Source organism: Hibiscus syriacus, unplaced genomic scaffold (genome assembly GCF_006381635.1).
Source record: "Hibiscus syriacus cultivar Baekdansim isolate YM2019G1 unplaced genomic scaffold, ASM638163v2 tig00110402_pilon, whole genome shotgun sequence".
Taxonomy (NCBI): domain Eukaryota; kingdom Viridiplantae; phylum Streptophyta; class Magnoliopsida; order Malvales; family Malvaceae; genus Hibiscus; species Hibiscus syriacus.
The window spans coordinates 934951-1007039 of record NW_024062722.1 but is presented as its reverse complement, the minus strand read 5'-3'; the positions used below and the strand labels follow the sequence as shown (position 1 = coordinate 1007039).

At 35.7% G+C, this 72089-nt stretch overlaps 4 protein-coding genes and 4 pseudogenes across 4 annotated transcripts; 6 read left to right on the top strand and 2 right to left on the bottom strand.

Moving 5' to 3' along the window:
* LOC120123629 overlaps positions 1-1504 on the top strand; it is a 5144-nt pseudogene extending 3640 nt beyond the window's left edge.
* Positions 1505-2399: 895 nt separating this feature from the next.
* Positions 2400-9037, top strand: LOC120123617 (annotated as a pseudogene).
* A 7128-nt stretch (positions 9038-16165) lies between these two features.
* On the top strand, positions 16166-22090 carry LOC120123710 (kinesin-like protein KIN-8B). The gene is made up of 4 exons (XM_039142534.1): positions 16166-16305; positions 20810-20840; positions 21387-21716; positions 21855-22090. The coding sequence occupies exons 1-4, from the start codon at positions 16166-16168 to the stop codon at positions 22065-22067; spliced, it is 714 nt and encodes a 237-aa protein (XP_038998465.1). The 3' UTR covers positions 22068-22090.
* A 991-nt stretch (positions 22091-23081) lies between these two features.
* LOC120123709 (probable polygalacturonase At1g80170) lies at positions 23082-24412 on the bottom strand. The gene is made up of 6 exons (XM_039142533.1): positions 24248-24412; positions 24020-24157; positions 23735-23929; positions 23446-23653; positions 23283-23366; positions 23082-23182 (listed from the first exon to the last, which is right to left on the bottom strand). The coding sequence occupies exons 1-6, from the start codon at positions 24410-24412 to the stop codon at positions 23082-23084; spliced, it is 891 nt and encodes a 296-aa protein (XP_038998464.1).
* Positions 24413-27880: 3468 nt separating this feature from the next.
* Positions 27881-29832, bottom strand: LOC120123708 (probable polygalacturonase At1g80170). The gene is made up of 7 exons (XM_039142532.1): positions 29668-29832; positions 29440-29577; positions 29155-29349; positions 28858-29073; positions 28299-28412; positions 28010-28210; positions 27881-27907 (listed from the first exon to the last, which is right to left on the bottom strand). Exons 1-7 carry the CDS (start codon positions 29830-29832, stop codon positions 27881-27883), a joined length of 1056 nt encoding a protein of 351 aa, XP_038998463.1.
* Positions 29833-37832: 8000 nt separating this feature from the next.
* LOC120123590 (rhamnogalacturonate lyase B-like) lies at positions 37833-40906 on the top strand. The gene is made up of 14 exons (XM_039142439.1): positions 37833-37912; positions 38036-38157; positions 38247-38285; positions 38373-38495; positions 38563-38682; positions 38757-38898; positions 38966-39136; positions 39226-39384; positions 39463-39569; positions 39648-39738; positions 39811-39952; positions 40016-40172; positions 40245-40488; positions 40644-40906. The coding sequence occupies exons 2-14, from the start codon at positions 38093-38095 to the stop codon at positions 40878-40880; spliced, it is 1797 nt and encodes a 598-aa protein (XP_038998370.1). The 5' UTR covers positions 37833-37912; positions 38036-38092; the 3' UTR covers positions 40881-40906.
* A 1742-nt stretch (positions 40907-42648) lies between these two features.
* On the top strand, positions 42649-70123 carry LOC120123591 (annotated as a pseudogene).
* On the top strand, positions 42710-45750 carry LOC120123592 (annotated as a pseudogene).
* Positions 70124-72089: the final 1966 nt, after the last annotated feature.

The following is a 72089-nucleotide window of genomic DNA, read 5'->3' as shown; positions in this document are numbered from 1 at the left end:
AATATGGGGAAAGATGGGGATGTTGCCCTCTTCTTTGGTCTCTCAGGTATAGTATCATCGGATCGGAAGGTCTTCGCCCCGGTGCTGGTCTGCTAATAATTTGTTCTTGAAGCCTTAATGCATATGTATCCTTTTTCTGCAATAATTTTCTTAACAGGTACCGGCAAGACTACACTGTCGACCGACCACAACAGGTTTCTGATCGGAGACGACGAGCATTGTTGGAGTGACGACGGTGTGTCGAACATCGAAGGCGGTTGCTATGCCAAGTGCATTGATCTCTCAAAGGAAAAGGAGGCTGATATCTGGAATGCCATCAAGTTTGGCACTGGTGAATCACTTATTTTACTTGGGTTACAATCATAGTTCTCATATTGACCATTTTCCCCCCCTTTGATCATGTAGTGTTGGAAAACGTTGTGTTCGATGAACATACGAGAGAGGTGGATTATTCGGACAAATCCGTCACAGGTAACATGCAAAAACTATGGCAATGAGTCGTTTTACACATGATGTTTGACACGATTTTCTATCTTCGAAGAGAACACTCGCGCCGCTTACCCGATCGAATTCATTCCGAATGTCAAGATGCCATGCGTCGGCCCGCATCCTAAGAACGTCATTCTTTTGGCATGTGATGCCTTTGGTGTTCTTCCACCTGTGAGCAAGCTGAGCCTGGCACAAACCATGTACCATTTCATTAGTGGCTACACTGCTCTGGTATATTTCTATGTCCTGTTGGCTCTACACAACGCTTGCGAGTCTTTCATCGTTCGACTGAACTCCGTTGATGATCCGTACAGGTGGCCGGCACGGTAGATGGTATTAAGGAGCCTACAGCAACATTCTCGGCTTGCTTTGGAGCCGCATTTCTCATGCTGCATCCAACTAGGTATGCAGCCATGCTTGCTGAGAAAATGCAGAAACATGGAGCAACAGGATGGCTTGTCAACACTGGCTGGTCTGGTGGAAGGTAAATGCTGACCATTGCCAATCATTTCCCCCAAGGAAAAGTTGATTCAATCAATGAGTTTCGGTTTCTTTCACCTGTAGCTCCGGGTCTGGAAACCGTATTAAGTTACCGTACACTCGAAAAATCATCGATTCCATCCACTCCGGTAGCCTGTCCAATGCAACATACGAGAAAACCGAGGTGTTCGGTTTAGAGATCCCCCAACGCGATCGAGGGAGTGCCTTCCGAAATCCTGCGTCCAGAAAACGCTGTAAGTTCCTGTTGGCCAACCTGTTTTCGAGTACGTTTTTCGGATTTAAACGAACTAGGTCCATCATCCATGCATTGCAGTGGGCAGATAAGGAGGCATACAAGAACACTCTGTTGAAATTGGCCGGCCTGTTTAAGAATAACTTTGAGACCTTCACGGAATACAAGATCGGCGACGACAACAAGCTGACCGAGGAGATCCGAGCAGCTGGTCCGACCTTTTAATTTCTCAACCAATGAAGAAGCCAAGAAATTGCTATACCATAATTATTCAACATCAAAAATAAGACTTTTATATGTATTATAAACTTGCAAGTCCTTTGTTGGAAAATACCAACACTATTTCGCATAAATTGGAGTAAAGATACTTATAGTCATCATTTCATATGAATACATGTGGATTCAGAAATATTTTTCAGGGTGGACACACATATATTAACAATATAAAACTTTTAAATATAATGGGTACAAATAAGATTTTATGGTGGGCACCGACGGTAAAATAAATAACTAATCGAAGAAAACTTAAATTTCAGGGTGGACACGATCAGTAAAATAAATAACTAATCAAAACAAATTCGTGCATACCCTCACCAAACTGTGGCTCCGCCACTGACATGAACTTTTTGTTGAGCAACAATATTATATCATCATGGATGAATCAAAAAAAATTCAAATTCATATATATTTTAAACATTTTTTTTTATTAAAAAAATATTTCCGTCCCTAAAATTTTATAAGCTCGTATCCCTTTAAAATTTTATAAACTTATCCCTAACATAAAATTATGAGTTTGTTCTCGTGCATTATGATGGTTTTATGCACCTTTACATGAGAAATGGAAGATCGACTAAAATATTTACAATTCTGACTAATTATAAAATTAAGATTTAAGAAAGAATTACGAGAACTCATCAAATGTCCTAATGATAAAAGAAAATGTCGTCATTAATTCGTGTAATTACGTTTACAGAATATAACGCTCTCAGCATATTGAAAAAAAATTTATGGACAAATACGACCTTATAAAATTAGTAAAAAAGATATGAAATGTTAAAAAGTAGGCCATTGTTGCGTAACTAACTAAACTACCACAATTAGTTATCCGAAAAAACAAAAAATTATTCTTTTTTAATTAATTTTAGAATAAATAAAAGAAATTAAGGTTTAATGGCAAAGCTCTTCCCAACCAAGAAATGGCCTCCGCTACAGATTCTCCTCCTCCTCCTTCCTGGTTCACTCCCAAGCGGTATTTTTTGTTTACCCCCTTTTGTGTGTTTCGATCGATTAAACTATTTTATCGGGAAATTATGCTTTTTTTCTGAATTTTTATTGCTTTTTCTTACTAAAATTAGGGTTGGTGTAAGAAAAGTTAGGTGAAACTAGAACCCTTTTAGTTGACTTTTTTAGGACTAATATGCTAATTCCTGATTTGATTTTTTTTATTGCAGGTTTTTTATTATATTTTGTTTTATTAACATGATAAATTATGTGGATCGAGGAGCCATAGCAAGTAATGGTGTGAATGGGAGTAGTGGGACTTGTGATGACAAGGGAATTTGCAAATCCGGTACTGGAATTCAGTAAGATTTTATCCCAGGCGATTCCTCTCTTCGGCTGTTATAAAGTGCTTTCTAGTGTGATTAGCTTCACTTTTGTTGCACGAAAATATTTTTTTGCAGGGGGGAATTTGAGTTGACTAACTTTCAAGATGGTCTCTTGTCGTCTGCATTCATGGTTGGGCTTCTCCTGGCATCCCCGATATTTGCTTCCTTAGCAAAGAGGTGAATTACTTTGATGGTTCTTTGCATTTTTACTTGCTGAACATCTAGGTTGTGTTTGGGAATTTTGATTTCAAAAACTGTATTTGTTGTGTGATATAACACAAAAAAAAAGCAACATTTATAATTATTTTTCAAATTCATGGATTTTGTTGAAAGCCTATTTGTGGTGAATTGAAATATGCATATATATTTCAATTCTAAAAAAAGAGAAATATGCATATCTTTATACACTTTTGTAATTTTGAAACCCATTTTTTCACTTTTTTTCCATAAGAATGTTTTTATACTTGTTAAATATGTAATCGTATTGAATCTTAATTTTTTTATGCATAATTTAATCACTTAATTATCATCATTTGTATAGCAAATCCAACTTTTCAAATTCATGTTTCCAAACATAGCACTAAAGCTTTTTGAAGCGGAATTTCGGAAGTAGAACTGTCATGTTAAATACTAGATAAAACCAGCATTAATTTTTCGTTGGAGTTATTGTACCATATTTGACCGATAACATTTAGATTTGGTTTTTAATGTCAGTTGATTTCTATAATTGCAGCTACAACCCTTTTAGGCTTATTGGAGTTGGGTTATCTGTTTGGACCTTGGCTGTAGCTGGATGTGCTAGCGCGTTTTCGTTTTGGTTTATTGCAATATGCCGAATGTAAGTGTAGCAATCTCAATACCATCTTCATTAGCTTCTTATGCCACAATGTATGTCATTTTCTAAAAAAAATAAAATAAAAATGTGGCTGGTTCTTGATGTTTTAGGCTTGTTGGTGTTGGAGAAGCTTCTTTCATAAGTCTTGCAGCTCCATTTATTGATGACAATGCTCCTGTTTAGGTTCATTTGTTTTGTTTCTTTTTCAGCTTTTGAATGCTACATATACTATCTTCCTTCCGAAACTACACGATCATGATAACTTTCTGTCATACTCCAGAAAACAGCTTGGCTTGCAATGTTTTATATGTGCATACCTACTGGAATTGCTCTTGGATACGTTTATGGTGGATTTGTAAGTTTGTAAATCCTGTTTATTTCTCATATATCTTAGTTTTGCATTATGTGATTTACACTCCTAATTCGAAGTACTACATGAGACCTATCTGTACTGTTTAGGCATGTCTCCAAGATGCTTAATAATTAATCACAATGTTGGCTAATCATATAGGTAGGGGGCTATTTTCATTGGCGCTATGCATTCTGGGGAGAGGCATTGTTGATGCTTCCATTTGCTGTTTTGGGCTTTGTGGTTAAACCTTTGCAGTTGAAAGGTAATTGTTTTGATTCTTTGCACACAATGTGTGCGTTTAAAATTTTATTTTTATGATCCCACAGTAATTTAAATATTGAAGATCACTTACTTCAAACCATAGGTTTCTCTCCTGTTGAATCCAGAAAAGCATTAACATCTGTGGAGACTGTTTCTTCTGTAATTGATGGTACGTGTTCCTTATAGTTTTTCTTGTTGTATTAATTCATTATTGGTTCTGCTATTTGGTGTGGAGTTGATTTCAATGGTAAGGTGCTAAGCACATGCTATATGTGGATGCACGTCATGTAAAAACACAATTCAAAGGAAAAGGTTTTCCCTTCACACATTAAATAAATGATTTATTCATCTCATGCATATCATTCCTGTTTTCATTATCCAAATGTGTTACGTAAGAAGTGTTTCAGTATTTCTATTGGGATGTAGCTAATAATAGAAGTAATGAAATTTCTTTTATGATGCCAATCCCTGGTCCAGGCAGTAAGACGTCAAATTGCAAGGTCTTCTCTAGATTCTATAATTACTCTCTTTATGTGCTGTACAAGTTCTGTAAACTTTTAGTTCCTCTTTTACTTTTTTTTTTTTTTGCATTCTAAAGGTACTTATACAAGACTTTGAATCTTGTTATTTGTTACCATTAGTAGATAATTAGCTTTTTCATACTCCTTTTCCAGCAGTTTTATTTACTTTTTCCCCTTGTTGACCCTTCACATTTGACCAAATCTTTAAACCAGCATAGAACGAGTGATCATGTTATGAATGTGGTGAATTGGTGATTCCTAGGGATTTTCATGTGATGGGTTGGTTCAACTTCTTGCTAACAGAAATCAAGCAGGATCAAGTTGATTTTAATTATAATTGAGATAAAACTGTTGGTTTAACAATCCAAGCAAAATTCAACTAAAACTTTAAGTTTATTGGTTCTGCAAAACACTAATAAGAAAATAAGTAACATTCTTTTCTTCGTTCCGCTGATTCTGGAACACCTTATGGTGTTCTAGTAATCATGAAGGGGGTTTTTAACAAGGCCTCCACTTCTTATAAAAAAAAAATCAAGTTGATTCATAAGTTTTCTTTCTAATAAAGAAAAAGGAAAAAGGTTTGTATTTTCTTGTAAAGAGCTGGCCTGCAATCATTAAAATGCTTCCTTTTTCATTTTTACAATTCTAGCCTATTTTAGATGTAGATTCAGAGGCATCAAAACTAGATGGTCTGATGTTGTTTGCAGGTGACAATATCAGTGCTGAAGAATTGAGTAAAACTTCCAAGTAAGTGGTTCTTCAACCCATGTCTTGTATTAAATCTTTCATTAGTTCATTTGTGTCAGTGAGTGGTTCTTCAACCCGTCATGGTTAAACTGCTTCAAAGCATTATTTAAGTTGTTGCAATAAGAAATTTTATAAAAGAAATAGGAGAAAGTCATTTAATAAGCACGATTGAAAAGGATTTATAATACATAGAACATTAGGATTCTAATTGTAATAAGAATGTTGGACACATTAGGCTTGCCATCTTGCATATTTTTTTCATTTCAACCTTCTTATCAGTAGGCTCCTAGTCAGAAGGTTAATGAATGCTATGACTTGGGAGCTTATGATGAGTTGGGCTCATGAAAAGTGCGTGAAACACGGAGAAGGTAAAATATAAACTGGTTATAACCAGTCTTGTGATGGAGGAGTACTTAATCTGTGATGTCTTGGCACTTAGCAGCAGGGAATAGACTGATGTCTGATGTTATTGTAAAAGTAGGTCACGTGTCTTTGGAACAATTGTATATCATTCTGTTTTACTGATGTTAAAAGTAAATCTATTCTAGGATTTCACTTTATGGATTCTTAAAATAATTTGCTGTGTACTTTGATAGTCAGTATTCATTCAATAACCTGATTGTTCCTCTTCTCTTTGACAGGTCAGTAAGCATACGCAACATTTTGAATCAACTTTCTTGGTTTGCAAAGGATATGAAAGTGCTTTTGGTGAACAGAGTTTATGTCGTAAATGTTTTGGGTATTTTCTTGACCCTCTCGCATCAACTGGACTAATGCTTTGATTTTTTTTTAAATTAATGCCATCAGTTTTTCATTTTTTGCAACTACTTTTCATATTAAAATTTTCTCCTGGATATCTCTAGGACAATCTTTAGAAAATGTGGCTGTTTATTTTCTTACTATTTTTCTGATGCAAAAGCTTGTATTTATTACATGTGGTATTACTTTGGTTTGTGAAACTTAACCGGCATTTTGTTTTCAGGTTACATAGCATACAACTTTGTCATTGGAGCATACTCATATTGGGGGCCAAAGGCTGGTTATAACATTTATCATATGGTGCAGTTTCCTCCGACTTACAAGCTTCTTTTCTTTCAAAGTCTTCTTTTTGGCATCACAAAGAATCACATTGCCCTTCCTTTTAGTGCTATACTCGTCTAAATCGTGATTTTGCAGAAGAGTGCAGATATGTTGTTTGGAGGGATTACAATTGTTTGTGGGATTTTAGGAACAGTATCTGGTGGCTTCATCCTAGATCGCATGAGTGCTACAATATCTAATGCTTTTATTGTGAGTTAGTTTTGCTCTGATGATGTTTTGTGTGAATGTTTTCCTTTCCTTTTACAAGTATATGTGTGTGTGTGTGAAAAATAAGTTGATATAAAGTGTAGATGGTTTTCATAGAAATTGAACTTTAGGTTGTATTCTTCCATATTTTTCCTAATAAAGCCTCTTATATAATAAAACAAAAGATGAATATAAGATTGCAAACGCATTGCAAGTTATAGTCTGAAATTGGGAAGTTCTATCCTACTTCCTGACGAAATTAACTAGCAGCTATAAATTATAGTCTGAAATTATCTCCTTTTTTATTTTTATTTTTTGCATTATTATGGCTTACTTTGCTTCTATAACAGCTTCTTTCAGGGGCAACATTTCTGGGTGCAATATTTTGCTTCTCTGCTTTCTGTTTCAGGAGCCTGTATGGTTTTATAGTTCTTTTTGCTGTGGGTGAATTACTTGTTTTTGCAACTCAGGTAATATAAAGATGGGGTGAGCTAGATTTTTTTCTTTTTTGCCTTTGCCTGTCCTAGATTTATGGTCTTGTTCCAAATTATTATGCATTTGTACTTCTGCAGGTGTAAGGGGTCTCTCTCTCTTCCTTTTCCAATTAGGTTCAATTGGTAGAAGATTTTAAGGAAGATTTAGTTTGAAACTATTCTAGGAGTCCTACTCACTTGTTTTAGAGCACCTAATAGCTTATTAGTTTATAGAAATGGAATCACTTTGTCATATTTCCCCTTTGATAATAGAAAGAGCTTTTCTGGTTCATATTTCCCACTGTAGTAAATACATCAGCACTGGAGCAATATTTATTATTTTGGACTATCATGAAATATTTGAGCAGTTTTGCTGATCCAGTGGTGTCACTTTCTCACTGAATATCGACTTTGCAGGCTCCTGTCAATTATGTGTGTCTCCATTGTGTAAAACCGAGTTTGAGACCTTTATCTATGGCGATCTCTACTGTCTCAATTCACATATTTGGCGATGTTCCTTCCTCACCACTTGTTGGGGTTCTCCAGGTGAGTTCTTTCACACTTGCATAGGCACAGATTTAGCGTGGTAAATTGATATGATGTTTCATGATTTTGTATTTCTTTCAAATAAGGATTTTATGAATTTGAACATACCATGGACTCGAATTTTTATTGCATCATCGGCGGTTATGTTTTCGACAGGATCATATCAATAATTGGAGGAACACTGCACTTATTTTGACCTCTATTCTCTTTCTCGCTGCTGGAGTATGGTTTATAGGTAAGTAATAACAAGTTTTTGATAACGTCTTTCGAAAGATCCGATGATAGATTCTCTATTCTCTTTCTCTTGTCCGAAGACGACGACTAATTAAACGTTCCCATTTATTACTGGAATAAGAGTTATGTCTGCGTGATACAATGGTCGAGCTGCTGCTTATCTGAGAGAGATTAAGCATATGGAACTATATTTACTTGAGGTCTCAGTGTGAAGTTTTTCTGGGGATTACAATATTTTTATGGCATGTTGTGTTTGATATTTTTGGGTAAACTATGCTTTTAGTATTCAAACTATCAGTTTTGGCCCGTTTTAGTATTTAAACTTTTAATTTTTTTAAAACCATGCCTAACGTTCAGTTTTCTTTTCATTTTAGTACCCTGCTGTTAAAAACTTAATGTTTTTAGTACATAAACTATCAGTTTTAGTCTGTTTTAGTACCTAAACTTTCAGTTTTTTTTCGGAACTTAACGTTAAATTTTGAACGGGCTACTAAAACAAAACAAATACTTAAGTTTATAACGGCGGGGTATTAAAATGAAACAAAAACTAAACTTTAGATACGATTTTGAAAAAATTAAAAATTTAAGTACTAAAATGGACCAAAACTGATAACTAGGTTCTAAACGGGTAATTTACCTCATTTTTTTTTAATTTTTTCGTGAATCAGCTATTTTAGGGAAGGTTTTAAGACTGGTATTTGTTTCTCTTACAGGTGTTTTCCTACATAGCGTGGACAAGTCTAGTGATGGAAGTCAACAAGTCTCTACAACCAGTACGAAGCCATTGCTTGATGGAAACGTGGATGAAAGTTTTTTGTAAAACTTTGCACATCCCATGAATGTGTAAACAAAATTTTAGCTTTATTTGTAATAGTTCCCATATTTAAACAAGTCGATGTGGTGTACAAATTAACTTACCTCAATAATTAAAGTAATCATTATTGTTCTTAGAGGTCACGAGTTTGAATATCAACGTCTATAATAAAATAATTATTTTAAAATATATATTATTTTATAATTACCTTAGCTTAATAAAAAAAAATATTGAATGTTATGTTATTTCGACACGAATTAGGTAACAACATTTTTTTATGGTCATGGAGGACTAATTACTTAAAACATCGACGTCGAAAGCGTTAAACATCTTATTTGAACTAAAATTATTTATAATTGTAAATATTTGGGTTTTTGTATTTAGTGATAGAGATAGGATCTTATCTTTTAAACATAAGATAATGTTTGTTTATTTTAAATAACTCTTAGTTGTAATTAAACTCTTGTAACTTAAGTCTTTAAATAGACTCTGTAATTAATTATATTAGCTGACCCTATTCCCATATGTAATGGGGTAAGGGGAGGTAGGGTAGTAGGTTGCCTCCAACGTCAGGTTAAGAGCAGCTTCCGTGAAAGACCTCCAATTATGAATTGCCCACTACCATAGCATTCGATCCCACGATCACAAGGTTAAGAGCCTTGCGCTCTACCAATATGCTGGACGGACAATTCTCTGTAATTAATCATATGATATATATAAAAATATTCATTATTCTCGTGAATTTTCACATGGTATCAGTCTAGGGATTGATCTTTCCATTAGGATCGATGGTGCTTCCTATTGAAACTTCTGGTGCTCACTCATCGACAGATTCCCTTCAAACTGTCGATGATTTCTCAGAACTCTCTGGTGCCGCAGTCATCTGCCATCGTTTTGTCGGCCACAACTATCATCCGTGGTTTCAATCAGTCAAGATTTTCCATACTGGATGGCGGAAACTTGGCTATATCACTGACGAGATTCCAAAACCTTCTTCAACAGATCCATTTTATAAGAAATGGGTACGTGAAAATGGTAGGGTAATGTCGTGGTTGTTTAACACCATGTCTCATGACATTGGTACCAATTTCCTTCTTTACGATACTGCTGCAGATATATGGGCAGCTGTTCGGGAGATATATTCCAGTACAGACAATACACCTGATTTATTCGATCTTGAGTGTAAGTCATCGAATAGAAAGTAAGATGGCTCGAGTGTTACTGAATTTTTTCATACTCTGTCTGGTCTGTGGCAGCAGCTTGATTTGTATGCGGTTCATGATTGGGAAACTCCTAAAGATGCAGCCTTGTACAAACAAATACAAGCCCAAAGGCAGGTCTTTCAATTTCTTAATGACCTGAACGCTGATTGGGATGCTGTGAAAGCTCGAATCCTTGGCACTAAACCTGCTTTTTCCCTTCGGGAAGTCTTTTCGAAAGTCGGACGAGAAGAGAGTAGGAGATCTTTCATGCTACCTTCGGTTCCCCTCGTTGAGAATTCTGCCTTGGTTACTCAGTCCTCGTCCTCATCTTGGACTAAGAAGGGTCGACCTATTTCTGATTTTTGTAAGAAAGTTGGACATTTGAAGGACCAGTGTTGGAAGCTTTATGGTAAATCTGGCTCCTGGAAGCCTTCTTCCTCGCAGACGCCTCGCGAATCCTGTTCGAAAAAAGTTAGCCCTGTGAGCAATTGTGTTTTTTCAGTAGAACAGATTGCTATCCTTCAAAAGATGTTCAATAGCATGGGAGACTCTAGTAAGGCCAATATGGTTCTGATCGAAGAAGAAGGTACACAACCTGATTTCTTCCCTACAGCCTTTTTAGTCAGTCAAGATGATCCCGCTTGGATTATCGACTCAGGGGTCTCTGAACATATGACTAGTAACAAAGCATTGTTTTCTACGTTTGTTCCCTTCTCCTCTAAGCAATCTATTAGAACTGCAGTTGGGTAGTTATCTCCTATAGTGGGTTCTGGTTCAGTTATTCTTAATAAGGATATTATGCTCGAGGGTGTACTTTTTGTTCCCAATCTTAATTGTAACCTGATGTCAGTGAGTAGACACTCTAAGGATTTGAATTGTTGCCCCCAGTTTAACGATAATGGTTGTATTTTGCAGGCATTGGATTCGAAGAAGACGATTGGCTATGCTAGACTGCACAATGGACTCTACCTTCTTTATGGGACTTCTCTTTTGCCTTCAACTTTATCTAGTTTTGTTTCTTCTTTAGACCAATCTGATCAAATAATGTTATGACATTTTTTATTAGGCCACCTGAATTTTTCTTATCTTTCTAAACGCCTTCCTCATTTGTTTATTAATAAAAAATCGCAGTCGTTTAAAAGTCATGTTTGTCCTCTTGCTAAGTAAAAAAAATCCTCTTTATCTCCCATCTACATATAAACCGTCCCACCCATTTGCTTTAATCTATAGTGACATTTGGGGGGGCCTCTAGAGTGAAGAATATTATTGGGTGCCAGTGGTTTGTATCCTTCATTGATGATCTTAGTCAAACAACATGGACCTAACTAATGAAAGATAAATTTGAAACTATGTCTATTTTCGAAAGGTTCTATTCTATGGTTGAAACTCAATTTCATAGTCAATTAAAATATTTCAGTTTGATAATGGGGGAGAGTTCTTTAATAATGCTTTGGGTGCATTCTTTGCGAAAAAAGGCATCGTTCAGATTAGCTCTTGTGTGGATAAACCACAACAGAATGAAATTGCAGAACGCAAAAATCGACATTTATTGGAGGTGACTAGATCCATGTTATTTTCTGGGAATATGCCAAAATATTTGTGGGGAGAAGCCTTATAACTGCCACTTATCTTATAAACCGCCTACCTAGTAAGGTTCTTGAGTTTTAAACGCCTAAAGATGTTTTCTTAGAGTGTTTTTCTTCTTTTAAACTGTTTTCTTCTATTTTACCTTTTTGGATATTTGGTTGCATTGTTTTTGTTAAGAATATAGATCCTTCTAAGTCTAAATTGGATCCTTGGGCTCTAGAGTGTTTTTGTGGGTTATTCTTCACTTAAAAAGGGCTACAAGTGTTACTAGCCTCCTACTAAATTCATTTTTATTTCCTTGGATGTTACCTTTTTTTTAACAGAATCTTTATTATTCCAAGACTGCAATTCAGGGGGAGATTTGGACGGAATTTCAGCCTCATCAGGTACATCCATTCCATTTTTCTTCTATACCTTCAGATGATTTGCTCACTACATCCCTTAAGCATACTTGTGTTCATTCTCCTACTCCTATTACTACTCCTTTACCCACATTGTCCCTTTTTCACGTCCTACAACTAGGGATGGCAAACGGGCGGGTCAGGTGCGGATACCCCCTCCTACATCCCCATACCCACCTAATATTTTTCAATCCACCACCCATGATGGATAAAAATTTTCAAATCTATACCCGCTCACGCGAGTACATTCTCAAATCCATCCCCACACCCACCACCCACTACCTGCAACAACAATGATTCTTTGAACTCAACTATTCCATCAAAATCATGAGAAAATATCATCGAATTTAACCAAAACAAAAGCTGAGAACATTTAAGTTTTGTCAAAGCAAACTAAGATGATTTAAGACCTCCTAAAATAATAGCTCTTTAATGCATTTACTTATCATAAATAAATTTGAAAGATATGAGTAGAACATTCATTTACTCCTCTATTTATATGTTAACAGTAAGAAAAACAGTAAATTTGGTTGTGAGTCACAACCGTAAACACAATTGAATTATTTCTAAATTATAGAATACAAGATTAAAAATACCCAACTATTATCTCATTCAAGTGTTCCCAGAAGAAGAAGAAAAATTAAGGTTCAAGTGTGATAGGCAAACTAAACTAAGTGGAAAGACTTAATGTTCTTACATCATTCGCTACTTGTTTTCCAGTATGTTGGCTCTCGTCCAGAATAAAACCTCCAGAAGAAGTACCATAATTTAGATAGTAAACGACTTAAAACGTCAGTCTACAATGATGGATTTCTTTGAACTGGAAACAAGTCAGGATGCGACTCCCATGCTTTCTTTCTATAAGCCGCTTTAATCTAAATTCCAAATCAAAATTCATAAAAGAAGTTAATCAATTTACAAATTCATAAAGGAAAAGAGAAAAATTAAGGAAATTTGTTAGATTAGCTGATTGAAAGAAAGCAATCAAGGCCACAACCTCCAAAAGGAAAACATACTTGAGTTGGAGAGTAGAGAGTGGAGATTAGAGGTTTGAAACTTGAAAGATCGGCGCAGTATTGACTAATAAGAGGTTTGAAAGGAAAAATATTTATGCATAAACTTAACTTATCCCTAATATTTGGTTAAATAACAACTTATATCTTATACAATATTCAGATTTATAAATTAGTCTCTAAAATTACACCTAAATTCATAATGGTCCAAAATTTAATGGATATTTAGCTGGGTGGATGTGGGGAGGGCGGATGCGGGACAGGTAAGGTCTCAAACCCATTACCCACCCATTACCCGCGACGGGTACTACTTTCTAAATCCACACTCACCCACTACCCACTAAAATTATACCCATCCCCGCCCCAATTAGAACGGGTGCGGGCGAAATCCACGAATTTGTACCCGTTTGCCATCCCTACCTATAACTATAAAGACTCCTAAACAACTTAGAGTTTATACTAGACGAAATAGACCATTCCTGAGGCCATTTTGTAGTCTACTACTTGTCGAGAGTTGGATTTGAGTCCAACTACCTTAGAAGATGACGGTGGTAAGGAAACTTCTCTTGGTTTGTCGAAGATGGAATCTTTACCTATTGTAAAAAGAAAGGGTGTTAGACAATGCACTAAATGTCCTATTCAGAAGTATGTTGCTTATGTTAACTTAATGCCTTCATTTAGATCTTTTACATCATGTATTGATAAAGAGAAAATTCTGACAACCATTGAAGCTGCCTTGAAAGGCCCTAAGTAGAAGAGACTTGTTGAGGAGGAAATTCAAGCACTTGAGAAGAATGACACTTGGACCGTTACCGGTTTACCCCATGGCAAGAAAGCGGTTGGCAGTAAAGTGGGTTTTCGCAATTAAGTATAATTCTGATTATAGTATACAGAGATATAAAGTCAAACTTGTAGCTAAGGGTTTTACACAAACCTATGGCATTGACAACAAGGAGGCTTTTGCACCAGTAGCAAAATTGAATACTGCTAGAGTGCTCTTGAATTTTACGGTGAACAAAGATTGGAGTCTTCACCAACTTGTCATAAAGAACGTTTTTTTGAATGACAAGTTAGAATAAGAAGTCTACGTGAAGATGCCACCTGGAATGCAGTCTAAACTAGGAGATAATAAGGTTTGTAAACTTGAAAAATCATTGTATGATTTAAAGCAGTCTCTAAGGGTCTGGTTTAATAGGTTCACCAAGATCCTTATAGAGAATGGGTACAAGTAGTGTCAAGCAGACCACGCTTTGTTCATTAAGATTAATTCTAACAAGAAAAAAAGTTATTCTCATTGTCTATGTCGATAACATTGTAGTGACAGGAGATGATGAAAATGAAACTAATCAGTTGTTTTGAAACAAAGGACCTAGGGAAACTAAGGTATTTCAAAGGCATGGAGGTTGCTCGATCAAGTAAAGGTTTGGTTATAAACCAGAGGAAGTATGTGCTTGACTTACTCTCAGAAGCTGGTATGTAAACCTGTTGATACTCCTATGGAAGCTGGCTTAAAGCTTCGAGACGAAGAAATGGGGGTTGAAATCGATAAGAATTAATTTCATAGCTTGGTTGAAAATATCATTTACTGATCCCTAACCAGACTTGACAATCTATTTTCCTGTAAATGTGATCAGTCAATTTATGACTAATCCTAGAGAAAGACATCTAGAAACTGCTAATCAAATTCTAAGATACCTGAAAGGTACATTAGGACACTGGTTGTTCTTTAAGAAAACTAGTGATAGAATTGTAAAATATTTACAGATTCCAGTTGAGTCGGTGAGGTTACAGAAAGGTCGATTAGTGGATACTGCTTATTCACATGGGGCAACTTAGTTACTTAGAGAAGTAAGAAACAAAATGTAGTTTCTAGAAGCAGTGCTGAGGCAGAGTATAAAGCCTTAGCATTGGGAATCTGTGAAGGCATGTGGCTGCTATGACTACTAAAGGAGTTGGACATGAAGTATAAAGGAAACATAGAACTCTTCAGTGACAATCAATCAGCTATTCAAATTGCAAAAAATCCCGTCCATCACGATCGTACTAAGCATGTGGAAATCGATAGACACTTTATTGCAGAAAAGGTGAATGGTGGGATAGTAAACTTGACTTATTTCCCAACAGAGGAACAACTAGCAGATGTACTCACTAAAGCTCTATCCAAACAAATTTTCGAGAAGTTTTTGTCCAAGATGGGTTTATACAATGTTATGCTTCAGCTTGAGGGGGAGTGTAAGTTGTTACAATTGAAAATATTTGGGTTTATTTGTATTTAGTGATAGAGATAAAATCTCATCTTTTAATCAGAAGATAAGGTTTGTTTATTTTAAATAACTCCTAGTTGTAGTTAAACTCTTGTAACCTAAGTCTTAAAATAGACTCAGTAATTAATCATCTGATATATATATAATACTCACTATTCTCGTGAGTTTCCACATAATTTTTCTTTTGGAGGACATTATTCATACTTCACAAGAACTTAAAATTGGGTAGTTTCATGAGGGATATTTATGTTCCTTGATATTTACTTGTATCATTTTCTGATATATAGTTGTTCCATTATGTAAATAGGCTTCTGAAAAGGATAGTACGGTTTATGAAGCTCTGAGAGTTAGGAGGCAAGATATTCTTGATAACATCCGTGATAACGACGAGGCTGGTGTTAATTACCAAAAGGTAAACTTTGCTGCTATAGAGGCTTATATGATTACAATCTCTCTCTCTCTCTTTCTTTATTTTTCCTGTCATTTGATTAATCTTCTTATAGGAAATTGAAGCAAATGAAAAGCATCGTTGCCAACTCCAAGGTATGATTGAGGAAGCAATCAGTAACAATGGCAGTAAAACCTACTTGCGCATTCTCAGTCAATACAGACTGGTGCGTGGACATTGAATTTCTTTTTACTTTTTGTACCTATTTATTACCATGAACATCAAGTAATGATATCTATCTATAACTTCTCATTGCTACTTTATGCAGAATTCAATGCAGCACGACACCTGTAGATGGTGAAACAGCTTATTCCATACTCTCACAATTCTCTTTATGTTGTTATACAGAGGATGGCTAATACTGAGCTTCAGTTTAAAATGGCAATGAGAGATCAGATCATTCACAACCAAAGAGAGGCGCAAAGGAATCTTTGGAACTTGATCATGGGGTTGGGACTTGACGAGAAGCAGATATTGGAGCTTGCTGCCAAGTAGGGAATAACGATTGAAGATGAGACAATGGCACGTTATCCGGGGCTTTCAAACAGGGGGCAACCACCCAATTTGGCTTTGGGAGGATATGTTCCTTTCAGTTATGGTCTTTCCATCAACCAATGACATTCAAGATCATATTGCATTTGTTGAAAGCGTAGAAGGGCTCTCGGTAATTTATAACACTCAAACTTTTATTGATACGAAAGAAAATATTTTACAACGACACTCTCAATATTACAATACTAGCTTCTGCTAGTTCACAAACACTTATAGCTTTGCTAAGCTTTCTTACAAATTCTCTCTATTTTTTCTCACTCGTTACTCTCTTTTCCTCACTTTTTTTCTCTAATGTTATATGCTTGCTTTGCTCACATATATATATATATATGAAATAAACCGACATATTGAGAACTAGATTCTTCTCAATTTCTCTATTATTGCCACCTTATTGTTTGTCTTGTTTTGCTTCAAATTAAAAAATCTTGCCGACATATACTAGTGTGTTGAAACTTCTACATAATTCCAAAATGAGTTTGTCTTCTAATACTCCCCCTCAAACTCGATTTTCTATTCCAAGCTTTTCTTTGAGTCGGGTGAATATATCTGCTCTCAATGGTTTTGTGAAAATGCCTGCTATTTGATCTTCAGTGCTGCAGTAAATTAACTCCATATTTTTGTTCTTCACCTACTCTCGTATAAAGTGATATTTTGTATCAATATGCTTGCTTCGACTATGAGAGACTAGATTCTTGGCAAGAGAGATTGTAGACTTGTTGTCGACATAGATTGTAATTGGTTCTTCTTGTGCCACATTTAGCTCGTTCAAAATATTCTTTAACCACATTGCTTGGCAAGTGCACGCTGCTGTGACTATGTATTCTGCTTCATATGTTGAAAGAGCTACCGTTTGTTGCTTCTTTGATGACCATGAAAATGCTGTAGAGCCGATATGAAAGAGATATCCAGTTGTGCTTTTTCGATCATCTAAGTCTCCCCCATAATCACTATCAGAATAACCAACCAGCTTTGAATTTTTTGAATGCGTGTAGAATAAACCATGACCTGTTGTACCTTTGACATATCTGAGGATTCTTTTTGTTGCAATCCAATGATCTTGTTTCGGATTCTCCATGAATCTGCTTACCAATCCCACAGCGTATGTTATGTCTGGTCGTGTGATAATCAGATACCTTAGACTTCCAATGATGCTTTTAAACAACGTCGGATTCACTTTCTCTCTTGTTGAATTCACACTTAATTTGACTCCTGGTTCTGCTGGAGTGGTTACCGACTTGCAATCTTCCGTTCTAAATTTTCTTAAAATTTCTTCTGCATACTTCTTTTGTGATATAAATATTCCTTTTTGCATTTGTTTCACTTCAACTCCAAGAAAGTATGACATTTCTCCAATATCTGTCATTTCAAATTCTTTAGTCATAGCTTTCTTAAAATCATTGAACATACCTGGATTATTTCCTGTGAAAATCATGTCGTCCACATATAAGCACACGATCATGATATCACCGTCTTCATTTTTCTTTGTGCATAAGGCATGCTCGTATGGACTCTTCATGAACTCGTTTCTCTGGAAATATTCATCAATCCTCGTGTTCCATGCTCTCGAGGCTTGCTTCAGACCATATAGAGCTTTCTTTAATCGATAAACTTTATATTCATGTCCCTTTTTAATGTATCCAGGTGGTTGCTCAATATAAACTTCTTCTTCTAGGTAGCCATTTAGAAATGCTGACTTCACATCCATTTGATAAATTTTCCATCCTTTTTGTGCTGCAACTACTGTGAGAAGTCTGATGGTCTCGATCCTTACTATTGGAGCAAATACTTCATCATAATCTATTCCTTGTCTTTGCTTATAGCCTTTGACAACTAGCCTCGCTTTGTGCTTCTCGACCTTTCCTTCTTTATTGGTCTTTGTCTTGTAAACCCATTTTACTCCAATTTGGTTTTAGCCTTCTGGTTGTCTTGTTAGCTCCAATGTATCATTTCTTTCTATTGAAGCAATTTCTTCATCCATTGCATTTCTCCATTTGTCATCTTCAACCGCTTCTTCGTATGTTATTGGATCACTGTTCACAAGTAAGCAGAAAAGTGAAACATTATTTAGTTCATAATCGTTGTACCTTTATGGCATTCTTCTCTCTCTTGTGGATCTTCGAAGTTCTGTGGGAGGTGCTTCAGGATCTTCTATTATGTTGTTGGCATCGCTGCTGCTGCTTGAGGACGATGATACATTTTTTTGAGGACATTGATCATCAGCTTGTTCATCTTGATTGATAAGATCATCATCTTTAAAAAATAGTCCTTCAACTTTCTTTTCCTCTTTGCTCTATCTCCAATAGTCTGCTTCATCGAACTCGACATCTCTTGAAATTATTATCTTCTTTGTAAGAGGATTATATAATCTGTAAGCTTTTCTCCTTTCATCATAGCCAATGAAAATACATTTTTCTCTTCTGTCATCAAGCTTCTTTCTGGTCTGTTCAGGAACGTGGGAATATGCGATGCATCCAAAAATCTTGAGGTGTACAACTCCTGGTTTCTGTTCATTCCATGCTTCGTTTGGCGTCATATACTTCATGTTTTTTGTTGGACATCTGTTCAATAGGTAAACTGCACATCGAACTGCTTCAGCCCAGAAATTTCTCGGTAGTTGCTTACCTTTTATCATGCTTCTTGCCATGTCCAGATTATGCGGTTCTTTCTTTCTGCAACCCTATTTTTTTGTGGCGTGTATCTGGCTGTCAACTGATGGATGATGCCATGCTCTTTGCAGAATTCTTCAAATAACTTTGATATATATTCTCCTCCTCTATCTGATCTGAGTATCTTCAAATATTGACCACTTTATTTTTCCGCTATTGCTTTGAATTCTTTCAATTTTTCCAGCGCTTCTGACTTTTCTTTCAAAATGTAAATCCAACATTTCCTACTAAAATCATCAATAAAAGTTAGGTAGTACTTGTTACCGCCAAGCGATGGTATGTCAAAAGGACCGGCTATATCTGTGTGTACTATCTCCAACGGTCTTCGGGCACACTAGGATCTACCAACTTCAAAGCTTTGTTTATGTTGCTTTCCTTTGATGCAAGCCTCACATAATTGATTTGGAGGGTTGATCTCTGGTAGTCCTTTCACCATGCTCATTTTTTATAACAGCTTCAAACCAGAAAATCCAAGATGTCCATATCTTAGATGCCACAGCCATGAATCATCTTTGATTGCGATCTTCAGGCACTTGACTTCTCTCGACTCGATATCAATTGTAAAGAGACGATTTCGAGTCATATCAGCTTGGGCTTTCAATTCTCCTTCTTTATTTTTGATGGCAAGCGAGCGGTTTTTCATCTGCACTTCATATCCTTTTTCTAGGAGTTGACCAAGACTGATGATATTGCTTTTCAAAGCAGGTACATAATAAACATCTGAAATGTATTTCTTTTCTCCATTTCTCTGAGTAATCATGACTTCGCCTTTTCCTTTTATTTCTGCGTGCGAGTCATCTCTGAACGTTACTCGCCCATGAACTATTTCATCTAATTTCACAAACAGTTCCCTTTGACCACACATATGGTTGCTGGCACAATTATCAAGATACTAAATATTTTTCTTGAATTCCTCATTTCCTTTATAAGTGAGGAATACATGAGATTTTTCAATTTTTCCTTCTTCAGCTGCTGCTACGTTATTTCTTTCTTCTTGTTTAAGAGCAGATCTACACTCATAACTATAATGACCATACTTATTGCAATTATAACATTATACCTAGGATTTATTTTCTTGTTGATATCTGCCCCTACCTCTGCCTCGGAATCCTCGTCCACGATCTGATGTTGGATTGTTTCCACTTATTTGATTGGTGCCATATCGACCACCACATCCACGAGTTCCTCGTCCTCCTCTGTATCTTCCATGATAACCACCACGATTTCCCCGACCTCGTGTGTAGCTGCTGCTAGCTTCTCCTTCGTTGACATTCATCTTGCTTTGTAGAGCTTGCTCCAAATTTTCTAAATCTTCACTTTATTTTATTTTCTGCTCATGGGCTTGAAGTGAACCCACAATCTCATCAATCGAAATTTGGGATAAATCTTTCGATTCTTCGATTGCCACCACCACGTAATCGAATTTTCTTGTCAATGACCGCAAAATTTTTTCCATCACTCTAACATCGTCGAGTGATTCACCATTTCATTTCATTTCATTTACGACTTCTTTCACACGGCTAATATAATCATCGATGTTTTCTGTATTTTTCATTTTTAACATCTCAAACTCAACTCGGATAGTTTGTAAGCGTGCCTTTTTTGCTTTTTCGGCACCTTGTAGAGATTTTTGCGAAATCTCTCATGCTTGTTTTGCGGTCTTCGCATCAGAAATTTTTTCAAAGGCAGATTCGTCTACTCCTTGAAAAATAAAGAACAATGCTCTTTTATCTTTTCTCCGGGATTCCTTCAATACTTTTTTTTCTTCATTGGCCAGGGCTGCTTCTGTTGCTGCATTTTCAGGCTCGGTTTAACCATCCTCGATGATATCCCAACAATCTTGGGAGCCTAGTAACGCCTTCATTTGAATGCTCTAATTGCCGTAATTCATCTTTGTCAATCTCGGGATTTGTGGTTGAATCATGTTGGCCATCTTCTCTACAACGTTGAACTCGAACCAAACTCTGAGACCACTTGTTGGAAGCGTAGATGGGCTCTCGGTAATTTATAACACTCAAACTTTTATTGATACAAAAGAAAATATTTTACAACGACACTCTCAATATTACAATACTAACTTCTGTTAGTTCACAAACACTTATAGCTTTGCTAAGCTTTCTTACAAATTCCCTCTATTTTTTCTCATCACTTTTTTTCTCTTATGTTATATGCTTGCTTTGCTAATATATATATATCAAATAAACCGACATATTGAGAACTAGATTCTTCTCAATTTCTCTATTATTGCCACCTTATTGTTTGTCTTGTTTTGCTTCAAATTAAAAAATCTTACCGACATATACTAGTGTGTTGAAACTTCTACATAATTCCAAAATGAGTTTGCCTTCTAACAGCATTTACCAGAACTCCAGAAGTATCAACATGTTGCTTCAAAGTCAATTTCCCGAGACCGCTGGGATCTGTCTTCTACGTTTTGCAGGGAGGAGCACTGTAGCTCCTACTACTTGCTAGCTCATGATAACTCTCCGCCATGCATCAGATCTAGGAATAGTAGTAATTACTGGGTTGGCGGTGGTCATCCTGTTCCTTGGTTTGGCACTCCTGATAAGCTTCCTCGAGATTTGCAGAAATCGTACCCAGAGATGATAACTCCTGCATCATCACGCTATGAAAGCCATCTATCAGCTCCAGCACACGGTGCAGATTTTGGACAGGGACAAAATGTAGGCTTCAGTCATTGCTGCTCTTCTATTTTGCAAGCATTACGCTCTCTTCAATTATATTTTGTTGTACTTCTCGGTATAAAATTTTATACTAATAGATCGATCTTTTATCCGTATAGCTTATTGTCTTTAACACAGGATACCAAGAGGCGAAACCTATACAGCAAGGGTCCTCATGGTGCAACCAGTAGCAGCAGCCCAGATATGTTCGAAGCAGAGATAGTCAATCTTGGTAGGACAGCCAATGGTTTTCCGGGATATATCCGATCCGAACAAGGCTTGAGTACACGCAGCTCAACACATACGGTCCAAAACTCGAACCATCCAAGTGTTCCTTGCATTCCTTCATAAACTTAAGCCCATCCCTCCATTCCTGTAAAGCTTTCTTTGTCTTTCTTTCCATTTTTTGTTTTCTTTTTCCCCATTGTTGATGTATATGTAAATGAATTAGGATGAATTGATAGCTGAATTCTTTGTGGAGAGAAGACCAAGCTGCGGAATGTAGTTAGTTCTGTATCATAGTAAAACACACATACTTTCAAATTGTTTAGTCAAATCCATGTTTATGTTAATATTCTATGGAATTTGGGTTGTTTTACCTACTTGTTTAAGTCCCCTACTTTTCCTTTTAGACTTCTACTTTTTCGATTTTAATATTTTAACCCCAATTTTTAACGACTTTAAATTTTGACTTAATGAAAGTGTTTACACTACATATTATTTGTTCACTTCACGCGTGTAAAATATTCTTATTTGACACGTGTTGCGTTTATAAACTTAAAAAAAATTCATAATAAAAAATAAGAGTTGCAATATAAACAAAGAAAAAAAGTCTAGAAACTATCATCATATCGTAAACAAGAAACATTTGGATAAACCCTTCCATTTCTAAGGCCATGAGCATTGTGGCAATACGACAGCGTGTTGTCGTTTTGGTCTTCATTCTTGAGATTAATGTTCTTCATGGTGATGTTTTTGCATGGAGTGGACTCACTGCATGAAAGTTGCACTGCTATTTCTTTGTGTGATGTTCCATGGATTTCTTCATAGCTTACATTGCTGATCTCCACACCCGATGTCTGCAAAAACATGTATACAAATTAAAATTAACATTGTTTCAACATATATGGATGAATATAATAATTTCTTTCAAATCAAATCACTTACTTGGTTCTTGCACTGTTTATGAGGACAATAAAATTGATCGATAACAATAGGTCGAGCAGAAGCATAAGAAGTTATGCGTTCAAACTTAACGTTTCGTGCATATCCGTGGCCTCCCTAGACACACAATAATGTCGATTGTTAGCCAAAAAATCGTTAGTTTCAAAACACATATGCTTTTAAAGTAATTATACGTACCTATCACGTCTTTATTCGGACTCCATTAGTTGTTCCATAAAAAGAAACATTTATTACGTGAACAAATTCAACATTCATGTCCGATAATTCCAAGGCTGCCAATGCTTCATATAACGGAAAAAATAAAATTAGTATGGATGTTTAATCTCATAAAATAAGAGGAAATATCATTTTAAAAGAATAAATAACAAGTAAAACGTGTACCTGACTCCATGACCTGGACCACATTCGATGTTTCTAATATTAATGTGTTTTTAGTATCAGGTCCAATCGATATACAATCATCACCTGATTAAATTAAGAATCGGTCAATATCGAAGCAAATACATGTACAAATGAAACAAAACAAACAAGAAAACTAACAAACCGGTTTGAATAATTGTCTTGTCTATGGTAACGTTGGTGGAACGTTGGATATGAATGCCATCAGTGTTGGGACTGTTTCCTGGAGCTTTGATTGTAAGATCAGTGGCGTGAATGGAAATCGAGTTCTCAAATGCAATGTGCATTTTTGGACTGTCTTCAAAGGTTAAGCCTTTAATCTCTACGTTCTTGGAGTTTGCTATCATAAAACCCTAAAATCAAAACCCACAGAGTCGGTTAGAGCTAGGGTTAGTGTTAAAGATTTTTGTGTCACATGATATTCAAACACTTACGGTTGGTTTCCGAAAGTGACAGCCCTTGTTCTTGTCTTTGCAAGAAAGCTTCCACCATTTAGATCCATGTCCATTGATTGTACCAGACCCTTGAATGAAGAGACCATCAAAATTTTTGAATCCAATCCAATGGTGACAGTTTCTTTTGCGTTCCCATGCAGAGGGTTCGCTTGGGGCTATAATGTTCCCATCAATCTGCACCACAATTCAAAAGGAAAGTCCTTGCGTTAACAAAACAAAAGTAATCAAAATATCCATAGCTAGGAGAAAGATAGTATTAATTGCCTGGAATGTAAAGTTGTTTGAGTTGCATTCGCCATCCAAAGTTAAGGGTTGAAGCAGAAAGGTCTTCCCTTGAGGCACAACAACCATTGGTGACGAAGCTGAGGAACCGCAAGCAGCATTCCAAGCATCCTTAAAGCCCTGAAAACTGTACATCAAATTAGAATGGTACTAACAATACGACACCAAATCCTTGACGTCAAAACCAAATTATCAGGCAGAGAAGAAAACCTTGGAATCATCTTCGACTCCATCTCCAACAGCTCCGAAGCTAATCACATTAAATGTATTGCCATCCGTTTTCTTCTTCTTCTTCTCCAACATACGAGAAGATTCGCTCAGTGTAGCGCATTGAATCAAAACAACTATCGCCAGGATTTTCTTCACACTTGCCATAGCCTTGAATTTTCTTTTTAGTTTCAGACGTGAATATACAATATACTTGCGCAGAGAGATAGAATCAGACCTTTTCCTACTATAACTATATCTTCTTTTTTAAAAAAAAAATTAATAATTAAAAGTGAAGTCAGTAGGTGTGGCCGATGAAGCCCGTAGTGCTTCATGAATTGTGTGTTTGCGTATCGATTATTTCAAATAAAAATCAGCATTTCACTTCGTGATTTTGGAAGAGTTTGCATGAAATTGTAGTTTACTACAACCTATCATGTACTGCTGATAATTTGCCTATTGAATTTTCTCCAAATCCTTCATGTTGCCGCAGCACTCAATTACGACCAACTTCAACTATCCTCTTCAATTTTCCCCCTCTGGGGAATCATCAAGCCTCATTTCGATGAAGATTTGAGAAAGGGGAGAACACAATCTTTCTAACGCAGAGCAGAAGCATGAGGGCATTCAACGCAGTTATGTATGACTATATTCGATTAGAAGGGCCGACAGCTTAATTAATTTTATCAGTAATGTATACATACAACATAGGAATTTAGATCATTTCTTTTTGTTTATGATCATAGCTAGATAACATATTTGAAGAAAATATTGTTTTTTTTTTCCGTTTAGATTCATTTATATATAGTAACGAGCGTTTCTCCAAAATTTTAAAAGCCTAATCTCATCTCATACGACTGAGTAAAGAGCAACCCTCCCCTGATGTAGGCCAAATTGCATTTCCATTTTCCCTCTGAACGATCTGCTGTGGATCAGGGATTTAAATAGTAATTTGTTATCGGAATAATGTTTGTTATATAGCGGTAAAGATGTCTGAAATCATTATTGTGCAATTGTGATACATAGAATGACCACAATAGCACTCACTAGTGTCGTTATCACATCTGTTATTGCTACAATCACAATAAACATAATGCGACCGGAAATACGATCGCAACTGCAAAAGATCGGGAATAGGGATGGACATAAGCGGGGTGCGTGGGGTTTGTCGTCCCCCCAAATTTAAATGTAATTTTTGTCTCTTGAAATCTTATAAGTTCAAGTTCGTCCCCCTTAAAATTTTATAAGTTAAACTTCGTCTCCTAACTTAAAGTCCTTAGTACGTCCCTGGTCGGTAACCTACAAATATTTTTGGTAGGGAACCCTAGTTAGTGCTTCACTTTGCTTACTTTCCTTTCCGTATGGCTGTCCCTTGTTCCCATATATAATGGGGTAAGGGGGAGGTAAGATAGTAGGCTGCCCCCAATACTATGTTGAGAGCAACTTCCGTAGGAGACCTCCAAATTATGAAATGCCCTCCATGGGACTCGATCCCACAACCTCAAGATTAAGAACCTTGTGCTCTACCAACACTAGTTAGTGCTTACTTTCCTTTCCGTATGTGGAGTGCAAAAGTTGTATGTGTTGTATGGGGTGCCATACATGCATATATACTTGGTTTAGTGGATAAACATTGAATTACTTTTAAAGATAAGTAAAACTCGACTTAATCGAAAAATCAATTTTTTTTAATTTCGAGTTATTTGAGCTATTCATGTTATTCGAGTCAACTCGAATTATCAATTCATGTTTCGAGTTCGAATCGAGTTGAAATTTAGAAATTTCGAGTTATTTGAAAAACCAAAATTTTGAGTAAGTGTTTTGATAGTTTTGTGATTTAGTCCCTGAATTTATTATTCTTTCAATTTCTCCTTCATTTTAAGTCTATTTTTTTTACCAAATTTAAATCACATGCTCTTAAACAATCGTAGAATACATATGTACTTTCAATTTATCTTTTTGATAATAATTTTTTATTTTTCAATTTAGTCCCTCAATTTTTTATAATTTCCTTTTTTCTTCAATACATCATTTATTTTAAGTCTATTTTTTTTACCAAATTTGAACCACATGTTTATATACCGCAGTAGAATACCTATGTAACTTAAATTCTTATTTTATTTTTTTTGCTAAAAATGTGCTCTCTTTTTTTAGTCCCTTAACTTTGTATTTTACTCAATTTAGTCTTTTGACTAAAATTGTTTGCAAATTCTTTATTCTCATCAATTCATTGATTCCTTTATACTCTCATCAATATTTTACCCTCAAAATAATTTCTTTAAAATATAATATTATGAATATATTTCATAATTTTAGATTGTATTTGATATATTAAATAACATTATAATTTGAAAATAATATTAAATATATTTATATATCTTATATGGTTAGAGAAAGTCAAAAAATTGGAACAAATCTTTGTCATAATATTATAAATAATTATAATAAAATTAGCATAGAAACTCGAATAACTCGACTCGACTAGAAAAAAATTTCAAGTTAAATTCGAGTTGTAAAATACGACTCGTCAACTTCAATAACTCGAAATTTTTAACTTGACTAGACTCGACTCGATCGAATGCTCACCCCTAATTACTTTCATAAAGATCTCAAGTTTATTCATCCATAGTCATATTTTTGACATAATTTTAAAGTGGTGATATAGTTCAACGCTCGTACACTCATAAATATACGGTGCTCGAACTCAGGGCCTCAATGAATGACAATAATTCTTTAATTAGTTAGGTGATATAATTTAACTTAAATATTAATTTTGCAGAAATCGTACCCAGAGATGATAACTCCTGTATCATCACGCTATGAAAGCCATCTATCAGCTCCAGCACACGGTGCAGATTTTGGACAGGGACAAAATGTAGGCTTCAGTCATTGCTGCTCTTCTATTTTGCAAGCATTACGCTCTCTTCAATTATATTTTGTTGTACTTCTCGGTATAAAATTTTATACTTACAGACCGATCTTTTATCCGTATAGCTTATTGTCTTTAACACAGGATACCAAGAGGCGAAACCTATACAGCAAGGGTCCTCATGGTGCAACCAGTAGCAGCAGCCCAGATATGTTCGAAGCAGTGATAGTCAATCTTGGTAGGACAGCCAATGGTTTTCCGGGATTTATCCGATCCGAACAAGGCTTGAGTACACGCAGCTCAACACATACGGTCCAAAACTCGAACCATCCAAGTGTTCCTTGCATTCCTTCATAAACTTAAGCCCATCCCTCCACTCCTGTAAAGCTTTCTTTGTCTTTCTTTCCATTTTTTTGTTTTCTTTTCTCCCCATTGTTGATGTATGTAAATGAATTAGGATGAATTGATAGCTGAATTCTTTGTGGAGAGAAGAGGGTTTATAAACCCAAGCTGCGGAATGTAGTTAGTTCTGTATCATAGTAAAACACACATACTTTCAAATTGTTTAGTCAAATCCATGTTTATGTTAATATTCTATGGAATTTGGGTTGTTTTACCTACTTGTTTAAGTCCCCTACTTTTCCTTTTAGACTTCTACTTTTTCGATTTTAATATTTTAACCCCAATTTTTAACGACTTTAATTTTTGACTTAATGAAAGTGTTTACACTACATATTATTTGTTCACTTCACGCGTGTAAAATATTCTTATTTGACACGTGTTGCGTTTATAAACTTAAAAAAAAATCATAATAAAAAATAAGAGTTACAATATAAACAAAGAAAAAAAGTCCAGAAACTATCATCATATCGTAAACAAGAAACATTTGGATAAACCCTTCCATTTCTAAGGCCATGAGCATTGTGGCAATACGACAGCGTGTTGTCGTTTTGGTCTTCATTCTTGAGATTAATGTTCTTCGTGGTGATGTTTTTGCATGGAGTGGACTCACTGCATGAAAGTTGCACTGCTATTTCTTTGTGTGATGTTCCATGGATTTCTTCATAGCTTACATTGCTGATCTCCACACCCGATGTCTGCAAAAACATGTATACAAATTAAAATTAACATTGTTTCAACATATATGGATGAATATAATAATTTCTTTCAAATCAAATCACTTACTTGGTTCTTGCACTGTTTATGAGGAAAATAAAATTGATCGATAACAATAGGTCGAGCAGAAGCATAAGAAGTTATGCGTTCAAACTTAACGTTTCGTGCATATCCGTGGCCTCCCTAGACACACAATAATGTCGATTGTTAGCCAAAAAATTGTTAGTTTCAAAACACATATGCTTTTAAAGTAATTATACGTATATGTCACGTCTTTATTCGGACTCCATTAGTTGTTCCATAAAAAGAAACATTTATTATGTGAACAAATTCAACATTCTCGGTATGTCCGATAATTCCAAGGCTGCCAATGCTTCATATAACGGAAAAAATAAAATTAGTATGGAGGTTTAATCTCATAAAAGAAGAGGAAATATCATTTTAAAAGAATAAATAACAAGTAAAACGTGTACTTGACTCCATGACCTGGACCACATTCGATGTTTCTAATATTAATGTGTTTTTAGTACCAGGTCGAATCGATATACAATCATCACCTGATTAAATTAAGAATCGGTCAATATCGATGCAAACACATGTACAAATGAAACAAAACAAACAAGAAAACTAGCAAACCGGTTTGAATAATTGTCTTGTCCATGGTAACGTTGGTGGAACGTTGGATATGAATGCCATCAGTGTTGGGACTGTTTCCTGGAGCTTTGATTGTAAGATCAGTGGCGTGAATGCAAATCGAGTTCTCAAATGCAATGTGCATTTTTGGACTGTCTTCAAAGGTTAAGCCTTTAATCTCTACGTTCTTGGAGTTTGCTATCATAAAACCCTAAAATCAAAACCCACAGAGTCGGTTAGAGCTAGGGTTAGTGTTAAAGATTTTTGTGTCACATGATATTCAAACACGTACGGTTGGTTTCCGAAAGTGACAGCCCTTGTTCTTGTCTTTGCAAGAAAGCTTCCACCATTTAGATCCATGTCCATTGATTGTACCAGACCCTTGAATGAAGAGACCATCAAAATTTTTGAATCCAATCCAATGGTGACAGTTTCTTTTGCGTTCCCATGCAGAGGGTTCGCTTGGGGCTATAATGTTCCCATCAATCTGCACCACAATTCAAAAGGAAAGTCCTTGCGTTAACAAAACAAAAGTAATCAAAATATCCATAGCTAGGAGAAAGATAGTATTAATTGCCTGGAATGTAGAGTTGTTTGAGTTGCATTCGCCATCCAAAGTTAAGGGTTGAAGCAGAAAGGTCTTCCCTTGAGGCACAACAACCATTGGTGACGAAGCTGAGGAACCGCAAGCAGCATTCCAAGCATCCTTAAAGCCCTGAAAACTGTACATCAAATTAGAATGGTACTAACAATACGACACCAAATCCTTGACGTCAAAACCAAATTATCAGGCAGAGAAGAAAACCTTGGAATCATCTTCGACTCCATCTCCAACAGCTCCGAAGCTAATCACATTAAATGTATTGCCATCCGTTTTCTTCTTCTTCTTCTCCAACATACGAGAAGATTCGCTCAGTGTAGCGCATTGAATCAAAACAACTATCGCCAGGATTTTCTTCAAACTTGCCATAGCCTTGAATTTTCTTTTTAGTTTCAGACATGAATATACAATATACTTGCGCAGAGAGATAGAATCAGACCTTTTCCTACTATAACTATATCTTTTTTTTTTAAAAAATTAATAATTAAAAGTGAAGTCAGTAGGTGTGGCCGATGAAGCCCGTAGTGCTTCATGAATTGTGTGTTTGCGTATCGATTATTTCAAATAAAAATCAGCATTTCACTTGGTGATTTTGGAAGAGTTTGCATGAAATTTTAGTTTACTACAACCTATCATGTACTGCTGATAATTTGCCTAATGAATTTCCTCCAAATCCTTCATGTTGCCGCAGCACTCAATTACGACCAACTTCAACTATCCTCTTCAATTTTCCCCCTCTGGGGAATCATCAAGCCTCATTTCGATGAAGATTATTATTCGATGAAGATTTGAGAAAGGGGAGAACACAATCTTTCTAACGCAGAGCAGAAGCATGAGGGCATTCAACGCAGTTATGTATGACTATATTCGATTAGAAGGGCCGACAGCTTAATTAATTTTATCAGTAATGTATACATACAACATAGGAATTTAGATCATTTCTTTTTGTTTATGATCATTGCTAGATAACATATTTTGAAGAAAATATTGTTTTTTTTTTCTCCGTTTAGATTCATTTATATATAGTAACGAGCGTTTCTCCAAAATTTTAAAAGCCTAATCTCATCTCATACGACTGAGTAAAGAGCAACCCTCCCCTGATGTAGGCCAAATTGCATTTCCATTTTCCCTCTGAACGATCTGCTGTGGATCAGGGATTTAAATAGTAATTTGTTATCGGAATAATGTTTGTTATATAGCGGTAAAGATGTCTGAAATCATTATTGTGCAATTGTGATACATAGAATGACCACAATAGCACTCACTATTGTCGTTATCACATCCGTTATTGCTACAATCACAATAAACGTAATGCGACCGGAAATACGATCGCAACTGCAATTCTTGATGCAAATCTTTTAGGTCAGGAACAAGGATGGACATAAGCGGGGTGCGTGGGGTTTGTCGCCCCCCTTGAAATTTTATAAGTTAAACTTCGTCCCCTAACTTAAAATCCTTAGTACGTCCCTGGTCGGTAACCTGCAAATATTTTTGGTAGGGAACCCTAGTTAGTGCTTCACTTTGCTTACTTTCCTTTCCGTATGTGGAGTGCAAAAGTTGTATGTGTTGTATGGGGTGCCATACATGCATATATACTTGGTTTAGTGGATAAACATTGAATTACTTTTAAAGATAAGTAAAACTCGACTTAATCGAAAAATCATTTTTTTTTAATTTCGAGTTATTTGAGCTATTCATGTTATTCGAGTCAACTCGAATTATCAATTCATGTTTCGAGTTCGAATCGAGTTGAAATTTAGAAATTTCGAGTTATTTGAAAAACCAAAATTTTGAGTAAGTGTTTTGATAGTTTTGCGATTTAGTCCCTGAATTTATTATTCTTTCAATTTCTCCTTCATTTTAAGTCCATTTTTTTTACCAAATTTAAATCACATGCTCTTAAACAATTGTAGAATACATATGTACTTTCAATTTATCTTTTTGATAATAATTTTTTTATTTTTCAATTTAATCCCTCAATTTTTCATAATTTCCTTATTTCTTCAATACATTATTTATTTTAAGTCATTTTTTTTACCAAATTTGAACCACATGTTTATATACCGCAGTAGAATACCTATGTAACTTAAATTCTTATTTTCGTTTTTTGCTAAAAATGTGCTCTCTTTTTTAGTCCCTTAACTTTGTACTTTACTCAATTTGGTCTTTTGACTAAAATTGTTTGCAAATTCTTTATTCTCATCAATTCATTGATTCCTTTATACTCTCATCAATATTTTACCCTCAAAATAATTTCTTTAAAATATAATATTATGAATATATTTCATAATTTTAGATTGTATTTGATATATTAAATAACATTATAATTTGAAAATAATATTAAATATATTTATATATCTTATATGGTTAGAGAAAGTCAAAAAATTGGAACAAATCTTTGTCATAATATTATAAATAATTATAATAAAATTAGCATAGAAACTCGAATAACTCGACTCGACTAGAAAAAAATTTCAAGTTAAATTCGAGTTGTAAAATACGACTCGTCAACTTCAATAACTCGAAATTTTTAACTTGACTAGACTCGACTCGATCGAATGCTCACCCCTAATTACTTTCATAAAGATCTCAAGTTTAATCATCCATAGTCATTTTTTTGACATAATTTTAAAGTGGTGATATAGTTCAACGCTCGTACACTCATAAATATACGGTGCTCGAACTCAGTGCCTCAATGAATGACAATAATTCTTTAATTAGTTAGGTGATATAATTTAACTTAAATATTAATTTTGATGAAAAAGAAACACGACATGAATCCGAGTTGGAGTGTAGGCTTCTAGATGGGCAGGAAAGTAAGGGCAAGCCTTCAATTGATCCAAATGAGCCTGCAACATAAGTAAATGGTGAGCTCAAATCCAAGGGTTTTTTCGGCCCACTAAGTTATGTGGGTAAAAAAAATTAATTTATTGGATCATCTCCAAAATTATTTTGGGATCTACGGTAAATGCTTTAGATTATGTCAGTTTCTTAGATCTTTTAATTTCATGTTAAATGATTAAATTGAAGCTTTAATTGTAATTTATGAGACAAATAAGATATTAACCTTTTTTTATTAATGCATCTCGTAATTAACGTGAGTTAACGATAGAATAATCATTTTATGCTTTTCATTTTAATAACTTTAGTGACTAAAATAAAAAAAATTATTCAATTTTAGTGATAAGAGAATAGTTAACCTAACATATTTTTAAAAGTTATAATATCAAAAACAAATCTCTAACATTTAAATAAATAGTCATTTTCGCTTTTATTGTTTTTAGAGCATTTTAGCCCTCAATATATCATTTTGGAGCAAAAAGATCCGTTTGTGAATTGAAATAATTAGTCAAAAACGATTAACAGTTCAAAATAAGAACTTTTTATCCTAAAATAAAACATTTGGGGTCAAAATGCTCTTAAAAAAAGAATAAATATGTGCCAAAATGATAATTTTTTTAATAATCTCTGATTATTACAAGATATATATGTTTAGAACTTTATTAATCAATTAATAACTAAGAACAAAGCTAAGTTGGGGCCATTGCCCTATTTTTTTATAATTTAAAAATATATAGGTAAATATCAAATTAGACCTAATTTTAGTTTATTTTTATTTTGTCTCCTTCATGGTTAATTATACTTTACACCCCTCATTGTTAACTGTTAATTATATTTTTGCCTTCTTGAGCTGGTATCCTGACTCCGTCTTTATTAATAACACACATTATACAGACACAACTACTCATACCCATGACATTTAGGTAGCATCATTTAATCAAATATTAAAGATATTTTTACCCTAAAATAAAATATTATAGATCAAAATACTTTTTTTGGATAAATCAATTCAGTTTTATATCCAAAAGAGCAGTAAACTGCTTTAAAACACAGAAAGTTCTTACATACAATATCAATACTTACAACACTATACAACAGAACAGAAAACATCAATGTTCAATACCCCATTGATTACAAAGAGTATTATTGACATAGTCATTTCTATTTATTTCTCTACCCTTAAGTTGAATAGCAACAGAGTCTTTAATAGCAAGGAGTAAGGCATTAACATTTCTTGAGCGTCATTGATAAATTCTCTTGTTTCTCTCCTCCCAAATAATGTAAGTAAAAGTAGTCCAAGCTAGCTTCATAATAGTAGTGAGCAGCGATTTTCCTTTCCATGAAGCACAAGCCCATGAAATGTGAGCATTCCATGAACAAGTTCCTCTGCAAATGCCATTAAGATGCAGAACAGAGTTCCAAACAGAATTTGCCACAGAACAATGTAGAAACAAGTGGTCCCTAGTTTCCATCTCTTCATTACAAAGCACACAAATACCGTCAATGTTTAACCCCATTCGAATCAGCCTATTTTTGGTTGGTAATCTGTCAAGGAAAGCCATCCAAGTAATAATACTATACTTAGGGACATGAAGAGGAAACTAGAATAGTTTATGCCAAGTAACCTTGTCGTCTTTGTTACGGATGTGATGCCATATGTCTTTGATTGATTGAGTTCCAGAAGCAAAAATGGGGGCAGCCTGATTCCTCATACTTAGCAGTTTACGAAAGCTCCAGCTTGTATTGATCCTAGCCTCCATAGTCCAAAAATCAGAGTTCTTGATAACATAAGTTTTGATCCAAGCGATCCATAGCGAACCACCACCCACAAGAATTTTCTTGATCAAGTGCAGTATACAAGTTTTATTCCAAGATTTTATGTCTTTTAGACCAAGACCCCCTTCAAATTTTGGGAGGCAAAGCTTATCCCATTTAACTCTTGCACCTTTAGCAGCAATATCATAACCTTTCCAGAAAAACCTTGAACATAAATGCTCAATCCGATTAAGCACATATTGTGGAAGGATTAGCTGCCTACACCAGAAATTAGTGATACTATGAAGAACAATTTTAATGAGCTCGAGTCTTCCAGCGTAACTCAAATGTCTTCTGGACCATTTATGGAGACGGTCTCTAATATTGTCAATTAGAGCTATACAGTCTTTCTCCTAAAGTTTTCTAGATACAAGTGGAACACCCAAGTATCTAACAGGTAAGCAACCATGATTAAAACCCGTAATCTGTTTGATTTCTCTTATTTTCATAGGTGAAATTCCAGCAGTGAAGAATTATCATTTATGAGCATTAAGTTTAAGGCCTGAAATTTCATAGAAGTGGTCAAGAACACTAATTACCCCCACAACAGATTCTATATTCCCTCGACAGAAAATAAGCAAGTCATCTGCAAAGGTGAGATGAGTTAACATAATCTTTTTACATTTAGGGTGGAAGCCAAAAATACCTCTAGTAGCAGCTTTGTTGAGAATACTAGAAAGGATATTTATTGATAGTATGAAAAGTAAAGGTGAGATGGGGTCCCCTTGTCTTAATCCTCTAGCACCTTTAAAGAAACCAATTAGACTACCATTAAAAGATATATAGTACCGAGCAGTAGTGAAACAAGCCTCAACCCATTTAATATAATTGGCAGGTAGTCCAATAGCAATGAGAACAGTAGAAATAAAATACCAATGTAAAGAGTCGAATGCTTTGTGGAGATCAATTTTCATTGAACATCTGGGGGATAAAGTCTTCCTTCCATAACCTTTGACAAGCTCCTGAGCTAGAAGAGTGTTATCTACTATGTTTCTCCCTTTAACAAAAGTCGTTTGGTTAAACGAAATAATTCCAGGGAGCAGAGGTGTCAATCGATTGACCAAGATTTTAGAAACAACTTTATAGACCATCGAACAACAAGAAATAGGCCGAAAATCTTTCACCTGGCTAGGATTTGGAATTTTAGGTACCAAAGTAATACAAGTGGCATTAAAAGCATAAGGTTGAGTGTAGGATTTCTAAAGAAGTGAGTAACAGCTGCCACCACGTCATCACCAATAATAGGCCAAGCTTTCTTGAAAAAATATGGAGTGTAACCATCCGGACCTGGAGCTTTATCGTTGCCTTGAGAAAAAAAATGCATCTTTAATCTCATTCGAGTAACTTCCTTAACAAGATCATTAGAGCTTTCCAAAGGCAAAGAGCTAGGAAGCAGCTCCTTTAAAGTGTTCGGGTCACAAGATTTAACCTCAAAATTAGTCCCAATCAGGTTGGTAAAGAAACGTAAGACTTCTGCAGCCATATCCTCATAAGTTTCTAATCTTCTTCCTTGGTCATCAATAAGCACACGTATAGTATCCCTCTTGGTTTTAGTAGCAACTACAGAGTGGAAGAATTTAGTACATTTATCACCATGATTAATCCACTGTACCTTCGCTTTCTGTCTTAAAAACATGTTATCGGCTTCTTGAAGAAAGTGGAGCTCGTTTTGCAATTGGGATTCTTTTTGGAAAGAATCTGCAAGATTTAAAGATTTGATCTGTTGTTCCTCGAGCTCCAGTTTCTTTTGGTTGACTCGATCAGAAATTTGCTATAATGATGCTAGTTTAGGGCTTTCAAACTGATTTTTAGGCGTTTAAGCTTGGAGAACAGCTGTTGCATAGGGTTGCCCCGGGAAAAAGAGTGCCAAGAATGGCTAACTATGCTTAGGAATTCAGAGTGATGGGCCCAAAAGTTAAAAAATTTGAAAGGCTTAGGATGGTCAGCATGAACCTCTTTAGAAAGCCAAGCAATTGCCAAACAGTGGTCAGAAATTCCAGGAGCAAGGAATTCCACATGTGACTTGGGAAAAGCAATAAACCAAATAGGATTAACTAAGATTCTATCAAGTTTTTTTGTTAGATATGATTCGTGTTGTTTGTTGCTCCAGGTGAAAGTAGGGCCAAAATAAGGGTGGTCAAGCAATTCCAAGTCAAACAAAGTATCCTGGAATTCCTTCATGTCTGGAGTAAGAAAAGGGCCCAACGGAGCAGAATTTGAACTTTCTTTCGAATTAAGAATAACATTAAAATCACCTCCCAGTATCCAAGGAAAATTGCCATACTGGTTGTTCACTTCATGTAGTTGCTGCCAAAGTTGTCTTCTCAAAACACCTTCATTTCTGCCATAAATAGCTGTGGTAATCAGAGGATTACTAAGATAATAACCTTTAATGGTTATACACTGATCATACATATGTATAATCGAGAAATCAATGCCCTTCTTCCAGAGGATCAAAATTCTGCCATTCTCAGCAAAGTTGTGATTAATACAAAAATTCCATTGCTCAAACTTAGAATTCTTTCTCAATGAATGTGGGATTTTGGAATAATACAAAAATTCCATTGCTCAAACTTAGAATTCTTTCTCAATGAATGTGGGATTTTGGAATATAAGAGGACTCAACAGTCCTCTTAAACAAAATGGTGTTCTAAAGAGATCTCGTCTTATGAATGTTGATGTTCTTTGCCTCTTAGAAACCAGAGTTAAAACTAATAACAATTCATTTATCATCGAAGTTATCAAATACTCTTCCAAAAAGTGTACCAGTCATTGTCATAAATTCAATTAACTAAACTCGCACAAGTTTTAATATACGGCGTGAAACAGCAGATATCAGAGGAAACTATACAAAATTAGAACAGTAACAGCGGCGACTACTAAAACAATAAAGAGTTGGTGCTGAGAATACTTTGTTTATATAAAGACAGCTTATAAAACTATGGCTCGTGCTCGTTTCTGAAAGGCCATTAAAGCTCCAAAACATTTCTCAAGCTCTCTTCCCCATTTCTGGGACTCTTCCCTTGAATGCTCTCAAACCATTAAACTGTTTTGCAGCTCCAGAATATTTGATGGAGAAGGTGGCGAACCGGGTCCGTTTGGGACTGATTGTATCTTTGCTCTTTGTGTGTGCATTTCGTTCTGAAATTTCGACCAGGTTCTTGCTTTCTTCTTGCTGCATGTTTTCCTACACAGATAGACATGGGAATAGAAAGAGAGTGTGTTGCATTTTGTCCTCTAGCAACCTAATTCCTTGTCTTTGGTCCGGGAAGGACCAGTTGCGGTCGCACTACTAAAAATTTATGTCGTATTTTTTAGAATATATAACATTCTATGTTCGTATTTTTAAAATAAAATTATGTATCCGTTCTTAGCTTTAATAATGGTTTTATCTCTCCATATCACGAGTTTGTTTAGGCCAATGGGTGTGGGACACACCGTGACTTCTTTTCACAGGGGAAGGTTGAATTGTGGCCCGTGACCACGAACTCTAACAAGAGTTGGTATATTATTAGCCAACCAGTCCCATTCCCCCCCATTTTCTCTGTGGCGGTGCTTTTAATTTGTACCTCCTCTTTTGTTTACACGAGCATGTGACTGCATGGCTTATTTTCTTGTCCTCTTCTGGTATCAAGATTTTCAAATAAAGCCCTTCAAAGTTGAAGAATATTTGGGGTCTTTTCCTTTTCCATGGACAAATTCAACAGTTATTGTTGTATGTTTGATCTGCAGAAAAATTCTGCAGGAAGGAGACTGTAACACTCATGTCAGGTTGAGAAGAAGTGAACAAAAAGTAAGATCACATCACATTCAATTGTTTTTGGTACCAAAAAAGAAGATCGTTTATAAATACTTTCAGTTATCGTTTACGTCGTATATTCTTTTGTTATACGTATTCAAATGGATTTTTTTTCAGGTTATTATTGATAACGGACTTGTTGAAGTCACCATCGAGGACCCATCTGGTCATGTGATGGGAATAAAATACATGGGGATGGATAATGTGATTGAATGTAGAAACCCGAGCTCTAGTAGAGGGTAATGCACCTTTTAACTAAAACTAGGGCTACGAATTTATAAATCCGTCCTCTTTTAACATAAAATTCTACGTACGTCTCCGATTATAGGTACTGGGATTTTGTTTGGGATGGTTATGCCTTTGACAAGTGAGTTCTCCTCCATCTATACATACATGATTGCTTGAATATCTATCATTCCTTCAATTAATTTGTTGTTCTCATGTTACTTCACAGAATGGAAACAAAATATGTCGAGGTTGTAGCACATACTGATGACATTGTAGAGCTTTCCTTTACCAAAAAATGGAATTTTACAACAGATTACGGCAAGACAATTCCCTTGAACATTGACAAAAGGTATGGAATCTTCCCCGTGTTTGAAGGTGCAGCTTGAGTTTAACCCTTGAGTCAAACATTCTTGCAGGTTCATAGTCCGACGAGGCGTTCCGGGGCTGTACATGTACGGTGTTTTAGAGCGCAAGGAGGATTTTCCGGATGCTCAGATGTATCAATTAAGGATTGTCTTCAAGCTCAATGCAGACAGGTAAAACAAAGATGAATGCTTGACAACTACGTAACATCCGATACTAACGTCTTTGGTGTGACATTTCGAATCAGGTTCGGGTTCATGGCGATATCGGACACCAGACGAGGGATCGTGCCTAGGGGAGATGATCGAGATAGTACTCGTAGTCAGACTCTTGCCTTCAAGGAAGCTGTTCTGTTAACCAATCCATCCAATCCGCAACTTAAGGGAGTGGTATTTGCTTCTAAATTTTACTCCTTTGTCCGAGTCATGCCAATCCATGATAAGTTGTGGGGTGCAGGTTGATGACAAGTACCAATATTCATGTGAAAACAAAGATAACAAGCTTCATGGATGGATATCCGATAACGATGCGGTGGGGTTCTGGATAATCACCCCTAGCAATGAATTCCGAACCGGTGGTCCACACAAGCAGGACCTCACTTCTCATGTTGGTCCCATAGCTCTCTCTGTAAGACCGTTCACAAAGCTGAATCAAACATATCAGCTTCCATTCAGCTTGAAATGCTTGTCTCAAGGTTGAATGTTTACATGAACTAGATGTTTGTTAGTACTCACTATACCGGGATCGACATAGATGTGACATATAAGAAAGGGGAAGCTTGGAGAAAAGTTTTTGGTCCCGTGCTGATCTATCTTAATTCCGCTTCTTCTGACGATGATTACCGCAGCACTCTCTGGAACGACGCTAAAAGACAGGTTTGTTAGCCGGTAGATGGTTCGGGTTTAACTTGTAATGTGGAAAAAACTCATTAAACACCTTTTGTGTACCATTAGTTGAGTGAAGAAATCGAAAGCTGGCCTTACAATTTCACTAGATCACATGATTTTCCTCGAGCTGAAGAACGAGGAGACGTTTGCGGTCAGTTACTAGTGCGAGACCGGTATTTGTTTATTCATCCCACGTCCATTGCATCTGTAATTCTCTTCTCTTCTCTTACTATTCTTCTCTTTATTTTCAGATGCTTGGATGATGAACCGATGCAGGCACGATCCGCCTTTGTGGGGTTGGCAGCTCCTGGAAATGTAGGATCATGGCAAACGGAAGGAAAGGTTAATATAACTTGTGTCTCACGCATAATTCAACTTTAACCAGGTTTGTTATATCATCTTTTCGGTTTCCAGGGATATCAATTTTGGACTCAAACAGACGACACCGGTCGTTTCGATATTAAGAACGTCCGAGCAGGGGAATATAACTTGTACGCATGGGTCCATGGTTTCATCGGAGACTACAAATTGGACCTCAGTATTACTATCCAACCAGGTAGGTTCAATAAATCAGATGTCCCCATTTAAACTAGCTATTGTTTACTGAATGCATATGCAGAAAATCAGATCAACTTGGGTACCCTTATCTATGATCCTCCAAGAAATGGCCCTACATTGTGGGAAATCGGGATTCCTGACCGGACAGCTGCCGAGTTCTTCATACCGGAACCCGACCCTGCATTCGTTAACCCTTTGTGCCTAGATGCAGCCGATAAGTAAGCTCTGGTTAACTAACGCATTTCAAACCATTCATCAGCTCATAGTTGGTAACTTCTTCCAATGAACAGATTCAGACAATACGGATTGTGGGATCGGTACTCAGAGCTTTATCGTCACGGTGATCTTGTCTACACTGTCGGCGTCAGCAATTATTCTCGGGATTGGTTCTTCGCTCATGTTACGAGGAACACAGGGAACAGTACGAACTGGTCAACCACATGGCAGATCAAATTCAATCTCCAACATGTTAACGAGAGAGGAAACTACACACTACAATTAGCCTTGGCAGCAGCTTCTAATGCTGAATTACAGGTATATAAGTACATACATACATACATATACATACATACATACATACATACATACATGTATATATGTATATATACATCTCACATTACATCCTCTACCATCATGTATCCCTTCTTTTTCCTGATGAATTCATTCATTTACCAATGCATTATTCATAGATTCGATTCAACAATCCAGACGCTGTTCGACCGGATTTTACGACGAACAGAATAGGTTACGATAATGCGGTAGCGAGGCATGGAATCCATGGATTGTACAGAATGTATGGTATTATTGTACCTGGTAACAGATTCAAAGAAGGGGACAACACCATCTTTCTAACTCAGGCCAGAAGCCTTAGCTCATTCAACGTTGTTATGTATGACTATATCCGATTAGAAGCACCTGCAGATTAATGGATTAGCTAGTGCATGTAAAAATATAGGACACTGGGTCTTTTATTTTATTTTTTTCTCTTGTAGTATGATCTTCAAAAGACTCTTAATTTTTGACGAAATATTGACATCGTCACGACTGATCAAAATGTTGTTTATTTCTTATCATAATGATCTTCTCTGCTTTGGACCATCGGATTGATTTGGATATGCGTTTTGTGTTCATTGATAGTTTTTTCACGTCGCTTAACTTTAATTTACGATTTGTCGGTGGCCTTCAGTAGTTTCATCCCATTTTGTGGTTCGTTTGTCGGTGCAGTCAGCTATGTTCATATCTTTATTTTGTTCGAGCTTTTGGTTAGGGTTTTTAACATTTTCCTTATTTGGTCCTTGTGTGATCTAGGTGGTTAATTTTTGTGTCAATGGTTATAAGAAAATATTCTAATTATAATTTTGTTTATTTTACGTTATACTTGTAAATATTTATTGTAATTCTAGATATTTTCTATTTTTAATAAAACTAACGATTTTCTATAAAAAAAATAAATTAATTGGTTTTTACCTTAATAAATAAGAACTATATAATTGAGTAGCAAAAAAGAGAAAGTAATCTCAAAAATTAATATTTAAAATATTTAAGATTTATTTTACCTTAAAAGATACTAATATTTATTGAAATTTAACTTAAAAGTTAAAGTTTAGTAAATTTGAGATTTTATTTACCTTAAAACTTAATATTTACTAAATTCAAGATTTAATGTAATTTAAAAGTTATTTTAATTAATTTGGGTAATTACAAGTCAATATCTATTCAAAAATAACTCTTAATTATTTGACATTGAATGTTCACACTTCTGGTTCTTGAACCCAGAACATAAAAAAATAACAATAATTCTTTTACCATCAAAGTCGTTGGGTTTGTGCTACCTAGGGATGGCAAAAAAAACCCGAATTCGACGGGGAAAACCGAAAACCGAATTAAACGGGGACGGAGAAAAATCGTTTATGCTAAACGGGGACGGGGACGGTTTAGTAATCCCCGCCCCCCGATTACCCGGCCCAATACCCGGCCGATACCTGGCCCGATAAATATTAAAAATAATTATATATATATAATATTAATAAATTTAATTTAAATTAAACTATATATATAATATTTATATATTTAATTTAAATATATATACCTGGCTCGATACACGTTTAAATAATCGTTTATGCTAAACGGGATACCCGTTTCCCCTAGGTTTTCCCCGATTACCCGATGAGGATCCCCGTTTAAATCCCCGCGATTTTTTAAGCGGAAACGATTATGTTTTTTAAACGGGAACGGGAAGGGGGGACCAATACTCGGCCCGAACCCGGACCGTTGCCATCCCTAGTGCTACCTTAAAAGTTAATCTTTAAAATACTTGAAAACTAAATTGCCTTAAAAAGTTAATATTTACTAAATTTGATATTCTACTTACCTTAAAAGTTAATGTCATAAATTTAAGAATTTGAATAATAATATTTATATAAAAATTAAGAATTAAGGAGAAATAAATTAGTTGAGATGAATTTATATTTTTCGGTAATATCAGTGACAGATCCAAAAATATTTTTGCGAGATGACTCACATATGTCAATAACACAAATTTTTTTAATATTAGACGTACGAATAAAATTTCAAGACGAATAATATCAATAAAATAAATAATTAACTAAAATAAATAAATTTTAAGATAAATACGTGTGCCTTCAAATATACATGGATCTTCTTCTTTGCAACACTGAGGTCACATGTGATGTCATGACCACCATGTAAGATCATCCAGAAATGCACTAGATGGTACTATAATGCCCTATAAAAACATGTAAAGAGCACTAGATCTTTCGTCTACCATCCTCTCCTCTCTTCGCTGATCATAATCGATTGGGTCCGAAAATGGCGAAGTCGCCTGAAGAAGAACACCCCATCAAGGCCTTTGGCTGGGCAGCTAGGGACACCTCCGGTCATCTCTCTCCTTTCAACTTCTCTAGAAGGTGATTCTCTTTTCACCAGCTTCCTTCTTCTTCTTCATAGTTTTTAGATCGAATTCTTTTAAATAGTCTTGAGAGGTTATAAGGTAATATCTCTTTATAATCTTTCTTAACGATCGATAAAATACATAGTTACTCGAACTTAAAATCTTAAAATAAATGAGATTTTTTTTACTACGGAGATCACTCGATGAATTTTTTGTTTAACATGTTTGGGGTTAATTGGAGAGTGCAGAGCCACCGGAGAGCAAGATGTTCGGTTCAAGGTGTTGTATTGTGGGATTTGTCATTCAGACCTTCACAGTATCAAGAATGAGTGGGGCTTATCCAAATACCCTTTGGTTCCAGGGTTCGTCTTTCTTCTTACTGTTTTCTATTTTTTTATTTAATTATCGAATTTAATTTATTATTTAATTAATCCGAATAAAAATTTCAACATATCATTAATAGATATAATCAATTAATAGATATAATGTCCGAGTCAAATCATAATTCAGAATCTGTTAAAATCATACATGATATTTGTTTATTTTAACATAAATGAATTTTACATAATAATTTTCTATGATTAATATTTTAACACAGAATTTATTAAAATAATGTCGGTGTGACTTCTCTCGTATGTGAACAAAACTTCTCACGTATCTCAATTATTAATTTTAATTCGTTTTAATACTTAATTTTTTTTTTCAAAATCATAGATAACATATCGTTTTTGTTTCATTTAATATTATTCTTTAAAAATCTAATTCGTTTAATATATAAATTATCATTTTTTGTTTATTTGTTTTAATATTTAAATTTTTAATTTTTTTTAACTTAACGATAAAATTTTAACGGAAGTATTAAAATGAAACAAAAATTAAACGTTATGTATGATTTTGAAAAAAAAACAAAAATTTAAATACTAAAATATATTAAAACAGATAATTTGGTTACTAAATAAGTAGTTTACCCTTTATTTATTTATTTATTAGATAAAAGATAAACATTAAAAAAACAGAAACTTAAATACTAAAATATATTAAAATAGATAATTTTGTTGCTGGTGGGGCCTGGAATCAGTCTATTTAATTTAAAAGGAAAGAGCAACTCCCCCACTCACCCAACTTTTTCACTATCCAACAAATTTCATTCTCCTTAAATTAATAGAATAATGTATGTTTATGTGTAAATATATTATTATTTAATTAAAAAAAAGTAAACACTAACATATTGTAATGATATACGTTTGGGGTAAATTACCCCTTCAGTACATAAACTATTAATTTTAATCTGTTTTGATACTTAAAGTTTTATTTTTTTTAAATCATACTTAAAAATTAGTTTTTATTTTATTTTAGTATTAAAATAAATTAAAATTAATAATTTAGATATTATGCATTTTTCATCATGATAAATGGCAATTATGTGTGTGCCTCGTGTTATGGGAGCGGCATGAAATGAAGCCATTTGTCTCTCATAAGACCATTCAAAACTGATAATGCATAAGTAGCTTTATGGAGATTATCTTTTGTTCTTGTAATGGATATATATTTTTATTTTTTATTGTTAAATTAATCGTCTATTTTAATAATTAATAATTTTTTTAAATATTTCATATTGTGATAGGATCCAATGTAATTATTTTTTTTAATTTTATAATAAGTAAAATTAAGTTATAAAAATGATAAGATATTAAAAATTCAGTGATTTAATCTGAATAGTCTATTTTTTTTATTTGCAGGCATGAAATAGTAGGTGAAGCGACCGAAGTAGGCAGCAAAGTGGAAAAGGTTAAGGTGGGAGATAAAGTTGGAGTGGGGTGCCTGGTTGGAGCGTGCCACAGATGCGACAATTGTGTCAACGACCTCGAAAATTACTGCCCTAAAATCATATTGACCTACAACGGTGTTTACTACGACGGGACCATGACATACGGAGGCTATTCGGATTCGATGGTCGCCGATCAACGCTACATCGTTCGGATCCCTGACGGCATGCCCCTCGACTCTGCGGCTCCGTTGCTCTGTGCCGGGATCACTGTTTACAGCCGTTGAAATATTTTCGATTAGGTGAACCCGGGAAGCATATCGGTGTTGTTGGCCTCGGTGGTCTCGGTCATGTTGCTGTTAAATTCGCCAAGGCTATGGGATGTAACGTGACGGTAATTAGCACTACCCCTAATAAGAAGGCTGAAGCACTTGAACGTCTTGGTGCCGACTCCTTTTTGGTTAGCCGTGACCAGGGCGAACTAAGGTAATATTTGTACGACGACTCCTATTTTTTGCTAAAATAAAAATCGAAAATTGATCTGTTTTCTCTTTCGGGTTCGAGCAGGCTGCGATGGGCACATTAGACGGGATCATAGACACGGTCTCCGCCAGTCATCCGGTTATGCCACTCCTTGGACTTCTGAAATCGCACGGGAAACTTATTATGTTAGGCGCACCGTCCAAGCCACTAGAGATACCCGTCTTTTCATTGCTCGCGGGAAGGAAGACGGTGGCCGGGAGCGGTATCGGAGGGATGAAGGAGACACAAGAGATGATCGATTTCGCGGCGAAACACGACATAAAAGCAGACATTGAAGTGATTCCGATGGATTATGTGAATAAAGCAATGGAGAGACTCGAGAAGGCCGATGTGAGATACAGATTTGTAATCGACATTGGCAACACCTTGGCTGCTACTAAGCCTTGAAGCTGAAGATCAATAATCCCTTGCTTTAAAAATAATTTGGATGTTGTGGTGCTTTTCTGATCCAGTATCGTTTGCTTAAGACTTAGCTTTAAACTGTCTATCAATAAAGAGTGTATGAACAGAAGATTGTATGATTCATGTTTGGAATCCCCCCTTGTGTGATCGAATGAGGGATGGAACTTATCATGTATTTTTTTTTAAAAAATGGGGTGCAAAGTTTATTTTTACTTAAAAAATAAACTTATCATGGACCTCTAGACTTAGAAAATTTGACTCGTACCCGATTACCTGAATCGCTTTACTCGAATCAAAATTCGATACAGACCCGAATATGATAACCTAAAATTGACCTAAAACCCGAAATAAATTGAATCGAAATCGACCCGAATTATAGTTTAACTGAAAGCAACCCGAACCGAAATCAACTCGAACAAAAAATAATTCAAAACTGAAAGCAACCCAAATTTAATTTACCCGTACTCAATCTGAATCAAACTTTGACCCGATTTTAACCTGATAATTGATTCTTAATAAACAAATAATTTATTATTATTATTATCATCTATTTTTAGTAATTAGATAAATAGTAGAATGATAAATATTGTATTTTCATTTTATATTATACAACTAGGTAAACACCATATTTAGTAATTTTTTAATTTGGGTTGAGAATTGGGTACACTTAATGTGTTTTTACTTTTTAATAAAATAATATAAACAATTAAATTAACTTAATAAATATATATTATATATTTTTTTAATATTGTAAATGATAATTAGTTAGAATAAAAGTAAAAAATTGTTGAGGGTTAATACTACAATCAATCTTAAAATGTATTATGATTTATAAAGTTAATTTTATACTTCCAAATATTCTAATTTGATATTTAATTTTAGATTTTAAAGATTTATTAACCCCATTCATTTAAACTAGAACTTTTAGTTTTGAATTTGGGATGTGATGATATATAGTCACATAAATTTTCTGAATTACAAGTTATAAAGAGCAGCACAGATGATTAAGACGAAAAAAAGTGACGACGGTTAAACCAAACAGAAACAATTCGAATTAACTTGAAAATCTAAAGGTTGATCCGAACCTAAACCAACCCGAATTGACCCGAAAATTTAAAGGTTGATCCGAACCGAAACCAACCCTTTGCGATGTTTGTATCAAAAATTTAAAGTTTAGATAATCTGCGTCGTTTGTATCAAAAAACGCCGCTATATACCAGACCTTTTGTAACGTTTGTATCCAAAAAACGTCGCTATATATCTCAACCTTTTGCGGTGTTTTTAAAAACGCCGCTATAGATATAGACATTTTGCGGCGTTTATTCCAAAAACGCCGCTACATCTCCTCACCTATTGTGGTGTTTTTTGTTATCAAACGTCGTGAACTTTAGCGGCGCTAGTTTGCCCGGCGCTTCTTGCAGCGTTTTTCATATTGCCGCAAGTGTTTTTAGCGGTGCTTAAAAATGCCACTAAACCTCTTTTTTGCTATAGTGTAATATCAAACTTCACAGTGATGAAAACTATGGAATCATGCATGAGTGACTAATAATACAACTAAAATGAGCCTAAATCCAGCAATAGTTACGAGAAAAAGGGTAGTGTAGATGCTCATTTTGTCTGGAGTGTTGTTCGGATTTAATTTGGGTTTATTGTTATTATCATGAGTTTGGTTACATGCGTAATTAGTAATATATATTTATATGCAAATAATTAAAAATAATAATAAATAAATAATACACTAAATGTTTCATTTGATTTTTTTTACAGGCCCGAATTTAAGGAAAACGAATGTTACAACAGCCCAAAATCGAACCAGGCAAGCCCAAATTCGGTAGCCCAGTGCTGTAGCCCGCTTGGAGAAACCCTAGGCCCATTAGGGTTTCCAGTGTCAGTCACCGCTCACCCTGGACCGTTGGATCTGCTTCTAATCAAACGGTCTAGATAAAAAATCTTTAGGGTTTCATAACCCTTCAGGCACCGCTAGAAGCCTCCACCATTAGATCGGAGGTGATCCAATGGCTCCCAATGCACTCAGAACTCCAAGACAGTGCGCGAACCAACCGAGTACTACTCACGTGAGGTCTCTCGGGGCTGTTCCCCATCACCCGTGCCCAGGCAGCTGAAGCCCCGTGACCAGCTCGCACCCGTGACCTGCAAGCACACCAAGCAAGGAGCAGAATAAAAGGCACAGAAAACGGAAAGAAAAAATCAACTAGATATAGCAGTGAAAATGAAACCGAGGGGGATCATCGGTTATCAGAGAAGAGAACCCTAAAGTCTACCAGTCATCATCAACAACAACAAAAAATCGAAAGGAAGACAATAATAATCCCTCAACAATAAAACAACCCAGTCCAGTACCAATCATCAATAATCAGTACAACCAAAAACAGAAGAGAAAAACCCTTTACCTTCCCTACCGGTGGGAGTACAACCTTGTCGCCCGGAGTCAAAATCATCCGAGTCGTCTAAAGTAACCTCTTTTGGGTTTTGATCTGCGTTGGTTCTAGGGACTTAGGGAGTCTCGGTAGAGTTGGGTTTTGGTTCGGTGGTGAGGGTAGGGTCCTGAGAAGGGAGGCATCGAGGGTTTGTTTGGGGTCTCGGTTCCTCGTCGTAGCCTTGGGGAAGAGAGTATTATGGTGGTCACATAGTTTAGGTAATAAGGGTTGGGGAATAGTTTAAACTTTGGGTTTTTGGTCGTTATTGTGTGGTAGGTTCGAAGATTTTAGGTTCAGGGTAGAGGGAGAAAAGGGTTCTGGTCGTTTTAGACTCCTCATCGGAGCGTTGTACGGCGGAGGCCGAGGAGGCCTTGTCTTCTGTTAGACGAGGAAGAGAGAGGATTTGAGAGAGCGGCTGGGAGGGGTTTTGTTTAGGCTGAGATTGAAATGAATTTAGGGTAAAAAGCTTACCCTAATATCTCATATATCAAAACGCCAAAACGACGTCGTTTAGATCCCCCCAAAACGGCAATGTTTTGAACACTAGGGAACCGTGTTTTGAGTTGGTTAGGGGGTAACTGCGTGTGTAGCCATCCCTATTTTGTTTCTATTCTATTTGGTCCTTAAACTGAATTTTATTGGTCCTTAAATGAAATATTTATGAAAATAGCCTTTTGTTTATTGTTTTTATATTTTAGTCCCTTTAATATTTCATGTATGTTTGTTAGGTTAATTTAGAATTATTTTAAGTGTATGCAAGTGGGTATTATTTTGAGCATGTAATTTGTATGAACGTACTTAGGCGTACTTCTTTTTAAAGCATGTTGGTCACATTTACTTTAATCGCATGTTTAATTAATTTTGGCATTAACATCACTTTGTATGATTGCATGATAGCCTCACGTGTATAACTCAACTTGATTACATAATCGGATTAAGGGTAATACCCTTTTAATTTAAAACTGTCAGAATAGTTTTTCTTAACTTACAGGAAAGTTGTTCTTGATGATTTTAAATTACAAGTGTATCCCAACAGTGTCACCAAAAGAATTTATTAATCACTTTAAAATTTGGGAATGAAAGAAAAAGAAATATCCTGCTATTTAAATTATTTGAGAAAAGATCGTTAGAACTCACCTAAAGATCTGGTCTCGATATTTTAGATAATCGAATATCCTTTATCTTTCTAATGACTTGGTAATTTTAAATTAACATATTTTGTTGCTTTTCAATGTTACGAATTTTCACTTTTATTGTTTAAAGGGATCATTAATTAAATTAAACTCAACTTGTGAAATTCGTTGCAAAGACATTAATTAATCGACTAGGTACTGATTTAGGGCGTTGTGGGGGTGCTAATCCTTCCCCACACGTAACCGACTCTCGAACTTGGATTTTGGTAACGTAGACCGTAAATTTGTCGTTTTAATTAAAATTAATTTTTATTTAAAATGACAACGTTTTTGGGTGCCCAATCACACCCTAATCAAAGATTAGTGGCGACTCCTCGAACCCTATGTTTTTATCGTAAAAGGATTTCCAAATTTTCAAAACAAGAGGTTTTTCTAAAAATCACATTGTTTTTAATTAAAATTCAATTGAAAATAGAATAATTAAAAATGACGTGGTTTTTAAAATCTCGCCCCCACACCGGTTAAAAATCGTTTCGACAGCTTGGCTACTCCACTGGGGACTTTTTTAGAGAGTCAGGCCGATCGTCGATTAATTAATTATCTTTGCAAACGAAATTTATGAGTTCGCTTTAATTTGGTTTTTGATCCCTTGTTTGTTTGAATTGTTTTATTTACATCTTAATTTGTAATTTGGTTAACGAATAAATAGTTGTACTAATGTGTGTTCTACATGTTTCAGTTTCTGACCTTCGTTTTAGTCTATTGATTTTCTTGGATCAAGGCAAAGGATTATGAGTTTCCCCACTGTTGTTGTAAACCTTTAATATTTAGAGCCTTCTAACTGTGCTCTGTCCCGTTAGGTAGGGGTGAAAGCTACACTTACGTGAGAAAAATTATTTTTCTCCTCATAGGCTTTAGCTAGTAACCTCTGGGGTACATGTCTTATGTCTACGAGAAAACATTGAGTTTCCTCGCATGGATATAGGGAAATGTATCCTCTCGAATTGAACTTGATTCGTTTTAAGCCTATAATGGGTGAGAATCGAGGGTCTGGCAAGCCCAAGGGGCACCAGCAAAGGACAATTTGAGGACCTTTTTAGTGATACCAAAACTCTGCCCGTTTTATGTTGAATCTCTGTCCACAGACATGGGGGGAAATTCATTCTAACCTTTTCCTCGAATTTATTTATTTTTGCAAAAAGTATGCAAAATAGATATCATGCGGTTAGGATTTTTTGTGAATAACAAAGCATGTGAGTAAATATCATGTTGGGTATGATCTACTAAAGCATGACTGGGTAGATATCATGTGAATAAGGTTTAGAATGTATATATTTTCTATCTCTGTGTTGTTTATTTATTCTTCGACTATTCATTGTATATACTAACACAGTTTTATTTTTGTTTGTGTTTTGTGTTTTATTTATTATTGCTGCATTGCATCATCATTCATGAAGGAAGGTGTTGGTTCACGAGGTGGTCATAAAAGTAGAAGGCGTCATAAAATGGACAAGAGCTTTCATAACAGGGAATGGATAACGCGGAAGTGAGGTCGTGGTCCGAAGAAACTCAGAGGAAGAAAGGCGACAGTTTGACTGAAGATTACATATCGGTACTACCAGAGGTTGCTCGGTCAGTCTAAAGAAAAACGATTTGCAGGAGCTACGCGAAATTTGGGAAAGTTGGAATTCTGATGTGAAGTACTCTTTCTAGCAAAAGTATGGTAACATCGTCCTTCTATTGTATGTGAAAGTAAACGAACCCCTAATCAAAGCTCTCACCCAGTTTTGGAATCCAGCATATAGTTGCTTCACTTTCAACAAAGAAGACATGACTCCCACCTTAGAAGAATACACCTCCTTATTTCATTTCGAGACGGTATACTTGGACCGAATCTACTCAAAGGCCTCAAGGACACAATCCTTCAAGAGCAAACTCGCAAGGATTACTGGAATAGGAGAGAAGTGGGTTGCTGATCGAATCCAAAAGAAATGAGAGTACGATTGCTTCCCTTGGTCATGCCTCAAAGAGCTTATCGTCAAGCATAGCGATATCGAGAAGAGCATGGAGATGTTCGCCTTGGGAATTTATGGTTTGATGCTTTTCCCGAAAGTTCTTTATCATGTGGAAGCCGCAGTGGTTGATTTATTCGAGCGTTTGGAAAGGAAGGTGAATCATGTTCCTGCAGTTTTGACCGAGACATTCAGAGCACTCAGCAGTTGCAGAAGAGCTGAGAGTAGCCGCTTCACCGGGTGTGTCCAGTTGCTTACTGTTTGGATACGCAGTCACTTCTGGAAGATTGACCAAGAGTATAGTCGACTGTTTTCTACGGCCTATTCACCCTTACAAGATTTCCTTACTAAAAAGTGGCCAGAGCATCTCACCAGGAAGGATTGGGTTTCACTCTTCAGAAATCTAAGGAGCATGATATAGTGTGGCGTGTCCCCTGGTTAGCTTTTGTGGATGTGTTGTACAAATGTGGGGATTCTGATTGGGTAACCCTATTAGGGTTATGAGGTAGTAGCTATGCACCGCTGATGGTACTAAGGCAATTTGGGGCACATCAATTCGTCCCAGCTATATCCGGTCTGAAGACATCTGAATTTGTGTACTGTGGACACTACAAGAAAATTGCTCGTACAATGTCAGATACGTGGAAATCAACCTTTAGAACTGATTTGGTAGCAGCCGAGGTCATGCTGACACCAGATTATGTGGCATGGAGAGTATGAAGAAAAAATGATATCCTTCTTTTAGCCGATCGTGATCAAGCAATTCATTTGGAAGCACAGTTTAGATATGTATCATCTAAGTTGGAGATACTAAAGAGCGAATTCGAAGTGGAAATCGCCAGAAAGAAAGCAGAGTGTGAGGCCCTTAGACAAAAGAATTTCATGTTGGACATTGATAAGGGGTTCTATAATACACAATTTAAGCTTATGCGCAAGAGAAAAGATGAAGTCGAGGCCAATCTTACTAGTTTACAGAGCGATTACCAAAAGATGAGTCGAGCTCGAGGAATTGCTGGCCTCGGAAGAACTTCGGAGCAGTGGCGGGTAGAACTCAGGGCTGAGAGGGATTGTCGTGTTAGGGACATCCGAGCCGAAAGAGAGTTTCGAGTCAGAGAAATAAAGACAGAGAAGAAGAAAAGAAATCAAGAACTTGAGTCCGAGAGAAGGTCCTGGGTTAGGGCACTGAAGAGCGAAAGGACAGAGGCTAAAGAGTTAAGACAAAGGTACACATTGAGCAAGAAACGAGAAGAAGAGTTACGAGCTGATATTGAAGAACTCGAGATAAAGGCAAGTAGCATGCAACATGAACTTGAGATTAGAAAGCAAAGAATCGACGAGCTCGAAACTGAGAAGAGGCAAAGCCAAGAGAGTTAAAATTAGAAAGACAACATCGGGAGAGTGTGCTCCAAGGCAAACAAGATGAAGTATTCCTCTGGATACAAAGGTGCGAGCAAAGAACAAGCGGATAGAGGTACTCAATCAAGAGATGCATGAAATGGAATCAAGGCACGAGGAAGAGTTAGCTCGAGCCAAGGCAAAGAATGAAGAGTACATTGCCTACGTTATGCAGCTTCAAAGTTTCGTATTTGCAGAAAGCAGTCAGCGTTGCCCAATGATCAAAGTGTTGGCCTCGAGGAGAGCGCTGCTCGGCAAAAGAAGATTCATGATTTAGGGGCTTCCTTACGAAGCTGCCAGAAACAAATTGCTGGTCTCGAGCGCACCATCCAAGGCATCAGGCTACAATGGCAAAACTTAAACGATCACTTTAGAGACTGGAAGACAAACGTGAATCATGTGATCCAAGAAACCATGAATCAGTTAAGCGCATTACGAGGCAGTTGGGAGAGATGAACCTCCAAGCAAAAGTCATCCAGAGCTACACAAATCCAGCATCAGATATGGGAAAGAGGGTCGATTGGCTTGTTAATAAGATAGTGGAGCTGAACATTAGAGCTAGGCCTTTTCTGTAATGGATTTTTCTTGTAACGATGATGCTTTTGTCCTAAATGAAAGTTGTTCTAAGACTGATCACGTCTTATGAATCAATGCCTTTCTGCATGCATTTGTATTTTATTTTAAGTTTTGTGTTCTACATTTTATTTATATTTCATCATTTTTCTCGCATAATTTACATTCACCCTCGAAACATTAAAATTGACAATGAGGGATACATTACAGAATACTGGGACCTTCTAAGCATCTATACAACACAAGGAAGAGAGCCATGGATGATAAGATTGCTCAAATTGAAAGAACTCAACTGCAGTTGCAAGATGATCTAAGGAAAATGCAAGAAGATATGCTTAAGGCTCAAGAGGATATGTTGTCTAAGTTGGCAAGTATACTGGGAGGGAGAAATCCAGAGCACAGAAAGGCCCACGAGAAAACAAGTGAAGAACCACTTTACCCTCCGGGGTTTACCCCGGTGCAATCTCTGAATATCCAAAGAACGTCTGTCCCTATTAAAGTACACATAGATCCCGTCGGCATTGCTGTTAATCTGCAACTTGGATCTTGTTCGTATCCCGAAGAAAGCCCATATCACCAGGTCCCGGACCTTGATGAAGAATCAAAGAAGAACGAAAGCAAGTTGTTGCAGAGCAATATAAGCAGCTAGCAAACGAAGTACAAGCTATGAAAGAAGACACTAGCTTGTATGGTCTCGACGCTAAGGAACTGAGTTTAGTTCCTGATCTGGTCCTACCTCCCAAGTTCAAAACTCCTGACTTCGAGAAATACGATGGTACCCAATGCCCTTCTGCCCATATCACAATATTCTGCAGGAAAATGACTGGTTACATAGGGGACAACCAGCTATTGATCCACTGTTTCCAAGAAAGCTTGACAGGCTCAACATTGCGATGGTATAATCAACTAAGAAGGGCTGATGTTAAGTCATGGAAAGATTTAGCCAAATTATTTCTTGACCAATATAAACATGTGAATGACGTCATGCCTAACAGAATGGTGCTGCAAGCAATGGAGAAGAAGCATAATGAAAGTTTTAGACAATATGCTCAAGGTGGAGGGAGGTAGTAGTACAAGTCCACCCACCGTTGGTAGAGGAGGAAACGAACCTACTTTTTGTTAATACCTTGAAGGCTCCTTTTTTCTCGCACTTTATTGGCAATCCTTCTCGAAGTTTTGCCGATATAGTTACGGCAGGAGAAATGATTGAAATGGCTATTAAAAGTGGAAAACTCGAAGGAGGAAGCCCAGTAAGAGACCGTCGATGAATAAAAAGGAAAACGAAGTCAGCAACGTAAGGTAGTATGACTCCAATAACATCACAATATCCCGACCTCAGGGAACGGTAACATTACCCCAAATCGATAATAGACAAGGGACAAGGGATCCGAGGAGAGAGATGCCTCAATTTGATCCAATTCCTATGACCTATAAGGAGTTATTCCACGAGCTATACGATCGACATGTAGTCTCACCTTATCATGTGGACCTTATACAACCCCCTTATCCCAAATGGTATAATGCTAGTGCTAAATGTGAATACCATACGGGGGTTTCCGGACATTCCATTGAGAATTGTTCCACGTTCAAAAAAGTCATCCAAGCTCTGAGAAGAAGAAAAATCATCAATTTTGGTGACAGCGAACAACCAAACGTAGCCCAGAATCCATTGCCAAACCATACAGGAGCGGGATTAACGCAGTCGCTGAAGAGAAAGGAATGATGACTATAAAGAATGTTAGTGAGGTGATATCGCCCATGTTTTGGGTATGGGGCCAAATGGTCAAAGTAAGACTCTTAAAGACCAATCTACCATGTGAACAGTTCACCAATGAAGAGATGTGCCACTACCATAACTGCAAAGGACATAGTATACAACAGTGTCCTGATTTCTTAGGGCTAGTACAAGAGATGATGGATAGTAAAGAAATTGAATTCTTCAAAGAAGTGGCTGAGGAAGAAGAAGTAGAAGTTTACGCTTCTGAGGGGTCATCCAAAGGGGTCTACAGTGCTAGTTGTCCCCTCGTCATTACTCCCAAGAATCGAGTGGCTGAGAAGGTAGCTCCAAATGTGATTATTACACCTCCATCTCCATTCCCATACAAAGATAATAAACAGGTGCCCTGGAGATATACTTGTCAAATAGGAGAGGTGGCAAAGCAACAAGAAGAAGTAGACGAAGTAGGGCACATGACCAGGAGTGGTAGATGTTATCACAAAGAGCCTGAGAAAAAGATTGTTGTCGAGAAAGGAAAAAGTATTGACGTGCAGATAAAAGAAGATGAGCTCGTCGTCAATGAGCCGGTAACGGAGAATGAAGCGGTGGAATTTCTAATTTTTTTGAAACATAGTGAATACAGTATTGTTGAACAGCTGCACAAGCTGCCTGCCCATATTTCTGTCCTATCACTTCTTCTGAGTTCAGAGGCTCATCGCAACGCTTTGTTAAAAGTTTTAAACCAAACCTTTGTCCCGAAGGAGATACCCACAGAAAAGTTAGACCGACTAGTTGCCAACATACAAGCCGATAACTTTTTATCTTTTTCTGATGACGAGATCCCTTCAGGAATGATTGGCAATCATAAGGCTCTGCACATTATAGTTAGATGCAAAGGGCATGTTTTATCTAGAGTATTTATAGATAATGGTTCGGTGTTAAATGTGATGCCCTTGGTGACCCTGAAAAAACTACCAGTTGACAGTACCATGATGAGAAACTGTCAAAGTATGGTTCGAGCTTTTGATAGAATGAAAAAAAAGTTCTAGGTAAGATTGATATTCCTCTGACTATTGGTCCAGTGATATATGAAGTGCAGTTTCTTGTGATGGACATCATGCTTACATAGAACTGTTTATTGGGAAGACCCTAGATTTATCAGACTGGTGCGGTTCCATCAACTTTGCACCAAAGGATAAAATTGGCAATTGATGGGAGGCTTATATGCATTCATGCTGAAGAAGACATTATCGCTTTGGTTTCTATTATGGCTTCATACGTTGAAGTGGAAGAACAAGCTGTTGAATGTTCTTTCAGATCGTTAGAGTATGTCAATGCCACGTTTGTGGCAGAAGGAAAGAAGATCTCGAAGCCTAGATTGTCAAACTGCACCAGAATGGGGCTTAAACTAACTCTTGGAAGAGGAGCGAAAACTGGCAAAGGGCTTGGACGTCGATTGCAATGACTGGGCCCCCCAATCTACCCTATAACTAAAAGAGACAGGTTTGGTTTAGGGTATCAGCCAATTTAAAGGAAAAATTGAGAAGCATCAAGATGAGTCAAGAGTTAAGAAAAGCAAGATCGACTGGTGAGGACTTAAGCTGGGAGCCCATGACATTCCCGCCATTAAGCAGCACTTTCGTGTCAGGGGGTAATGTTTCAAGGGACTCTGGGAAGTAGTCAAGTGATAGTTGAGAACGCCTTGGGGGACTTGGACGTTAATATCATACCAATGAGGAGCTAAAAGAAGTGAGAGCTAAGGGCATTTACTCTGCGCCACCGGGATTTGTGTTGACCAACTGGACTGCGGAAGAACTGCCTGTAGTTTACAAGTCTTTTGCAGAGTAATATGCTAGAACTTTTCCCTATTGTTCATACCCTGGGGCAATAGGTGAACTGATGTAAGGGCTAAGTTGTGTGTTTTTACTTGCTTTCAATAAAACATGTGTTCTGTTAGTTCCCAAATGGCAAACATTTTCTCATGCATTTTTGGTTGAATATATGCATATATTATTTCTTTCTATTCATTTATGTGGGAAAAGATTCTTCCATATGTATATATGTATATATATCTTCTCTTCCGTTGTCCTTTCAAGAATTCAGATATCAATGATACGAATGCTATTGACTCTGACCCGGAGATTGATTTTGAGATGCCCATATGTCAAGGGGAAGTCGAATGTTGTAATGATGATGAGGGATGTGAACTACCTTCAAATTGCTAAAGATAGTGGAACAAGAAGATAAGCAGATTTTGCCTCATGAAGAGCTTACAGAGATCTTGAATTTGGGTACGGATGAAGATAGAAAAGAAGTGAAGATTGGTACTACCCTGACAGTTGAGGGAAGAAAGTTTGATAGAACTACTTCAAGAATTTGAGGATATATTCGCTTGGTCGTACGAAGATATGCCAGGTCTGGATATAGAATTGGTAGTCCATAAACTGCCAATAAAGCCTGATTGCAAGCCTGTACAAAAAAAGCTGAGAAGAATGAGACCTGAGATGCTGCTCAAAATTAAAGAAGAAGTGAAGAAACAACTTGGTGTCGGGTTTCTCACAGTGGCTAAATATCCCGAGTGGGTAGCGAATATTGTCCCAGTACCAAAGAAGGATGGGAAAGTACGAATGTGTATCGACTATAGAGATTTGAATAGAGCTAGTCCAAAGGATAATTTCCCTTTACCCCATATAGATACGTTGGTGGACAATACTACCGAAAATTTATTAAATTAACTAATGAAAAAATAAAAAATTTATTAAATTAATATAAATTATTTATTTTTATGAAAATTTCAAATAAAAATTGTAAAAATATGTTTAAGCTGTTAAAAATTGTACTGATGATTAATGGTTGGTACTGGACTGGGTTGTTTTGTTGTTGAGGGATTATTATTGTCTTCCTTTCGATTTTTTTATTGTTGATGATGACTGGTAGACTTTAGGGTTCTTTTTCTCTGATAATCGATGATCCTGCTCGGTTTCATTTTCACTGCTATATCTAGTCGATTTTTTCTTTCCGTTTTCTGTGCCTTTCGTTTTGCTCCTTGCTTGGTGTGCTTGCAGGTCACGGGTGCGAGCTGGTCACAGGGCTTTAGCTGCCTGGGCACGGGTGATGGGGAACAACCCCGAGAGACTTCACGTGGGTAGCACTCGGTTGGTTCGCATAATGTCTTGGAGTTCTGAGTGCATTGGGAGCCGTTGGATCACATCTAATCTAATGGTGCATTGGGCCCTTTAGTATTCGAAAGAATTAAACGCAATATATGTGTTGCGCTTTAGTGTGGGCTACCAGAAGACTTAGACAATATATATTGTATCATACTACCTGGCTCATATCCAAGCTGAATCCTTTAAAGTATCTAATGGGTGTACCTGCATTGTCTGGAAGATTGGCTCGTTGGCAAATCTTGTTGTCGAATTTGATATCCAGTATGTAAGCCAGAAGGCAGTTAAAGGGAGCGCCATAGCAGAATTTATTGCGAGTAGGGCTTCAGAAGAATATGAATCGTTGAACTTCGATTTTCCAAATGAGGATTTATTGGCTATCTCGGAGGAAGAAACAGTTGCGCTCACCGGTAAATACTGGAAGATGAACTTTGATGGTGCTTCAAACGCCTTGGGGCATGGGATTGGGGCAATCTTGGTCTCACCAAGTGAAGAGCATTATCCTTTTACCAGTCGGCTCAATTTTGATTGTACAAACAATATGGTTGAATATGAGGCTTGTGTTATGGGTCTTAGAGCAGCTATTGAACTCAAAGCAAAAGTGCTAAGGGTATATGGGGATTCAACTTTGGTAATTTACCAGCTCAGAGGAGAGTGGGAAACGAAAGATCCCAAACTTATGGAATATCGTAAATTAGTTCTGGGACTTATTGAAGAATTTGAAGAAGTGACTTTCAACTACCTCCCCAGAGAAGAAAATCAAATGGCGGATGCCTTGGCTACTTTGGCAGCGGCCTTTAAGATGAACGAGCATTCAAATATGATGCCTATTGAGATGAAGGCTTATGAATATCCAGCCCACTGCTTTAACATTGAAGAAGATGATGATGGAAGACCTTTGCACTACGATATCTTCCAATATATAAGATATCAAAGTTACCCCGAACAGGCAACTGAGAATGACAAAAGGACCATTAGAAGAATGGCAGCGGGGTATGTGCTTAATGGTGAGACCTTATATAAGAAAAGCATGGATCAGGTCTTATTAAGGTGTGTGGACACTAAAGAAACGAAAATGATTCTTGAAGAAGTACATGAAAGAATATGTGGCACCCATGCTAATGGGCATGTAATGGCCAGACAGATTATGAGATTTGAGTATTATTGGTCAACTATGGAAACTGATTGCGTCAATTATGCCTGAAAGTGTCACAAGTGTCAGATTTATGGGGATAGAATGCACACCCCTCCTCATCCGTTGCATGTGATGACAGCTCCGTGGTCGTTTTCTATGTGGGGCATGGATGTTATTGGGCAAATTTTGCCGAAAGCATCAAATGGCCATCGCTTCATTCTGGTAGCAATAGATTACTTCACCAAGTGGGTAAAAGCAGCTTCCTATGCGAGCGTTACCCAGTCAACGATATAAGTTTTTGAAGAAGGAAATCATCTGTAGATATGGCTTACCGGAGAGGATTATCTATGACAATGCATTGAACTTAAATAACAAGATGATGAAATCTGTATGTGAGCAATTCAAAATAAAGCATCATAATTCCACGGTTTATCGCCCAAAGATGAATGGGGCAGTGGAGGATGCTAATAAGAACATTAAGAGGCTTATAGAGAAGATGACTAAAACTTATAAAGATTGGCATGAGAAGTTGTCATTTGCTATGTTTGTTATCGGACTTCTATACGAACGTCAACTGGGGCAACTCCGTTTTCTCTAGTTTATGGGATGGAAGCTGTCCTCCCTATTGAAGTGGAAATTCCCTCGCTCCGGGTTTTATCAGAGGTGAAGCTAAATGAGGCAGAATGGGTACAGGCCAGATATGACCAATTGAATCTGATTGAAGAAAAGAGATTGAAAGCTATTTGTCACGGTCAGATATACCAGAAGCGGATGATACGAGCACATGATAAGAAAGTTCGCCCTCAAGAAATCCACGAAGGAGATCTGGTGCTCAGGAGGATATTGCCCATTCAAAAAGATTTCCGAGGAAATGGATGCCCAAGTGGGAAGGACCCTATGTTGTCAAGAAAGCCTTCTCTGGGGGAGCTATAGTCTTAACTAAGATGATGGATCTGAATTACCTTATCCAGTGAATTCTGACGCAGTTAAGAGGTATTTTGCTTGAAAAAAAGAAGAAAAAATAAAAAAAATGAAAAATGAAAAAAATAATAAAAAATAATGAAAAATGAAAAGGAGAAAAAGAAACAAAAAGGACGGTTCAAGATGAAAACTCGAAAAAGGGCGTCTTAAAACCGAATGAGGTCTCGAGTAGAAAACCCGCAAAGGGCGGCTTGAGTTTTAAATTCAGAGTTCATACATGGGGGAGGATCTGAATTGTTTTTGGAAGTAGGAAGTGCTCCTGACATGGGTAACGACAATGGTAGTTGGTGATCGGGGTTGAGACCAAAGATTAATGAGTCTCGATGAAAACAACCAGAGGAGAAATTGAATGCACATGAGAGTCAATACTAGTTTATGTCATCCAGTAATGGGAGATTTGGGGGTTCAGAAAGAGCTTCACGCTCTTAGGTGTCATTATAATTTTGGAGATCCTTTTGACAGAAGCTACACTCGAGTCATTCTAACGGCGTGCCAGCTTAAAAGCATTTGTGTTATTGATATTTGAAGATGCCTATCCTTTTGTTCTTTTTCCAATTAAAAGTTTTCTATGTAGTTTCTAAAAATTCTCTGCTTTTATATGAATAAAGAGATATTTTTCCTTTTCAGTTCCCCTTTTACAAGCATCTGGTTTTGAAAAGGTTAAAACATATAGCTTAACTTGGGGTAAATGAGATCATTTTGTATTATTATGCAAAAGGTTTTGGAAAATGCAGGTATTCTGAAGCTAACATTGAGTTTAGCATGTATGTTTGTATGGTTGTGGGAAGCTAAAACTTTGGAATTCATAGACAATCCCAACCATTAATAGATGACCCAAAGAAATTGTCATTTATCAAGAAGTTGGTCATGTGTACTGGCGGGTTTCAAGAAAGGAAGAAGTCAAAGTCCTGTCAAGCCGAAAGTTATGATGTTGAGATTATCAACTGGGGTGAACTGATCAAATGTTCTGTGCCCAAGACAAAACTGAGATCCATCGAGAGATGGTGTTCCTTGAAAAAGAAAGTGTATTAAATTGCATAATTGCATACATCGTAGGCATGAATAGGATCATAGCATCGCATGATGATTTAAAATGTCTACAGGTCCCCCAATGATTATTAAAGATTGGTCGAGTCTTATACTGTCTGAACGAATAGGGAGCAGACACGATCGTCGAAGATTATTCGAGTTCTATACTTCTGAAAAAAGAGGAAGCGAACCCATTCGCAGAATATTATTTGAGTTCCATACTCCCTAAAGAAAGAGGGAGCGAACCTGTAGGAAGAAGATTGTTCGAGTCTTATACTCTCTGAACGAATAGGAGCAGACACGATCGTCGAAGATTATTCGAGTTCTATACTTCCTGAAAAAAGAGGAAGCGAACCCATTCGCAGAAGATTATTTGAGTTCCATACTCCCTAAAGAAAGAGGGAGCAAACCTGTAGGAAGAAGATTGTTCGAGTCTTATACTCTCTGAAAAAATAGGGGGCAGACACGATTATTGAAGATTGGTCGAGTCTTATACTCTCTGAATGAATAGGGAACAACACGATTGTTGAAGATTATTCGAGTTCTATACTCCCTGAAGGAATAGGGAGCAGACTCGGTTGTTGAAGATTATTCGAGTCTTATACTCTCTGAACGAATAGAGAGCAGACATGATTGTTGAAGATTGTTCGAGTCTTATACTCTCTGAAGAAATAGGGAGCAGACACGATTGTTGAAGACGTTTGAGTTCTATACTCCCTAAAGAAAGAGGGAACGAACCCGTCCCCAGAAGATTCTTCAAGTTCTATGTTCCCTGAAGAGATAGGGAGCGAACCCGATTTTGAAGAATTTTTCAAGTCTCACTTATCCTGAAGTTGTAGCGAAGTGATTTTATCTTTTGAATATTTCATGACCGGACAAATTTGACCATATTTTGATATTTATCTGTTCTCGTTGCACGACAATGAGCAAAGAGGGGCAGTTGTATGCTCATTTTGTCCGGAGTGTTATTCGGATTTAATTTGGGTTTATTGTTATTATCATGAGTTTGGTTACATGCGTAATTAGTAATATATATTTATATGCAAATAATTAAAAAAATAATACACTAAATGTTTCATTCGATTTTTTTTACAGGCCCGAATTTAAGGAAAACGAATGTTACAATAGGCCCAAAACTGAACCAGACAAGCCCAAATTCGGCAGCCCAGTGTTGTAGCCCGCTTGGAGAAACCCTAGGCCTATTAGGGTTTCTTGTCCAGTGTCAGTCGCCGCTCGCCCTGGACCGTAGGATCTGCTTCTAATCTAACGGTCCAGATCAAAAATCTTTAGGGTTTCATAACCCTTCAGGCGCCGCCAGAAGCCTCCACCATTAGATTGGATGTGATCCAACGGCTCCCAATGCACTCAGAACTCCAAGACAATGCGCGAACCAACCGAGTGCTGCCCACGTGAAGTCTCTCGGGGCTGTTCCCCATCACCCGTGCCCAGGCAACTGAAGCCTCGTGACAGTTGCACCCGTGACCTGCAAGCACACCAAGCAAGGAGCAAAACGAAAGACACAGAAAACGGAAAGAAAAAATCAACTAGATATAGCAGTGAAAATGAAACCGATGGGGGATCATCGATTATCAGAGAATGAGAACCCTAAAGTCTACCAGTCATCATCAACAACAAAAAAAAAATCGAAATGAATACAATAATAATCCCTCAATAACAAAACAACCCAGTCCAGTACCAACCATCAATCATCAGTACAACCAAAAACTTAGGGAGTCTCAGTAGAGTTGGGTTTTGGTTCGATAGTGAGGGTAGGGTCCTGAGAAGGGAGGCATCGAGGGTTTGTTTGGGGTCTCAGTTTCTCGTCGTAGCCTTGGGGAAGAGCGTACTACGGTGGTCACATGGTTTAGGTAGTAAGGGTTGGGAATAGTTTAAACTTCGGGTTTTGGTCGCTATTATGTGGTAGGTTCGAAGATTTTAGGTTCATGGTAGAGGGAAAGAAGGATTCTGGCCGTTTTAGACTCCTCATCGGAGCGTTGTACGGCGGAGGCCGATGAGGCCTTATCTTCTGTTATACGAGGAAGAGAGAGGATTTGAGGGAGCGGCTGGGAGTGGTTTTGTTTAGGCTGAGATTGAAATGAATTTAGGGTAAAAAGTTTACCCTAATATCTCATATATCAAAACGCCAAAACGGCGTCGTTTAGATCCCCCCAAAACGGCAGTGTTTTGAACACTAAGGAACCCGTGTTTTGAGTTGGTTAGGGGGTAATTGCGTGCGTAGCCATCCCTATTTTGTTTCTATTCTATTTGGTCCTTAAACTTAATTTTATTGGCATTTTAATCTCGTCTCCTAACTTTCAGCGTGTTTCATTTTATTCCAGTTACATATTAGGGTTATTTCGTATTGTTTTTACAGTGGATATGTAATTTTGAAAACTTTCAATTTGGTCCTATGTAGCACTTTGGTTGTATTGTGTTTGGAGTACCAAGAAATGAAATATTTATGAAAATAGCCTGTTGTTAATTGTTTTTATATTTTAGTCCCTTTAATATTTCATGTATGTTTGTTAGGTTAATTTAGAATTATTTTTAGTGTATGCAAGTGGGTATTATTTTGAGCATGTAATTTGTATGAACGTACTTAGGCGTACTTCTTTTTAAAGCATGTTGGCCACATTTACTTTAATTGCATGTTTAATTAATTTTGGCATTAACATCACTTTGTATGATTGCATGATAGCCTCACGTGAATAACTCAACTTGATTACATAATCGGATTAAGGTAATACCCTTTTAATTTAAAACTGTCAGAATAGTTTTTCTTAACTTATGAAAGTTGTTCTTGATGATTTTAAATTACAAGTGTATCCCAACAGTGTCACCAAAAGAATTTATTAATCACTTTAAAATTTGGAATGAAAGAAAAAATATATTCGACTATTTAAATTATTTGAGAAAAGATCATTAGAACTCACCTAAAGATATGGTCTCGATATTTTTAGATAATCGAATATCCTTTATCTTTCTAATGACTTGGTAATTTTAAATTAACATATTTTGTTGCTTTTCAATGTTACGAATTTGCACTTTTATTGTTTAAAGGGATCATTAATTAAATTAAACTCGAACTTGTGAAATTCGTTGTAAAGACATTAATTAATCGACTAGGTACCGATTTAGGGCGTTGTGGGGGTGCTAATCCTTCCCCACACGTAACCGACTCCTGAACTTGGATTTTGGTAACGTAGACCGTAAATTTGTCGTTTTAATTAAAAATAATTTTTATTTAAAATGACAACGTTTTTGGGTGCCCAATCACACCCTAATAAAATATTGGTGGCGACTCCTCGAACCCTATGTTTTTATCGTAAAAGGATTTTCAAATTTTCGAAACAAGAGGTTTTTCTAAAAATCACATTGTTTTTATTAAAATTCAATTGAAAAGAGAATAATTAAAAATGACGTGGTTTTTAAAATCTCGCCCCCACACCGTTAAAAATCGTTTCGACATGTAGTAATATAGTACTTTTATGCACTTAACAGGCGCTAACGACAATAGTCGTGGTTAGTCCAAATAAGGACTGAGATCCAAAGATTGATTTTGAATTGTCGGTTTACCAGAGAGAAAAACAAGTTACAAGGGTTAGGTCTTTTAGATTGTAACCGGCATTAACCCGAAGTAAAAATCTTATTCAATGATCAATTGAAATTGAGGCAAAGCGATGCCTGAGACTGTTTTTACCATATTAAATTTTCATCTCAATTTTATTTTCTTTAAATTCCTTAGATTCAAATCTTTATTTTATTTACATTCATTTTCCTTCAAACAAATCCCCCTATTTACTTATCATTTTCACCCACATCATAATCAAAAGCCTCCTACATTCTCAAGTCCCTGCGAATCAACCTTTCATCTCTTTACTACGCTTATTTTTTTTTTTTTTGAGATTAATGATAAATTATTTGACAGTAAAATTATGCTTGCCAAGATTAAACCAACTAATCACCATACATCACTAGGTTTTGCCGCGTGTTTATTCACTCGAGAAGGCTTCATTCAACATATTTTACACATACCATGGTGATAATAGAGACCTTCACCTCGTTTGATTTCGTAAATTGCTATTATCTTCGTTTCTTTTTATAAGCTATAATTAGTTTAAGCTCTTTCTTCCTGAAAATTACAATTTTCAATCCAACCTAAAAATTACGACAAAAAATCAAATGGATTAAGACTAAAAGAAATATAATATAGTAATTAGTTTATTGTCAAATATGAATATTTTATAATTGAATGTAATATTATTGAATTTTTCACTCCATCATTTTTTATTAAATATATCGGTATTATATTTTTAAGGTAAATATTGGGATTTAAATCCACAGTGAAACAACATGATTTTGATGGGGTGAGTCTCCCAACATGAATTTTCTACATACAGAAGGTCTAGAACTCGAGATATGTTTAAACAATATCAAATTATTTGTCAATCAAATCAACATGTATGTATAAGTTTTAACTCAAATTTAATCTCTCGTAGATTTTTTTTCTCTTTTACATAAATGAGAATTAATCTCTATGTCAATTAACGAAAATTGTTAATAAAATAAATTAATTGATTTAAAACGTATGTACGACCTTTATACATATAACTTATAAGTATATCCAAATTAAAACTTGAAGTATATTTATATGAATATTTTTTAAGGGATGCTCACACCTCTGACGTTTTTTGTATTTAGACTCAGGACATTAAAAATAACAACAATTTTTTTACCATCAAAGTCGCTTGGTTTATGCTAACTTAAAAGTTAATCTTTAATATACTTGAAATCTAAATTACCTTAAAAAATTAATATTTACTAAATTTGATATTCTACTTACCTTAAAAGGTAATGTCATAAATTTGAGATTTTGAATAATAATATTTATATAAAAATTAAGAATTAAGGAGAAATAAATTAGTTGAGATGAATTTATACTTTTTGGGCAGTATTAGTAACAGATCCATAAATATTTTTTAGAGATGACACACATGTCAATAATATAAAATTTTTAAATAAGGTAAGCACGAATAAAATTTCAGAGTGATAGTATCAATAAAATAAATAATTAACTAAAAAAATTAAATTTTAAGATAAACACGTGTCTACCTTCAAATATACGTAAATCTCTACTTAGCAGCACTGAGGTCACATGTGATGTCATGACCCACCATGTAAGATCATCAAGAAATGCACTAAATGGTACTATAATGCCCTATAAAAAACATGTAAAAAACATGGGTCAGAAAATGGCGAAGTCGCCTGAAGAAGAACACCCCATCAAGGCCTTTGGCTGGGCAGCTAGGGACACCTCAGGTCATCTCTCTCCTTTCAACTTCTCTAGAAGGTGATCACCAACTTTCTTCTTCTTCGTAGTTTTTAGTTCGAATTTTTTTAAATCGTCTTGAGATGATTATAAGATAATATATATTTATAATCTTTTTTAATGATCGATAATATACACATACTTACTCGAACCTAAAATCTTAAAACAGAATGAGATGTTCTTTTACTATAGAGATCACTCGAATTTTTTGTTTAACATGTTTGGGGTTAATTGGCGAGTGCAGAGCCACTGGAGAGCAAGATGTTCGGTTCAAGGTGTTGTATTGTGGGATTTGTCATTCAGACCTTCACTGTATAAAGAATGAGTACGAGTGGGGCTTCTCCAAATACCCTTTGGTTCCAGGGTTCGTCTTTCTTCTTCCTCTTCTCTATTTTTATATTTAATTATCTATATCTAATTTATTATTTAAAAATTTAACCCGTTTAATATCTAAATTATCAAGTTGTTTTAGTATTTAAATTTTTATTTTTTTAAAATTTAACGTTAAATTTTTAACGGAATTACTAAAATAAAAAAAATTAAATGTTGTGCATGATTTTGAAATAAAATTCAAAAGTAAGTGCTATAACATATCAAAATTGATAATTTAGTTACTAAACAAGTAGTTTACTCTTTCTTTATTTATTAAACTTCAGCTGTCTTCTTATTACCGAAATTAGCTTTTCATTTAAAAAAACATTTTAGTTTTTAATTTTCTCTTTTTAACTCAATCTTTCCCTGTCAAATTAACTAATGAAAAAATAAAAAATTTATTAAATTAATATAAATTATTTTATTTTTATGAAAATTTCAAATAAAAATTGTAAAAATATGTTTAAACTATTAAAAATATTGAAAAATATTATAAATATTATTGAAGAAGTATTATTTTCCATCTAATTAGATAAAAGATAGGCGTTAAGAAAAACAGAAATTAAAATAATACTTTTAGAAGTTAGCCAAGAAAAGTAATAGAATAATGTATGTTTTATGTGTAAATATATTATTATTTAATTAAAAAAAAGTAAACATTAACATATTGTAATGATGGGACGTTTGGGGTAAATTAAAAGGAAAGAGCAACTCCCCACTCACCCAACTTTTTCACTATCCGACAAATTTCATTCCTCCTTAAATTAATAGAAGAGAAAATAATTTTAATGACTGAAAATGTTTTATAATATATGATTTTAATTAATTTTTTTAGATTTGTAAAAATAACCAATAAATTTATAACGTGAATATGAAAATTTTTGCAACGCTAATTACCGATATAAGTAAACACAACTATTCGCAACGCGAATTCGTCAATTTCGTAACTTAAATTCGCAACTTAATTATCGATATAGGTAAACAGGGTAGAAAAAATCGGTAAAAATTTGAATTCGACAATTTAAAAACTGAGTTGTGAATTTGACAAATTTGTGTTGTGAAATGTGAAATCTCGCATCTTAAAAAAAATTAAATGACATAAAATGCACTGGAGTGGTTTTCAACCTGGGACATCCCAGTTGTTAAGTACAAGTATGAATCACTCAGCTAATCATACGCCTGTAAATGAATTGAACAAATAGGAACAAGGGTATGTTCATGTTCGTTCGTTTGTTCGTTTTACTTTAACCAAACAAACGAACTGTCGAAATAATTTTTTCTTTAAGATGTGAGATTTTACATTTCGCAACACGAATTTACTAAATTTGCAACTCAGTTTTCAAATTGACGAATTCGAATTTTTGATCGGATTTTTTTCTACTGTGTTTACCTATGTCGATAATTGAATTGTGAAATTGAAATTCACGTTTCGAAAATGAAATTCGCGTTACGAATAGTTGTGTTTACCTATATCGGTAATTAGAGTTGCGAATTCCAAATTCGCGTTGCGAATTTGGAAACTGTGTTGCGAAATAGGAGTTTGCGTTGCGAATTTATTGGTTATTTTTACAAATAAAAAAAATTAGTTAAAACTATATTATAAAGTATTTTCGGTCACTAAAATTATTTTATATTAATATAATAATGTATGTTTTATGTGTAAATATATTATTATTTAATTTAAAAAAGTAAACACTAACATATTGTAATGATGATAAGTTTGATTAATTTATACATTTAATATCTAAATTATTAATTTTGATATGTTTTGATACTTAAATTTTTAATTTTTTAAAATCATATCTATCATTTAATTTTTATTTTACTTTTAGTATCATGTCGTTAAACTACACATTTAGTACTTAAATTATCCGTTTTGATCATTTTAGTACTTTTTTTTAAAATTTAACGTTAAATTTTGAACATAAATACTAAAATGAAATAATAATTAAATTTTAGATATAATTTTAAAATAATTAAAAATTTAAATATTAGAATATATTAAAACTGATAATGCATAAGTAGCTTTATGGAGATGATCGAGATCATCTTTTGTTCTTGTAATGGATATATTTTTTTTATTTTTTACTGTTAATTCAATTTTTATTTTAATAATTAATGATTTTTTTAAATAATTCATATTGTGATAGGATCCAAGTACATAATGTAATTTTTTTTAATTTTATATGGATTTAAAATTATTGAATAAGTAAAAATATGTTTATATGATATTTATTAAAAATTCAATGATTTAATTTCAATAGTCTATTTTTTTTTATTTGCAGGCATGAAATAGTAGGTGAAGTAACCGAAATAGGCAGCAAAGTGGAAAAGGTTAAGGTGGGAGATAGAGTGGTGTGGGGTGCCTGGTTGGAGCTTGCCACAGCTGCGACAATTGTGTCAACGACCTCGAAAATTACTGCCCTAAACTCATATTGACCTACAACGGTGTTTACTACGACGGGACCATGACATACGGCGGCTATTCTGATTCAATGGTCGCCGATCAACGCTACGTCGTTCGGATCCCCGACGGCATGCCCCTCGACTCAGCGGCTCCATTGCTTGTGCTGGGATCACTGTTTACAGCCCGTTGAAATATTTCGGATTAGGTGAACCTGGGAAGCATATCGGTGTTGTTGGCCTCGGTGGTCTCGGTCATGTTGCTGTTAAATTCGCCAAGGCTATGAGATGTAACGTGACGGTAATTAGCACTACCCCTAGTAAGAAGGCTGAAGCACTTGAACATCTTGGTGCCGACTCCTTTTTGGTTAGCCGTGACCAGGGCGAACTACAGGTAATATTTGTACAATGACTCGTATTTTTTGCTGAAATAAAAATCGGAAATTGATCTGTTTTCTCTTTTGAGTTCGAGCAGGCTGCGATGGGCACATTAGACGGGATCATAGACACGGTCTCCGCCAGTCATCCGGTTATGCCACTCCTTGGACTTCTGAAATCGCACGGGAAACTTATTATGTTAGGCGCACCGTCCAAGCCACTAGAGATACCTGTCTTTCCATTGCTTGCGGGAAGGAAGACGGTGGCCGGGAGCGGTATCGGAGGGATGAAGGAGACACAAGAGATGATCGATTTCGCGGCGAAACACGACATAAAAGCAGACATTGAAGTGATTCCGATGGATTATGTGAATAAAGCGATGGAGAGACTCGAGAAGGCCGATGTGAGATACAGATTTGTTATCGACATTGGCAACACCTTGGCTGCTACTAAGCCTTGAAGCTGAAGATCAATAATCCTTTGCTTTAAAAATAATTTGGATGTTGTGGTGCTTTTCTGATCCAGTATCGTTTGCTTAAGACTTACCTTTAAACAGTCTATCAAAAAAGAGTGCATGAACAGAAGATTGTGATAACCCAAAATTGACCTGAAAGGCTAAATAAATTGAACCGAAACCGACCCGAATTATAGTTTAACCGAAAACAACCCGAATAAAAAACATTCCGGACCTAAAATAAGCCAAAATGAAAGCAACCCAAATTTAATTTACCTATACTCAATCCGAATCGAACTTTGACCCGATTTTAACTCAATAACTGATTCTTAATAAAAAATAATAATTTATTATTATTATTATTATCATCTATTTTTAGTAATTAAATAAATAGTAGACTGATAGATATTGTATTCTCATTTTATATTATACAAGTAGGTAAACATCACATTTAGTAATTTTTTTAATTTGGGGTTGAGAATTGAGTACACTTAAATGTGTTTTTACTTTTTAATAAAATAATATAAAAATTAAATTAACTTAATAAATATATATATATATGTTATTTATTTTTTAAATATGGTAAATGATAATTAGTTAGAATAAAAGTAAAAAAATTGTTGAGGTTAATACTACAATCAATCTTAAAATGTATTATGATTTATAAAGTTATTTTTATACTTTCAAATATTCTAATTTGATATTTAATTTTAGATTTTAAAGATTTATTAATTCTATTCATTTAAACTAGAACTTTTAGTTTTGAATTTGGGATGTGACAATATATAGTTACATAAATTTTCTGAATTATAAGTTATAAAGAGCAACACATATAATTAAGACGACAAAGAGTGACGACGGTTAAATTAAACAGTAACAATCCGAATTAACTTGAAAATCTAAAGGTTGATCCGAACCTAAACCAACCCGAATTGATTCGAAAATTTAAAGGTTTATCTGAACAGAAACTAACCAGAATTGACCCAAAAATCTAAAGATTGACCCGAACCGAAATCAACCGATTCGATATTGACCGACCCGAAATCAGCCGATCCGATTTTGACCCGACCCGAAAATCAATCGGCCCATTTACCTGACCTGGTACCCCGACCCGAACTAAATTTCCATAGACCTGAACTAAACTCAAACCCGATCTGACTTGAACCGAACTGATTTCGAACCAAATGCAATTCTAACCCGAAATGACCCGATCCGAAATAACCCAACCCGAATGATCTGGTTGCCACCTCTAATGACCTCAAATGTTATTAAACCAAAGCAGTTTATTATGGTATACATTCATCACTGATTGAGGTGATGAATTATAGAAATAAAAAACCAACTATTTTATTTAGGGGTGTTCGCAGTTGATTTGGATCGGTTTTTGGCTAAAAATTCATTCGATCCGAAAGTATAAATGTTTGCAGTTTGGATCGGTTTCTAAAAAAATCGATCCAATCCGATCCAATTAAGTGTGGTTTGATTCGATTTGGATTTGTGCAGTTTTGGATTCTAATTTTTTAAAATAATTCAAAGCAACAACACTGCCTAAAGGGGTCAAACAGTTTCACCATTTCACATCCTAAGCTGACATCGATCGAATAAACACCGTTGATGAACACAATACTTTAAAATCCTTGCATTTAGAATTTGTAAATCGACATAACAGTAGGTAACAGAATCTCTTGCATTTCAATAATCTGGTTACAACTTTAGGGACCTATATTATATATATTCAAGAGTCTTAATAGGAAAGTCAACTATACAAGAAATATGGAAACACTTATAAGTTAGCTAATAAATTTGTATAAATTTATCACAAATCTATAAATAATCTGTCCATATCAAATAAGGTAAATACTAGAAATAGTAAGTCAACTAACATAATTAATTGCAATTGTTCATGGAAAATTGTTTTCTAGGCCTTTGCTTTAAAAATAATTGGATGTTGTGGTGCTTTTCTGATCCAGTATCGTTTGCTTAAGACTTACCTTTAAA

Excerpts from the sequence above, each read along its gene's own strand:
- LOC120123709 (XM_039142533.1), bottom strand. The coding sequence starts at position 24,412 with ATGGCAAGTGTGAAGAAAATCCTGGCGATAGTTGTTTTGATTCAATGC. Across the intron at positions 24,158-24,247 it reads GAGTCGAAGATGATTCCAAG|GGCTTTAAGGATGCTTGGAA; the intron begins GTTTTCTTCTCT and ends TACAGTTTTCAG. Across the intron at positions 23,183-23,282 it reads GGTCCAGGTCATGGAGTCAG|CATTGGCAGCCTTGGAATTA; the intron begins GTACACGTTTTA and ends CGTTATATGAAG.
- LOC120123590 (XM_039142439.1), top strand. The coding sequence starts at position 38,093 with ATGGGAATAAAATACATGGGGATGGATAATGTGATTGAATGTAGAAAC. Across the intron at positions 39,137-39,225 it reads TTGGTCCCATAGCTCTCTCT|ATGTTTGTTAGTACTCACTA; the intron begins GTAAGACCGTTC and ends TACATGAACTAG. Across the intron at positions 39,385-39,462 it reads GGAACGACGCTAAAAGACAG|TTGAGTGAAGAAATCGAAAG; the intron begins GTTTGTTAGCCG and ends GTGTACCATTAG.
- LOC120123710 (XM_039142534.1), top strand. The coding sequence starts at position 16,166 with ATGGCTAATACTGAGCTTCAGTTTAAAATGGCAATGAGAGATCAGATC. Across the intron at positions 16,306-20,809 it reads ATATTGGAGCTTGCTGCCAA|GGCTGCTTCTGTTGCTGCAT; the intron begins GTAGGGAATAAC and ends TTCATTGGCCAG. Across the intron at positions 20,841-21,386 it reads TTGCTGCATTTTCAGGCTCG|CATTTACCAGAACTCCAGAA; the intron begins GTTTAACCATCC and ends GCCTTCTAACAG.
- LOC120123708 (XM_039142532.1), bottom strand. The coding sequence starts at position 29,832 with ATGGCAAGTTTGAAGAAAATCCTGGCGATAGTTGTTTTGATTCAATGC. Across the intron at positions 28,413-28,857 it reads TTATTCAAACCGGTTTGCTA|GGAGGCCACGGATATGCACG; the intron begins GTTTTCTTGTTT and ends TTGTGTGTCTAG. Across the intron at positions 27,908-28,009 it reads ATGGCCTTAGAAATGGAAGG|TTTATAAACGCAACACGTGT; the intron begins GTTTATCCAAAT and ends TTTTTTTTTAAG.